At 33.8% G+C, this 71,577-nt stretch overlaps 1 protein-coding gene and 1 long non-coding RNA gene across 2 annotated transcripts; both read left to right on the forward strand.

Annotated features, from left to right (window-relative positions):
• The first annotated feature begins 26,653 nt into the window (after positions 1-26,653).
• Positions 26,654-30,242, forward strand: LOC143640293 (uncharacterized). The gene is made up of 3 exons (XR_013154913.1): positions 26,654-26,732; positions 28,664-28,737; positions 30,155-30,242. It is a non-coding gene; the product is annotated as an uncharacterized LOC143640293 (long non-coding RNA).
• A 13,487-nt stretch (positions 30,243-43,729) lies between these two features.
• On the forward strand, positions 43,730-52,276 carry LOC143640301 (ankyrin repeat domain-containing protein 26-like). Its single transcript, XM_077108148.1, has 4 exons — positions 43,730-44,611; positions 46,714-46,986; positions 47,693-47,863; positions 52,173-52,276. The coding sequence occupies exons 1-3, from the start codon at positions 43,748-43,750 to the stop codon at positions 47,828-47,830; spliced, it is 1,275 nt and encodes a 424-aa protein (XP_076964263.1). The 5' UTR covers positions 43,730-43,747; the 3' UTR covers positions 47,831-47,863; positions 52,173-52,276.
• Positions 52,277-71,577: the final 19,301 nt, after the last annotated feature.

Consider the following 71,577-nt stretch of genomic DNA (forward strand, 5'->3'; position numbering starts at 1 on the left):
CTTTTAAGTATAGTCCTAGAAGAAGAATAGCTGGTTCAAATGGTAATTACATTCCCAGTTTTCCAAGGAATCTCTATACTACTTTCCAAATTGGCTGCACCAATTTCTAATCCCACCAGCAGTGCAATTCTGATCAAAATCCCAATGACATTTCTCACAGAAATAGAAAAAGCAATTATGAAATTCATCTGGAAATATAAGAGACCCAGAATAGCAAAAGCTCTTCTAAGCAGGAAGAGTGAAACAGATGGTATCACTATACCAGATCTTAAACTATAATACTGAGCAATAGTAACAAAAACAGCATGGTACTGGCACCAAAACAGGCTGGTGGACCAATGGTACAGGATAGAGGACACAGAGACTAACCCACAAAACTACAACTACCTTATATTAGACAAAGGTGCTAAAAGCATGCACTGGAGAAAAGAGAGCATCCTCAACAAATGGTGTTGGTAAAACTGGAAATCCATATGCAACAAAATGAAATTGAATCCCTATCTCTCACCATGCACAAAAGTTAACTCAAAATGGATCAAGGGTCTAGGAATTAAACCAGGGATTCTGCATCTAATGGAAGAAAATGTAGGCTCTAATCTTCCTCATGTGGGGCTAGGCCCCAACTTCCTTAATAAGATGCCTATAGCACAAGAGTTAAAACCAAGAATTAACAAATGGGATGAATTCAAATTAAAATGTTTTTTTCTCAGCAAGAGAAATAATATGTGAGGTGAATAGGGAGCCTACATCCTGGGAACAAATTTTTACCCCTCACACATCAGATAGAGCTCTAATCTCTAGGGTATACAAAGAACTCAAAAAGCTAAACACACACACACACACACACACACACACACACACACACACACACAAATAAGCCAATCAACAAATGGGCCTAGGACCTGAACAGACACTTCTCAGAAGAGGATATACAATCAGTCAACAAATATATGAAAAAATGCTCACCATCTCTAGCAATCAGAGAAATGCAAATTAAAACTACCCTAAGATACTATCACACTCCAGTAAGAATGGCAGCCATGATGAAGACAAACAACAAGTGCTGGTGAGGATGCGGGAAAAGGGTACCCTCATACACTGCTGGTTGGATATTGAGCATTTAAAAAATATATTTGCTCACCAATTGTATTCTTGTTCTGTGAACTACCGGTTTCAGTTCCTTTGCACATTTATTGACATCTTATGACCACTATAAGAGAATATTAACTATATTGGGTTGTGTGTGTGTTAAGTTTTTTGATTTTTTTTTCATGGGGGCAAGTAGTGGGGATTCAACTCAGGGGCAGTCAACCATTGAGCCACATCCCCAGCCCTGTGTTTTATTTTTATTTTTATTTTATTTTTATCATTTTTGTTGTAGATGGACACAGTTTACTTATTTACTTGTTTATTATTTATTTATTTATTTATTTTGACGTATTGCTGAAGGTTAAACCCATGGTCTTACACCTGCAAGGCTAGTTCTCTAACACTGAGCCCCATACCCAGCTCTGTTTTGCATTTTATTTAGACATAGAGTTGCTCAGTGCCTCACCATTGTTGAAGCTGGATTTGAACATTTGATCCTCAACCTCCTGTGCTGGTTTGTTTTGAATTCTTTATATATCCAGAAGACTAATGTTCTGAGGTGCAGGTGGTAAAGATTTTCTCTCATTTTGTAGGTTTGAGTTTTGTGTAGGGATAGGGATAGGGGTTCAATTTGATTCTGCCACATTCTGCCACATGCCATTTTTGTAGCACTATAGTATAATTTCAGATCGGATCTTGTGATGTCTGCTGTCTCCTTCACTTTTTTTTCACTAAGGATTGTTCTGAATATTCTGTGCCTCTTGTTTTTCCAAGTGAATTTTATGACTGCTTTTTCTATTTCTTTGTGAAATATCATTGACATTTTAATAGGAGTTGCATTAAAATTATAGCATTTTTGTAGTATGTCAATTTTGGTAACATTAATTCTGCCAATCCATGAACATTTGAAATATTCCATCTTCTACGGTCTTCCTCAATTTCTTTCTTTAGTGTTTGGTAATTTGCATAATAGAGGTCTTTCACTTGTTAGATTGTTTCCTGATTATTTTATTTTTTAAATTTTTTTGAATCCATTGTGATTCATCAGCTGATGCATAATTTGGTTACAGGATCATAATTGATTTATGAGTGTTAATTCTATATCCTTGTACTATGCTGAGTGTGGTTATGAGTTTTAAAAATTTTGTTTTGTAGTTTTGTGTCTTGTACATATAAAATATTGTTGTCAGCAAATAGGGATATTTTGAGCTCTTCTTTTCATATTCATATCCCTTTAATCTCTTTTTCCAAACTGCCCTGGTTAGAATTTCAATATTCATATGTTGACTAGAAGTGGGGAAAGAGGGCCCCCTTGTCTTTTTCTAGTTTTTAGAAAGAACGTTTCATTTTTTCCATTTGGAATCATGTTAGTCTTGGGTTTTTTGGTGTAGAGCTTTTAAAATGTTCAGTGACAGGCTGGGGACGTGGCTCAAGCGGTAGCGCGCTCGCCTGGCATGCGTGCGGCCCTGGTTCGATCCTCAGCACCACATACAGACAAAAATGTTGTGTCCGCCAAATACTGAAAAAATAAAATATTAAAATTCTTTCTCTCTCCCTCTTTCTTGCTCTCTCTCACTCTTTCTTTAAAAATAAAATAAAATGAAATAAGATGTTCAGTGACCTTTGTATTATCCCCAGTTTTTTTTTTACCATTTTGAACATGAATGAATGCTGTATTCTGTCAAATGCTCTTTCTTCAACTATTGAGATAATTATGTTTTTTAAGTATATTAATGAATTCTGTTTTGATTTCCATAGGTTGAACCAACCTTGTGTCCCTGAGATGAACCCCACTTGATCATGGTGCACTATGTTTTTGAATGTATTTTTTTTCAGTATTTCATTAAGAGTTGATGCATGTATGTTCATCGGGCATATTTGTCCAATTTATTTCTTTGATGTATCTCTGTCTGGTTTTGGTATCAGGGTTATTCTTCCTTCATAGACTGAGTTTGGAAGTGTTTCATCCTTTTCTATTTCATGGAATAATTTGAGGAGTATTGGTGTTAGTTTTTCTTTAAGGGTTTGGTAGGAATTGCCAGAGAATTTATCTAGTTGTGGACTTTTCTTTATTGGTAGGTCAAAATATTGACCTATGAAAAATAAGTTGCTTCAATAATGCTAGAAATCTCTGGGTTCAGTGGTATAAACCTATAATCCCAGCAGCTTTGGAGGCTGAGACAGGAGAATTGTGAGTTCAAAGCTAGCCTCAGCAATGGCTAGGTGCTAAGCAACACAGTGAGACCCTTTCTCTCAATAAAATACAAAGCAGGGATGGGATGTGGCTCAGTTGTTGAATATCCCCAAGGTCAATCCCCAGTACCAAAAAAAACTACAAATGAGAAAAAGAATTATGAATATGTATAAATGTTCATGAATCATTCAGGTAACAATTAAATAGGAAAGGGAAAATATATTTGAAAAAAATAGATCTCAGTGCTTTTGTGGTGCCAGTGATTGAACCCATAACATCATGAAATTGAGGCACATTCTCTGTGAGTGGGCTACATTTAAAGCTGTTGTCTTCCACTTTTACTACTTTTTTACATCAGTATAGGACATGAGGGCATATAGATTGCATGCTGAAGAAGTGTGGAGTCTATAAACATCTTCCACTTATGAGTAGGATTGAGAAAATTGACATCATATTGTATAACACAGTACTAAATGGACCATCCTGGTCTCCTGGGATCAGATAAACTCTTCTTTATGGAATTTAAAAGTCTCAATATATAATAGTTTGGGCTGGGGTTGTGGTTCAGTAGTATAGTGCTCACTTAGCGCATGATAACACTGGATTTGTTCCTTAGCACCACATAAAAATAAATAAAATAAAGAAATTGTGTCCAACTACAACTAAAAAATACTTTTTAACAAAGTCATAGTTTATAAAAATGTCATCAAAAGATCTTTTACATCTACCTTGGCATGTGAAATAAGACTAGAATGTGAATAGAATGCATGAATTGAAATACTCCTCTTATTTTGAATGGTGAATATAAACTCAGTCTATATAATTTTAACAGTACAAGTCTTTTGTACTCCTCCTCCTCCAGATCATCATCATCATCACCATCATTGTCAGCAGCATCATCATTATTTATTTCACTGTTGGGATTGAAGCCAGAGCTCCTTCATTCTATGCAATACATTACCACTTAGCTCTTTCCTCTGCCCTACCAGGAGATTCTCTCAGAGTAAATGCCTTGTTTGTTGTTGTTGTATTGTTTTGTTTTGCTTTATAGTTCTAATGAAGTGGGAAAGAATTTCTTCTATATGGAGAGACAATGTTTGGCTCATTCTGAAAGCATGAGTGAGTTCATAGCCTATTTAAATATTTTATCATATCAGCTATTTCTACATAACAACTTGCTGCTACCTCCCTAGTGCTTCTTTCTATATTTCCCTATCACCATGTGGCATGGATAAGAGTGTATAAACTCTGAAGGTTGTCATCTTTCAACACTTTTGTCCCTAGGGGAAGTAAAGTTTTGGTTGTACCACACATAAGATAGAAAAAGTAGCTGGAAGTAAGAGATGAGCATATTTGCCGTCTCCTACACTGGAATGTCTTTGTAAGCTTTCTGTCTCTGATCTGTTTACTGCTTTTCTCTAATTTCTGTAGATGTGTTTTTTCATACATTTGTTGACCATCTGTATTTCTTCTGTGAAGTGCCTGTTGAATTTCTTTGCTCATTTATTAAATGGGTGGTGGTTGGTGATGGTGTTATTATTAGTTTTAAGCTGTTTTTTTGTTGTTGTTATTATTATTATTATTTCTTTATCTATCCTGGAATTTAATGTGTTTTCTGAGGTGCAGGTGGCAAAGGTATTTTTTCCTATTGTGTTGGCTCTCTTTTCATGTTCTGGGTTTTTCTCTTTGCCGTGAAGTAGCTTTTTAGTTTGATGGAGCACCATTCATTGAAAATTGATTTTACTTTTTGTTCAGGGGCCTGCCCTTTCAGCATCTACTCTTGGGAGCTTGAGGGCATACAGAAATCCCTCCAAAGACAGTTGCAGATAATTGTTTCTGCTATATTATGCAGCAAAACTAGCTTTCATAGTGTCTATGTTCCAATTTACGTATAGCAGTCATGATAGGCCACAGGGGATACAAAACATAATATTATGGGAGTCCTGCCACCAAGAGTCTAGCAACTGCCTTGTACCAACTGGGGAGTAATTTCTTGTCAAAGGAGCAGGTAAATGGTGCTTGCCAGTGTTCTGACAATACTCTGTTCCAAAACATAGTGTTGTATGTTAGGACATCCCTGCTGCACAATGAGAAAGATGAGCATTCCTCCATGTAGATCCAAGGTCAGGCCCACTAACAACTTCTTGTGTTTTAGAGATTTTATTAATAAGTCAATTCCTGAGCTGATATGTTGGAGTTTTGGGCCTACGTATTCTTCTATATGGTGCAGGGATTCTGGTCTAATACCTAAGTAATTGATCCACTTTGAGTTGAGTTTTTGTGCATTTTGGGAGGATTAGTGTTCAATTTAATTCTCCTACATATGGATTTCGAATTTTCTCAGCACCATTTGTAGAAGAGGCTATCTTTGCACCAGTATATGATATTTATGCCTTTGTCTAGTATGAGGTAATTATATTTATGTGTGTTTGTCTCTATCTTCTGTTTCATTGGTGGTCTTACCTGTTTTGTTGCCAATGCCATACTGGTTTTTGTCTTTATAGCTCTGTAGTGTAATTTGAAGTCTGATATTTTGATACCTCCTGCTTCATTTTTCTTGCTAGGTATTGTTTTGGGTATTCTGCCTCTCTTGTTTATCTAAGTAAATTTCATTATTGCTTTTCCTGTTTCTGTGAAGAACATCTCTGGGCTCTGGAAGGGAGTTGCATTGAAATTTTATAGCACTTTTGGTAGTATGGTAATTTTGACAATATTAATTCTGCCTATCCAAGAACATGGGAAGTCTTTCCATACCCTAGGACCTTCCTCAATTTATTTCTTGAGTGTTCTGTAATTTTCATTGTAGAGGTATTTTACCTTTTTTGTTAGATTGTTTCCCAAGTGTTTTTTATGCTATTTTGAATAGGATAATTTTCCTAATTTCTTGTTTAGCTCATCTTTTATTGGAGTATAGAAACAGGTACTTTTGTATCCTGCAATTTGATGAATTCATTTATGTTCTAGAAGCTTTCTAGTGAGTATTTTTTGAGGGGATTTTCTTAATATAGAATCATGTTTTCTTCAAACAGTGCTCGTTTTAGCCCTTCCTTTCCTATTCATATCCTTTTAATTACATTCCTTTGCCAAATTCTCTGGCAAGAGATTAAAGGACCTGATTTGTTCAGCTCTCTATTTATCATTCAGTCATGAATTTGGTCTTCTGTAGTTTTATTCATTTATGATCCAATAGATGGCAGAGTATTATCTCTACATTTTGTATTTGCTAAGACTTGCATTGTGTACTAATAGAAGTAGTGAAAGTGGGCATCCTTGTCACATTGCAGTTTTTAGAAGAAATTCTGTAGTTGTTCTCCATCTATAACTATGTTGTCTTTCAGTGTGTCATGTATAGCTTTTACAATGTTGAGGTATGATTCCTTCATTCCTGTTTTTTCTAGTGTTTAAAGCATGAATGGATGGGGTATTATGTAAAAATAGATGCTGCATCTATTTTGATAATCAAGCGTTCTCATCTCTGTATCTATTTGTGTGATGAATTACATTTATTGATTTCCATTTGTTGAATCAGTGTTGCATTCCTGGCATGAAACTTACTTGGTCATGTGCACTATTTTTTGAAATCTATTTTTGTATAAGATTTAGCAGTATTTTATTGAGGATTTTTGCATCTATGTTCATAAAGGATATTAATCTGAATTTTTCTTTTTTTTCATGAATCTTTGTCTGAACTTAATATCAGTGTGAGATAGGCTTCATTTAATGAATTTGAAGAATTCCCTCTTTTTCAATTTCAAGAAATAATTTGAGAAGGATTGGTATTGTTTCTTCTTTAAAGGTTTGGTAGAAATTGGCTGAGCATCCATCTAGTCCTAGGCTTTTCTTTGTTGATAGGGTCTTGATGACTTTTTTATTCTCATTATTTGAAATTGATATCTTTAAATTTTCTATATACTTCTGGTTAAATTTGGGTAGCTCATGTCTCCTGGAATTTACTGATGTCTTTTAGAATTTCTAGCTTATTGGGGAATAGATTTTGAAAAATAGCTTCTATTTATACTCTGTTTGAGTGGTATCTGTGCTGATCTTTCCATTTTCATCAGAGGTTTTGGTACTTTTCATTTTTCTCTGATAGCTTTGTTAATATTTATCAATTTTGTTCATTTAAAAAATTTTTGATTCATTTCTTTTTCAGTTTTTACATCTTGATTTTATCAATTTCCTTGATTATTATTATTTCCTTTATTTTGCTGATTTTTGTGTTTTTCTTTAGGTCCTTAAGATATAATATTAGATTATTGTACTCAGTAACTTTCTATTCTTTTAATGTATGGCTCAATGCTATAAAAATTTCTCTTAGAACTGCCTTCATAGTGTCCCAAGGGTTTTTATATATTGTATCACTATTCTCATTTACATTTAATTTTTTTATTTAAACTCTGATTTGTTCATCTATCTGTTCATTATTCAATAGTGAATTTAGTCTCCTAGTGTTAGTTTTTTTAAAAATTTTCATCTTGTTGATTTCTAGTTTTATTCCATTATGGTCTGACAGAGTTCAAGGCATTAGCGCTATTTTTGGTATTTGTGAAATGTTTCTTTATGTAATAAAATATGGTCTATTTTGGAAAATGTTCCCTGTGCACCTAAGAAGAAAATGTATTCAGTCATTGATGAGTAAAATATTCTGTGCATTTCTGTTAAGTCTAAATTATTTATTGTAATTTTAGTTCTATATTTAATTTTTGTTGGTATGGTCTTTCTAGTGATGAGAGACACATCTTAAAGTTCCCAATATTATTGTGTTGTGATCTGTTTGATTATTGATATTGAGAAGGAGCTCTTTGATTACTTAGATGCTTCATAGTTTGGAGCATATATGTTTACCACTATTATTTCTTTCTGTTGTATTACTCTATTAAGCAGTATGAAAATGGAATTTTTTATCTGTTCTGATGAACTTTTTCTCAAAGTCCATTATGTCAGATGTGAAAATAGATACACCTTGTTTATAACATCCATGTGAATGATATGTTTTCCCCATCCTTTCACAGTTAGTCTGTGTATATATTTTTCTAAGAGGTGAGTCTCATGGAGACAGGCTATTGTTGGGTTCTTTTTTTTTTTTTCAATTCAATCTGCCAGTGTATGTCTGTTGATGAGTTGAGTCCATTAACATTCAGTGTTATTATTGAGAGATGATTTATGTTTCCTGTTATTTTGGTTCATTTCTAGTTATCAAGTTGAAATAGATTCTACTTTGATTAACTATTCTGTTAGTTTTAGTTTCTGTATGTTTTTTATTTGTGTATTTTATTTTTTCTTATTAAAATATTTATTGGGTTTTATAATGCCAGCTTTCTAGTTGTGATTTTTTTTAACTTTTGTTATAATAAACAAAATAGACAAATAAACAAAAACTTCCATAATAGGAAGTTTTTATCTCATATTAAAATCTGATATAATTTAGTATTCTATGCAGAATCTGTTTTCTTTCAGAGCTTAGTATATATTATTTCCAGACCTCCTAGCTTTTAGGGTCTTTGAAAAATCAGCTGAGATCTGGATCAGTTTGCCTCTGAATATGACCAATCATTTTTCACTATCAGGTTTTAAAATTCTATTATAAGTAAAATTCTATACTTATTCTGTGTGTTAGGCATTTTCATACTATTGTGGCTAGGAGTGTTGTAATTCTATACATTTGGAGTTGTATATACCTTCTGTGTTTGATTTTTCATTTCATTCTTAAGATTTTGGAAATGTTCAGTTATTTCATTGAAAAGATTTTTCATTTTTTGTTTTGAAATTCAATACCTTCATCTATCACAGTGAATCTTAAATTTGGCCTTTTCTTATTATCCCATATATATATTTTTAAATTCTGTTCATGGTTTGGTAACATCTTTTCTCCATGATGAACTTTATTTTCAAGATTATGCACTACTTCTTTATTACCTGAATATTTGTCCTATAAGTCATCTAGTGTATTGGTGATGCTTTGCATTGCATTTATAATTTGGTTGATTGATTTCTGAATTTTGAAAATTTCTGAATGATTTTTCTTTAGAACTTTTATTTCCTTATTGATATTTTACTTCTTGTGTCTTCTCTGTGATTTTACTTTTTACATTATCTTTTATCTCATAGATCAGTTGTAATATAAACTTTCAAAATTCCTTCTCTGATATTTTCTTCACTGTAGTTTTTGTGGAATCTGATTTTGAGTCATTCTGGTTTTTTTGTGATGCTTTGTTCCCTTTCTTGTTCATATTGTTTGTATGTCTATTCATGTATCAAAATGGATCTCTAGCAACAAAACTTCTATTCTGTGCAATTCTAGTGATCCTGTAGATATCTTGTGGCTCACAGGTTGGGGGGGGATCCAAATAATTGCAACCAGCTGTGCATAAAAAATATAGAACTAAATTGCATACTTAATTTTTATATTCACACAAAGTTAATTGGCACAATAAACAGAACTGTATCAATTTATATCAGTAACGACAGTAAGTAATCATGACATGTCTTTCATAAAATAAAAGAGTAGGTGTTTTCTATAGCTTCAATTGTATTAATTGTTGCTTTAGCATTAGTGGTGGTGTGTGGAGTTTTATAAACCAAGAGTTCTGGGAGAAATTAAAAATAGAGTTCATTATGAAGAAAAAAGCAATGGTGATAGAAAAGAATTAGCAGTTTCAGGATGTGAGTAGGGCAGAAGCAAATTGATATACGATGTATTGTTTATGAGGAAGAAGGAAAAACAAGTAAAAGAAATAAAGAGTAAAGTGAGAATAACGGAATTTGACTGTTTGTAAGAGAAAAGAAATAGAAACAAAAAGAAATAAAAGGTTTGAAACAGAACACAAACTCAATCCAAAACAGGCTAATTGAAAACTTTAACCCTTAACAACAGAGTAAGGAAAAATAAATATGTTTCAGGATAGTACAAATGAGAAAGCATGAACAAATATGTACAAGTGTTTGAATGTCCTTCATGTATCCATCAGTACACATACTAAAACTAAAAAGTTAAAAAAAAAAACAACAGGATTGTTACTGAAAGTATGTGCTTGCTGTCTCTTCCAAAGTGTATTTCCATCTCTCAGTTTCCGTTCTCCATGGTATGGTATGGGGAGCTGTGAAAGGTGCTGTCAGCTCCATGCCCAGGGTATAGGTCATGCTAGGTTCTACAATATGTTCTCAGGGGAGGCAGTGAGTTCCTGTCTTTGCCCCCATGTGTTTCACTTCATGGGTAGTTACTGGGCATAAATAAATCAATGCACACCTAGGACTTTACTCTACTTTTCTCCCCAGGGCTACATTCATGGTACAGGGAAGCCAGGCTTTACCAGTACTGTTTTTTCAGGGTACTGTTCTTTCTTACCTCCTTAGGTCTGCCCTCAAGCACCAAGGTCCATCACTTCTGCTCACTGAGATTTTGAAGCAACTGCCACTGGTCTTGGGCACAGCTATGTCAAGGGAAGAGAGGAGGACAGGCTCTCTTTGGCCTATCTGTCTAATATTACCCCCAGGAGAAATACTGTCCATGCCAGAAATTCTCCTGATTTGCTAGGCTCAGTTTATGTCTTGTGGATGGTGTCTGTCAGATTTATATATCGGACTGAGCCCCAACACATGGATCTAAATTCTCAGTCTGAGTTGGTGCAGATGTTTAAATATGTCTCCAACTTCAACTCTCTGTACATTCCAGGCAGACCGGTAATGACTTTCATGCCACAGTTTAATGAGTAGAATAGCTTGACCTTCTGGTCCCACATTCTGCATTCCAAGACTGTCTGCAGCACTTTTCATTCATATATATATATATATATATATATATATATATATATATATATAATTAATTAGTTTTAGGTAGACACAGTATCTTTATTTTATTTTACATGGATTGAAACCAGTGCCTCTTGCATGCTAGGCAAATACTCTACCACTGAGCCACAACCCTAGTCCCTTGTCTACATCACTTTTCAGTCTTTTTTTGTCTTAATGTACTGATTTCCCCCACTCACATCAAGATCCTAAGCTCCAGCTCTGTTTCTCATCTTTTTCTGATATACCCCAAATTCCCCAGTTTTCAAGGTCTCTCTGTTCAATATTGAGTATTGAGTATCAGTGGCATGCTTTTATCTCCCACCTCACAGAGAAGCAGTTTTCTCACTCTCTGAGTCCCATATGGTGGATCTGTGAGGAAATCCACTTCCTGCTAATTCACCATCATGTCTCTCCTTGTTTGACACTTACATATTTATGCTACTTTATTTGACAACAATAATGTTTTTTTTTTCATTTTTGCAACTTTTATTAAGGATTATGATTATGGGACCAATGATTTACTTTTAAGTATCAAACTTTTATAGTTCCTGTTGTTTCTTCCTTGCATTTGATAAGTACAAAGTAGGAGTCATAGGTGTTGTTAATGCATTCATTACTTACCTGTCAGAAATACAATTAATATTAATTCTAAAAATTTCTCCGAGTCTTTGTCTGGAAGAACATTTTACAACAAAACGTCAGAGTCGTAAAATTTTATATTTTATATTTCTGTTTTTGATTAATTGTATATTTTACTGTTTTATTTAATAGTGAAAGAAAGTCCTAAAGATGACTCATTAAGAAGGTATGAATTTATAGATTTTAAATAAAAAATGTCTATTAACTAAGTGGAGAGTGAAGGTAGAAGGATTTGTTGAGTATTCTAGTGTGGGACAGACACCACATTCAGTTAACACTTGTTTCCTGAAGTTGTTTTATAAGCACTTTGAAAGTATCTGTACTATTGTAATCTGTTAATTACTAATAAAGAGCTGTCATTCATAGAGGTTGACTATTTGTTTCATATTTGTGTAATTAATAAGTTTCAGGCCTGTGTTTAGGCTGTAGTATTACCTAGATGACAACTCCATTGTGTTGTTTCATTGTACAGGTTAATACCAAGTGGGACCTATACAGGAAAAATCAATTTTATAATTTATTTCAATTTCTCTGACAAATGTATTCTAAATAACATATATATTCACATTTTAACTTTCAAATTGCGTATCATCAATTTAGAAAGTCAAAGGCAGTTGTGTGTTAATTCTGATTTATATTTTACCTGATAAGCCAGGTTATAGTCCAAGATTTTGTCCTGATATTGACAGTTCAAACTAGTAATCAGGTTTTTTTTTTAATATATCAAAAGCTTTTGTGGAAAATCTCACAGAGCTATGCCTCATGTTTTCTAATAAACAAGAATATCAGGCAAGTGCTGTAGAGAAATTATTTTACTGGAAGTTAAGAATAACACTTTTTAGACAATGTTGTATTACTTATATTAATCCTTAGAGGACATTCTTATTTCTCTACTTCCTGATTTTCCAGTTAGTTTCTCTTCAATTACTACCCCTAACAATTTTATGAAGACTTTTACTTTTTTTTTCTTTTTTATGACTATAACCTTTTATTTAATTTCTATTTGTATTTTCTGTTTTGTTCTCTTTGTGTTTCTGTTTTGTCAATTGAATATTTTTTTTTCTTTTGACAGATCAAAAGTTTAGAAATTTCAGAATTTTAAGGAATTTTAGAAACCTTCTAGTCTTTCAGCATGTGTTCTACATGCCAGCCAAATGATAGTTTTGAGGATGATCCTTAAACTTAAATATATTAAAGGGAGTTTTCTGGGTACAAACAATGACAACAATGAGATTTAAACTCCAGTTTCTTAATTCTGAACTCAGTACATTTTCTGCTTATCATTTTTAAGGTGATTTTTTTAAAATAATAGATTGAAGATTGACTATAAGAACCCAACTAAAGAGGACAAGACTAGAAGTTTTAAGTGAACATAGTGGTGGAGAATCAAAATTTAACTAGTGAAGGAAAGGGCTATATTAGTATTCACCAAGAGTAACAACACTGTGTTGGGTAGGAATAAGCATTTTTAAAAAGAGACCAAAATCTTAGGGTTTATGATTAGTTTGATGAGCACAAAACAGGAATGAAGGACACAGTATATTAAAAGCTCTCTATAATGGCATATTAACACAAAATTTAGAGGAAGTCTTAATAGCTTGTATTTTGCCTGTTTTCATCTCTGTGATACAAGAATGGATTAGAGACTAGTGAAACAGACTGTGGAAATTGTTAGAATACATGGATCTGTGGCACAAAACAGGTTTTCATTCACCTTTTCTTTCTTTCCAAATTGCTGATGTCCTTAAAATGTACATGTAGTGCTGGGCAAAGGAGTGATTGACAGGGAAAGTTATTAAAAAGCTTCAGTTCAGTATTTGGAAAGGTATTCAGACAGGCCAATGATTGAGACTCCAGTTAGTTTAACCTGTGTCAAGAATCTGAATATTCAAGGGATGTAGATTTCAAGTTTAGAGACTGCCACTGAGTTTTGCAGATGAGTGACTGGGAAATGGATTCCCAGAGGAAGGAGGATATTTACATAATAGCTAGGGAAACAGAGGTACAAATACCAAGATTCTGCTTTTCTGGAAGTCTTTCCCCCTGAGTGTCTGAGTTCCTGGAAAGGTCTTAAAGGGCTTGCTAGTTTATGAGGACCTGAATAAAGTGAGAACTATACAGGAAAAATCAATTTTATAATTTATTTCAATGTTTCTGACAAAGGTATTCTAAATAACATATATATTCACTTTTTAACTTTCAATAATTTTTAAAGTTCCAGAGAACTCTGTGCATTATTTGTGGGTAGAGGGAATAAATAGTGTATTATTATTGGTGATTTCCATCCTGTAAAACAACATTGCTTAGTATTTGACTCCTGGATATCCATGAGAGAGAACTGTGCCTCTTGTTATCTTGTCTTGTGTTACCAGAGGTTTGTTTCAGTTCAGGTGAAAAAAAAAATATCAGCCATTACTTGGGTTTTAAATTCAGCCTTCAAGACAGGCAATTTGCAAGAACAAATTATTATCTGTTTCTGCTCACGTATTGACTATTGCTCTGAATTGGAACTAAGAGTGCCTTAATATCTATATTGAATATTTTATAGATTCACAGCAGTAGAGTCACAAAGAGGTGAATACAAGCTATTTTTTTAATTGGAGGTTATATTTTAATTATATCAATCAGGAAATACCATTTAATAAGTTATACCTTAAATTAAACAGAGTTTATTTTAAACAGAAAACTATTCACCATTTTTGTTAACCATTTTTGCTTTAAAGATCTATCAAAAAATCACACTCAGATGATTCCTTGTTTGCAATGGTTGGGGGCAGCTATGAAGCTCATATTAAGGTAAAGTGATCTTTTGTAAAAAACCTCATGTTCTTGCTCTGAATTTTGTGTTTTAAGATGTTACTGCTGAAAATTAAGCTATATTTTTTCTTATATTTTATATGAATATTTGCTAAGAATCCATTTCAAAGAATTATGTTGATTTTTTTTTTTAAAAAATGCTTTTTTGTATCACTATTCTCTCAAGTACTTGAGGATCATGGGGGCTGGAAGTAACAATGGGCTGTGAAATACATAGTGAAAGACAAATTGCATTAGAAACAGCTTTCTAACTGTACAGGAAATATATTTATTGAAGGATTTTTTGTATCAGTTTTCATTTAAAAACTGTGGTTTTTAAATCATTCTTAAATGACTTACAATACTCAAGCCTAAATTAATTTTTATAGAATTTGGAATTTCCCTGGTGCCTTTAGTTTGGAATAAGTATACATCAGAATGCTTATTCTGTTGTATCCTATAGTAGTGGAGAATAATAATTATTTTGTCATCTTTGGTTCTTATTATCCCTTAATTTTTTTTCTTCCTAGAACATCCCAGAAAAAGGAGGAGAATTTATTGAAGCTTCCAGACAATCCATGAAGGATGGTAAGCAATGTGAAGACTGCCTGAAATTGTGCTGCTTATTGACTTTAAATTACAGAATTTTTATATACTCTTTATTTTGTTTTTATTGTCAGAAGTAAAATATGACACTGGGAACCAAAAGAGTGGAAATTTACCTGACAAGAGTAAACCTTCGAGTCGAAAGAAGGAAATACTTGAAACCACACTTGTGCAGGCAATCAGAATAAAGAATGATTGTCCTTCAATTCCATCACCTGAATCAAAGGTAATGTGTTAAAAAAAATCTTTCCATGTTTTTAACATATCATCTTCCAGGAAGAAAAACATGCTAGAAAGAAATATGGCTACAAGGTTATAGTAGAAAACAAGGAGAGCAACAGGTGAGGTATATGTACAGAATTAACATTGCCAGAAAGTGGTGGGTTAAACAGTTCTTCAGTGTGCCCTTATAGAAGGAAAGAAATAGAAAAGAAGGAAAAAGAACTGCTTTATGAATATGAAGTTGAGAAAAGTGGATGCATACAAAGAATTCATTTATCAAGGGAAAGTCAAGTGTCCAGATTGAATAAGAGAGTCAAGATGGCTGATACTTAAAATAAGAAATATTGAAATTAAAAAGAGCAGCAATTCAATATTAGGCCAAACATAGGAATGTTAATAGAATAATGTGTTATATTTGTCTATTATTTACTCTTGACATCCTTGAATGACTAGGAGGCAGGGTTTGGGATTACAATCACAATCATTTGTTATTATAATGAATAGAAAAATAAACAAATGTGGCATATTTTAGATGCTTAAGAAATCATTCTTTTCTTTGCTTCTGTTCCTATTAAAGCTTCAAGTAATTTATATTTAGTAACAATTAATATAGACTTAATATGTTGATGGTCAGTGCTTGTTGGATTATATCAAAATGGACTCTATTGTCACATATAACTAAAAAGAAATCAATAAAATAAATATATATGCATATATAAATAGTACTGCTATTAAAAAATACAAATCCAAACAAATGAGTAATAGTGGTAGTGAACATGATAACTGAAAAATAAATTAACTTGTAAAAATTTAAAAAAGATGATCAGGTTTTAAAAATTGATACACATTAATTATACAGAATTTTCACAGTGGCATATTTTTACATACATATAGATCAAATATACTCCCCTAATGCTATCTTTAACATTCCTTCCTCCATACCCCCAATTTTATGTATGCTAATGGATAAAATTTATTATTCATCTATTTTTATGTTGAACATTTCCACCTCTAGTTTTCCATGTGAGAGAAATATATGATACTTGTTTCCTGAGACTGGCTTATATTATTTAACATTATGCTTCCCTGTTTTATACATTTTCCTAAAATTAGTTTTGTTGTTCTCTATGCATAGAAATCTTCTTTGTGTATATATACCACATTTTCTTTATCCATTCTTTTATTAACTAGCATCTAGCCTGATTCTATAACTTGCCTATTATTAATAGTGTCATGGCAAAGATGGGCATATGTATATCTCTAAAATAAGCTGACTTTAATATTTTCTGGTAAGTACTGAGTAGTATATTTGAATAACAAAGTAGTTCTGTGTTTAGTTTTTGAGTAGCCTTCATATGAATTTCCATAGGGATATAGTAATTTATGTTCCTGCCATTCACATATAGGAGATTTTTCTCCTCATCTTCCCAGTATTATTTGCCTTCTTGATGATTGCTTTTTTGAATAGTGGAAATGGGAGCTTGATATTGTTTTGATTTGCATATTCCTGATTGATAAAGGTATTATGGGTTTTTTTTTTTCCCTGAAGTGTTGGCCATTTGTATCTCTTATTTTGAGAACTAGTTGTGCATTTGCTCTTTAATGAAAAGGTTTTTGTTTTTCTGGTGTTAAGATATTTGCATTAATATTTTTAGGATATTAATCCTCTGTCAGAAGAGAGTTGGCAAAGCTTTTCTCCATTTCTGGAGGCTACCACTTCTTACTGTTTTGTGTTTCACTTACTATGCAGGAATTTTTCAGTTTGATGCACCCTCTCTTATCCATTGTTGCTCTTATTTTCTGAGCTGTAGGGGGCTCTATTCAGGAAGTTATTGCCTACATACTGAAGTGTTTTCATTATATTTTCTTCTAGCGTTTGTAAACCTTCTAGTCTGGTACATATGTCTTTAGTTCTTTCTGAATAAACTCTTGTATAGTGTTAAAAAATAGGCATCTAGGTTTCTTCTTTTACATACGGTTATCTAGTTTTTCCAACACTATTTCTAAACTGTCACATTTTCTCCAAAATATGTTTTTGGTGTCTTTGCCTGGTATCACATGACTGTACCTGTGTGGGTTTGCTGTCTGACTTCTCTTCTATCCATTGGTCTATGGGTCTTTCTTTACACCAGGACGATGGTTTTTATTACTATGGCTCTGCTTTATATTTTGAAATTGGGCATTGTAGTTTATCCATTGTTTATCTTATGATCAGTATCACTTTGTCTAAGTATTTTTTTGTTTGTTTGTTTTTCTTCCATACAAATTTAGAAGTAGTTATTTTCCCCCCATTTCTGCGAACAATACCATTTGAATTTGAATGGGAATACATGGAATCTATAACTCATTTATGGTACTATGCCCATTTTCACAATATTAATTCTGCTTATCTATGAACATAGCAGATCTTTTTACTTCCTATTTTTTTCTTATTTTCCTTTTCATCAATGTGTAATATTACTTGAAGGGGTCATTCACTTTCTTGTTTAGGGTTTTTCCTACCTATTTTTAAAGTTATTTGAATGAACTATTACTCTTGCTTTATTCTCTCTAGGTTTCCTATGGTATATAGACAGTTTATTTTTATATGTTTATTTTGTATCCTGTTACTCTGATGAATTCATTCATCAAAGTAGAATTTTCATAATATATTATTTATGGTTTCTAAGAATAGGACTACATCATTTGCATATAGAAATAATTTAACATTTTAACTTTCCTATTTGAATCCTTTTTCTTTCTTTTTTTCTAAATTTTAAGTACTGTAATTAGTGAGATTGGTGGCAATGAACATTCTTGTGTGTTTCTTGATTCTAGAGAAAATGTTCTTCTTCATTTTACTATTGGCTTTGGATTTGATATACTTGGTCTTTTTTATCTTTTAATAAAATTCTCCTATTTCTAATCTCTCAGGGCTTTGTCATGTGACTAGAGTCTCAAACCAGGAGCATGGTACGAAGGAGCCACATCACCAGCACCTTTTATTATTCACTTTGATAACAGATCTCACTAAGTTTCCCAGGCTGCCTTTGAAATTACAGTGTTCCTCAAACAACCTGATGCTTTTCTGAGAGTATACACCTATACCACGATGCCTGATATGTATGTTATTTTGTAATGTGTTGTTGAATGTGGTTTGCAAAAATTTTATGAGAATTTTTATACTATGTTTCTCAAGTCTGTTGATATCTAGTTTTTTCCTTGTTCTGTCCAATATTCACTTTTCCAGTCAGGGTAATACTTTGCAGAATTGCTTTGGAAGCATCTTTCCTTTGCTCTTAAATGTAATGGGGGATTAATATCAGTTCTTCTTTAAATATCTGATAAAATTTAGCCGTGTATTCACCTCTGAACTTCTGGTCCATAAGGCTTTTTATTATTGCTTCAACCTTCTTGCTTATTATTGAGCTATGTTTTTCTCTATCTATTTGATTCAACATTTTATGACATATTTCATTAATATCACTTAGGTTTATTTATCTTTCAATTTTATTCTTTAAAATAGTCTAAATTTTTCCCATTCATTGAAATATAAATTTTCTAATAGTCTCTAGAGAACTTCTGGATTTCAGTGATATCTGTTTTAATATTTCACTTTTTGTTTCTAGCTTTATTCATCTGTATCTTCCAAGGCCAAATTACCATTTTAACAACAAACTAGGGGCTGGGGATGTGGCTCAAGTGGTAGCGCACTCGCCTGGCATGCGTGCGGCCCGGGTTCGATTCTCAGCACCACATATAAACAAAGATGTTGTGTCCGCCGAAAACTAAAAAATAAATATTAAAATTCTCTCTCTCTCTCTCTCTCTTAAAAAAAAAAAAACAGCGAACTATTTGTTTCATTATTACTATGTGTTTTAAAAAAATTATCTATTTTATAATTTTGGCTCTGACTTTAATTAATTCTTTTCTTGTATTGGTTTTAGAACTCATTTACTGAAGTTTTTCTTAGAACTTGGGATGCATCATGAGGTTTTTAAATTGAAATATCTTAGATTTTTAAATGGAGGTAGCCCTTAGTATAAACTGCCCTCATACAACTGCTTTTGGTGGATTAGTGGAGGGATATCAGAAGGGATAGAAAATGTACTGGGCAGTGAGATTTGTCTAAATATGTTATATGCATTTCTGTATACGTTATAATGAACCCCACTATCTCATATATATATATATATATATATATATATATATATATATATATATATAAACACACACACACACACACACACACACACACATATATAATGTCTCAATAAAAGAAAAAAAACAAATAACAAAAAAGATCTGCTTTTACTTTAACCCATAAATGTATAGATGTTGTGTTTTTATTCTCATGTGGTTCTCAGGTTTATTTAAAACTTCCCTCCCCTAATTTTATTAGTGACCCAACTGTATTATTCATTTTTCAAGTGTCCATGCAATTTCTATAGTTTTACTCACTGTTTGCTTCTTTTTATTAATTAGATCATCATTTCACATATAATATTGAGGTTCATTTTTAAATAATCATACAAGCATGGTATACAATTTTCCAATTCTACTCCACTGTTCTTTCTTGTATTTACTTGTAGTTGTTTTAATTAGTGCATCATTGATATAAAGGTCAAATTCAGTGTGATATATTCTTAAGTGTACAAAGGAAAATTTTTTCAGATTCATTTCACCACACTTCCTCTAGCAGTCCCTCCATACCTCCTAATCTCCTCCTCGACTCCACTGACCTCTCTTCTGTTTTTAGGGAACCCCCCATTTTCCCTTTATTTTTATCTACCTTCTTAATAGAAGGGAAAATATTCAGCCTTTGACTTTTTGAGTCTGAGCAGGATATTTACTTTCTCTTAGTGGGACATTTTCCAGTTCCATTCATTTACTAACCAATGCCATTATTTCTTTCAATTGATGACTTACTGAGTAGAGCTTCATTTTATTTATATATATATATATATATATATATATATATATATATATATATATATACACACACACACACACACACACACACACACACACACACACATATGCCACATTTTTTTTTTATACATTAGTCTGTTGATTGGCAACTAGGCTTCATTTGATAGCCTTTCTATTTTGAATTGTGCTGCCATAAACTCTGATGTGGCTACATCCCTAAAATATGCTGATTTTAAATCTTTTGTATCTATACCAAGCAATGGAAGAGTTGGGTGTACCTTTCTTCTGCATCCTCAGCAACATTTACTATTATTTGTGTTTTTGATAATTGCCATTTTGAAGAGAATGAGATAAAATCTCAATGTAGTTTTTATTTGTATTTCCAAACTGCTGGATATGTTGAACTTTTTAAAATATATTTATTGTTCAATTGTAATTCTTTTTAGAAAGATACCTTTAGTGTTTTTCAATTTATTCTGTGAGTTATTAATTGTTTGTGATAAGTTTTTTGAGTTCTTTATATATTTTGAATATTAACCCACATTTGTGGATCAGGTGGCAAAGATCTCCTTTTCTGCAGCCTCTGTCTTCATGCTCTTATTTGTTTCCTTTAGTATTCAGAAGTTTTTAATCTTTTGCCATCTTACTTATTGATTCTTGGTTTTATGTCTTATGCTTTAGGAGTTTTATTAGGACAATTGATGATTGTGATAATATGTTGAAAAGTTCAGCTTAAAATTTTATCTAGTAGCTGTAGAGTATCTTGGGTAATTCCTAAATCTTTGATCCACTCTTGAGTTGATTTTCCTCTTCATGAGTTTGGGTATTTTTATCCCAGACCCACTTGTTAAAAAGGCTGCATGTGTTGTTTTCTAATAGCAATCCATTGTGATATGATAAGGGATAAATGGAATTATTTTGTTTTTGTATTTACTAAGACATGCATTGTATTCTAATATATGATCTATTATAAAGAAAGTTTTTTTATTGCTAACAAATTATGAGTTCTGTTCTTGTCAGATGAAATAGTGCGTAGACAAATATTATATTGTCATGATAAAAAAGTAAAAGTGATATATAGGAAAGTTATTGAAAGTTTCCTATATTGAATATATAGGAAAGTTTGTCCACCTAACCAGTCACTGGTGATTAGTATTAATGTCACCCACACTTCTGTTTTTATTGGGTCCTTCTGTCCCTTTAGGATGAATAGTGATTATTTTATAAAATTGGTTGCACTACCACTCACGTGTAAATATTTACAGCCATTTTTCTTGTTGTTGGATTTTTCCCTTTAGCTGTAGGTTGTGACCTTCTTTGCTAACTTTGAGTAATTGTTGTTGAAAGTCACCTTTATCAAATTTGCAAATAGCTACTACTTTTTTTGGCTTCCATTTACATGGAATATCTCTCTATTCTTTCAGTTTTATTCTGTGAACATTGTTGCATGTCAGGCTGTGTTTCTTGTAGACAACATACATTTGGGTCTTGTTTGTTAATTGAGTATTTTAATCTATGTCTTTTGAGTTGATAATTAACTCGATATGAATCCAATGTTAATGAAGTGTGTTTCTTTATAATATAGGGTTCACTCTTTTTTCCTATTTGCTTATCCACTCTTCTAGTTACATTTATTCTTTTATATTCTCCCATGATTTATTTTAATCTTCTTCTTGTGTATATAGAATTCCATAGTGAATCTTCTACACTGGCAGGTTAGTTGTCATAGTTTATTTTAGTTTATTCTTGTCTTGAAAGGTGTTTATTTCTGAAGAATAACTTTGATGTAGATAACAATGTAGGCTGGCAGTACTGAAGTAAGACAGATAAGACTGGACACCAGAAGAATTAGCAAAATGCAGGTTTATTGTCTGCAGCTTGTCCAGAGGGGGCTTTCACCTGAAACAAATTCTCTCTATGAATGCTGAGTCTAGACATTTGTTGAGCTTTATACCCGGTGGTGTGGAAATGGGAGCCTGGAAGTATCCATTTTGCAGGGGTCTACATGAAAGTTTTTTTTTTTCTGTGAGTTCTCAGAAGTTACCTATTGTCTCATTTCTTAGAACTGTCAGGGATTTTACAGATTATACCACAAAAGCAGAGTACATTCATTTGGTCCAGGGATAAATTCAGTCTTTTCAAGACAGAGCAGATCAACAGAAAATAGGGTATATAACAACATTTGAGTCATTTTGTAGAGATCTTAGCTAATACATTGTAAACAAGAACAATTGTGGTGAGGGTCTCTGGGGAAGCTTAATGAAGATGGTTTTGTGGAGGAGGGGGTGCCACTGTAATATTTCTATTTTAATGCTTGAAATATATTATTACATGTCCTGCTGGCCCTTAGAGTTATCCAGATGCATTGCCATTTACCAATAACTTGGTGCTTCTCTCTTGAATTTATAAAAATCTTTCTTTGTTCTGAATTTTGGCATTTTAACCAAAATATAATGTAGACAGTTTCTTTTTGGCCTTGTCTATTTGGCCTTCTAAATGCTTTCTGATGTTCTTGTTTCCACAATTAAATTTTTTTTTTTTTCTGGTACAAGTTCATTGAATATGTTTCTATGCCATTAGTCTGTCTATACATTCCTTCCTTCAAGACCTTAATCTCAATTGGTCTTTTAAAGGTGCTCTAGAATACTTGGATATTCTTTTTTTTTCCTCAGACAAAATACATGATATTTATTTATTTATTTTTATTATTACATTTTATTAGATACATATGACATTACAATGATCTTGGTAATTCAAACGTTTGAATCAATTGGGGTATAATTTCTCATTTTTCTGATGGTAGAGATTGCAGAATCACACTGGTCATAGAGTCACCTATATACATACAGCAATCATAATGTCTATTCTATTCTGCTGCCTTTCGTATCCCCCCTTTCCTTTCCCTCCCCTCCCATCATTTCTCTCTATCCAATCGAATGTTACACACTTTTTTTCTCTTTTTAAAGTCTCTCATTTTTATTACATTAGGAAAGTTCTACATCATCCACCTTGTCTTCAAGACTTAACATTTTTCCATCTACCTGTTGTAGTATATTTTCAGTACTTCTTATTTTGACTTTTATTTGATTTAATAAACTTATTATTTCCAAATTTTCTGACCTTTTTTCCTCATTTTGAGGATATTCTTTCAAAACTTGGATTTCCTTCATTAATTCTTGTTTTAGTCCTTTAATTTCTGAAATTGTTTTCATAATAAATTGTTTGAATTCTTTGCTGTCCTACACATTAATGTATGTGTAGTAAGTTATTAGGGATTTAAACACTTTGGGCAATGTGTTAGTGCCTTGCACTCTCATTTTCTTGTTTTAATATACAGAGGTTTGTGCAGATATTCAAATAGATTTCTATTCTCTTATATGTGGGCCATTTTCTTCAGCAGATTTCCCTTCAGATATTCCCCAAACTGAGTGTATGTTCTATTTTCAAAGCCCCAACTCATTGACAAACGTGCTGGGACCACTAATCCAAAGTAATTTAAGAGGAAAGAATAGCCACCAGTAATATCTAAAAGTTAGAAGCTAAGCAACATGTTGACTTAAGACCAAAGCAAAAACTTTTAAAAATGATCTCTACAACTCAGGTAACCAATGAAGAAGTGGTAAGAGTAAACAATATCCAACATTCAGTTGTGAGTGATTCTAAAATTAATACTAAAATACCCAGAAAAAAGAAGAAGAAAAATTGAAAAAAGAAAATTAATGCAAATACAAATGAAAAATAAGAAAACAAGTACAAAGAAAATTAAACAAAAGATCATGTATGTTAGAAAGTGAAAAACAAATGATTAAAAAAATGTCATTTAAAGATTCAGTGACAAGAAAAGTATGATTTCCTCATCTGATGTAATTCAAATATAGACAGTTTCTTCCCCAACTTCTACTTTTAAGATTAACCATTCTGGGGGTGTTTCTGGGGAGCAACTATAGTTCTACTTGTTTCTTCTCAATTCTAGCCTCAACAAGTCAGTACTAGTTGTGGAGTCTTGAATGTTGAAAAGTTTTCTTTGTGCCTACCAGGAAGTTCTGTAGAATCATTTTTATATGAAGAGGTAAATCAATCACAGTATTGGTTTTTTATGTACCTGAGTATAGGGCTCTGGTTAGAGTAGGAGCTATGAACAAAATTCTAAGACATGGAGCCTGTGGGTCAGTCTGTGCTGAAAATCCCAATTCCACACTTCTTTCAGTGAGCTCAAGGTCATGCAAGACTTCAAGTCTCTGTGGTTGGTTTCACTTCCTCTAAGCATGGTAGAGATGAACTAAATGAAGGTCTGTGCTTGGTTGGGGGAGATGCAGGAAACAAGCTTTTCAAAGCATTCCAAAAATGTTATGCCCCACAAAATCACATGCAACTCATCTTCTTTTCTTTTACTAATCTCAAAACACCAGTTTTGAAAGGGAGATGTCCCCACTGCCCTCCATTCTATAATGCAGCCAACCAGCACACCATACTTCCTGCTGATCAGAGTTTTCAACATATCTCTGTTAATCTGGACCAAAAGGGTGGGTATCCACAATTCCAGTAAATAGAGGCAGTCCCTGGATCTTGGAGATAAAACATACAGGAGACCCTGATATCTCAAAGACAGAGTTCCAGCAATGGGACCTTTCTAAAGAGGGAACCCCCTTGGTGAATCACCAAGGAAATGACTATAATTGCTTCAGTTGAAGAAGTGGGGGTTCTTCCTTCACATGCCTCTAAGCACAGTGAGATAGCCAGACTCTGGAGATCGGCTCTCCTCTCTGTCGATGGTAGCAGCAAGTTGTTGTTGTTTTTTTTTTTTACCAGAACCAATTCTGACTGTCTTCTTTTACATAATTCCTACAGGCACATTTAATTGAAACTCACCTCAGTTTCTATCCCTTGGATGACCATGTAACCATGACTACAGCTTTCCAGAGCTCCTTAGAGATCTGTGTCTCAGTTTCTTTTGTTGATAGAGCCTGACTTGTGTTGTTGATGACTCTTGACCTGCCAAATTCATGTCCTTGTTGGGTCCTGGAAATATAAGAACATAAAGGCCAGGGTTTCTGATCAACCATCAAGAAAGTCTAGAAAAAGGACCCCCAGGAAAGAAGTTTCTTCAGTAAGCACTCTGAATCTGCTGAGAAGAATCTGCAGTGCACCTGTCCTCCATTGACATCTCAGGCAGAATCCAACTTGATGAAACTCATTACTGGAAGTTAAAATACAATTTTTTTTAAGATTATAGAGGGTGTGAGCCTACCAGAGAAGAGCTTTCACCTAGCCAGTTTTTCCCTGAAAACTGCTGCAGTTAAATTATTTTATTAACTATTTTATTACTCTAAAAAACATATTTTTTGGTCTAATCTGTTCATTGGCTCTCTGTAATTGCACTCCACTGCATGCCCTTACTCAGGTTTGCCAAACATACACTAGTTGATTTGACTCAAATTCAGGGTGCAGTCAGTAACCACTGTACGCATCTACATATATGTTTTTTACCATAGTATAATATTTTGTAATTTTTTCTTGTGTGGAAACTGTATTGGAAAAGAAAGAAAACTTTTTTTAAAACCAGTTTATCGTTTTATTAAACTAGTTTTCCTATCAGTAAAAGTTTCACCAAAAGAAATTTAGATTTCTGTAAGCCCTTGCTTCCCAGAATAAAACAGTGGGAACAAGACTTCTTTTCTACTTGATGTGACATAATTCAGTCTCAACAGGAAAAGCTTATAATTAGAATGTTTTAAATGTTTAATGATGTGTAGCAAATGTGTATATACATATATATATATGTGTGTGTAAACAACTTAAACTTTATACATGTTATATAATATATATGTTATATATGGGTAGAAGGTCCTCTTATTTTTAGTAGTAATTTATGAGTAGTGGTCGGTGTAATGAAGTTACTTCCTGATAGAAATATGCACATCAGTTAGTGTACTATTGGTAGTTCTCTCTCTCTCTCTCTCTCTCTCTCTCTCTCTCTCTCTCTCTCCCTCTCTCTCTCTCCCTTCCTCCCTCCCTCCCTCCCCCCTCTCTTCTTTTAGCTGTCAATGGACTTTTGTTTTATTCATTTATATGCAGTGCTGAGACTTGAACCCAGTTCCTCACACATGCATGGAAGCACTCTGCCACTGATCCACAACCCTAGCCCTCGTGTTGATAGTTCTCTATTGTCCTTCTATCCTGGTTTTATAGAGTTAGTAGACAAATCAATATAATATTTGGCTGATTTGCAGAGTATATATACCACTGTGATATAAAGTATTTCAATTTTTAATGTGTACTTCTCTAGTTTTTAAATCTAATTTATTTCAAATATGGAAAATTAGGTGTCTCCTTAGAATACTGATTAGCCAATCTTCATATAATTCATTGGTGATATAATTTTACCAGATGACTCTCTCTCAGATTCTTCCTCAGAATAGTGTTTGTCATTCATTTGGTGATGCACATCAAAGAGAAAAAGATGGTATAAATGGACATACAGAAGGTAAGAACCACTCATTATAAAATCATTGGATATAATGCATGTTTAAAACATGAGCACTAGTGTGATTTAATAGTGGAAGAAATGAAAATAATAAATAGTATGGGAGTTGAAATAGTGTATCTTATCAAGTTGCAACCACAGGGTAAGTTGGAGTTGTCCTAGAGGAGCTGAGTTATTAGGTCCATTTCCAGACCTGCTTAAATTAGAGGAAAGTTGGGACATAAGAAAAGGGGAGAGAAGAATTCAGAAATGAAGAATGAGAAAAGACTATAGACAACAACAACCAAAAAGAAAAAGAAAAAGAAAAAATAAGCAGATGCACATTGATGATGGCCTGATTTAAAACATTCCTTGGAAAGATTATGACTTCTAATACATCTACAAATTAGAGTACAAATTGGGAGAATTTTAAAAATGAGAAATGCAAATATTACATGGTAAACCCAAAGAACTTAAACAGCTGGTGTGTTTTATTCTACATGTCATTTGAAACCTTGTGTAACAGTACAGAGCTCTTATTCCAGACATCCAGCTTTGTCCTTTATTACTTAATGAAACTTCATTCTACACTGGTCCCAGGAAATGATATATCCTCTATTTTTCATGGAAAATTTTTTCCATTCTGGCCTGCTTCCTTCCATTTGTCACTCCTGCCATCTTCTTATTCATTTCTGCTCATGCATATGCTCTCCATACTCATCCTATCTTCAGCATTAGGAGCCATCTAGCTAAAATGCAAATGTGATTATGAACCTCTTTAGAAGATAAAAGGCCAGCTTTTAAAATTACCCAGAAATCTTTCATGAGTTAAGCCTAACACTTTATCCTTTTTCTTAATTTTACTGTCATCTGGATGGCTCCTCACCAATCCCTATATTTTTAGACAAATACTGACCCATTTAATGCTTCAGTCTGTGTGTAGCTACAGCTTTTTAAGCTTTCCCCATTTTCTACCTCTGAGTGGTAACCTCATTCCTTTTGTCTCTGCTGAATTCTAGCTCTAGGAAAGCCACTATTCCTGGCACCTTTTTACTCTATTCTCATAGGGAACATATTAATTCTTGGTTCAAATAAACTGTTGATGCTAAGGTGATGTAAAAGAGGTCTTTTCAAGTTCAGGAGCCAAAGGACTAGACAGGAGAAGGAGTAATTTACAAGTCAACTGGTTGATATCCAGTTGAACAGTGGCTGAAATGCTGAGATACCTCAAGGGGGTAAAAACAGTTTATGACAAGGAGATTGGTAATCATGCAGGACTGAGCAGACTAAGTCTTACAGAAGAACACATTTTTTAGAGTATTATAGAAAAACATTGCATATGCAAGATATTCATTGATAACAGTAGAAAGAGTCTAAGTCACTGTGGAAATGACTGCTAATGAATAGTTGTTTTAAAAGTTAATGTTATGGGGAAGAGAATAGCAAATTATGTGTATCCCCACATTTCTATAGTGTTTTTAAAATTTAATTCTGGCAAATTTTCATTCATCTTGAGTGGATATACCTTTGAGATATTCTTGTTTTCTTAAACCTGGTGATACATAGTGTCTCCTCAGGTAGACTGTTGAAGTTTTATTCCACTAAAAACATTCCCTGAAAAAAATTCTTTGCTGGGTACAGTGGATCACCTCTAAACACAGCTATTGGGAGATTGAGACAAGAGCATGGCAAGTCTCAGGCCAGAACAAACACTTTAGAGAGACCCAGTTTCCAAAAATAAACAAATATACAACTCTGGCAGAGCTCTTGCCAATGTTGCAATGTTCTAGGGTTAAATCACTGAGTACACACAAGTATACCCCCACCAATAAACAGTTAAAGAGGTAATATCACCTAAAATTCAAGCTTATTATTACTTTTTATTTTTTGGCAGACTGTCATTCTCTCTAAATGTTCTAAGTAGTTTACGTAAATCTAAATACATTTTTCAGCTGAACCACTTTGGTTCTCATCATCTGAAGAAGAGGAGGAAGGTCTTGATGACACCAAAAGTAAGCAGCCACAGGTGTGTTCACTCATATATATTTTTAAAACTTCTCATTTCTTACTGTATTCCTTATTTTAAGAAAGTCAATACGGGCAAATTTGATTCCCTTTCCTAACAGTGGTTTGAAATCTAAAGGTGATAATTTAATATTCAAACCTAATAGAATTTAACTGGTTATGAATCTGAAAATAGCATTAAAATTCAGGATAATATATAGATAAATATTATTCTTGTGATTCGGGCAGAAGTTTTTCTGAATATTATTTGGGTTTCCATTTTTTTTTAATCCCTGAAAATGATGAAGAAGTTAAAATTAGTGGTTTTGCAAATAACCATTTAATTAATGAACATATATAGTTGTGATGGTCATTGAGTACATTTATGGTAAAAGATGGTCCTTCCCAGTGGCTCAGTTTTAGTTACATATAAACATGGAAAATCACACCCATCTCAGGTGCTCTTTGGGTATCATAGGCAGAGTGAGTGAAAAGACACACATACATGCAGATCCTAATCAGACAGCAATTTCAGACCAGTTTTTCTCATACACTCAAATGTGCATAGCTCACACACCCAGCCCATGGACAGCTGGTGAAATCCTTGAATTCATTTACTATTCTAAAAGCCAAAGTTCCAAGTTTCATTTGGTCTGAGGCTCTCTACAGTGTCTCTCCAGGTTTTCTTTTTTTCCATAGCTGCTCTTTTTTCATCCAGAATGCACACAGGAGCCAATATGACTCAAGCTCTGAAAAATGGTCAGGAAGTGCTGTACATTTTTGTGCTGTCATTTTTCTTCATTGATGTACTTTTTAGTTCTCAGAGGAACTTGTTGTTTACTCTACCCAGATCCTGTGTGTTGCTTTCTAACAGTACAATAGAAATATTTCTTCACCCTACTTTGTCATTTTATTAAACTGGATTTTCTCTCAGTGAAACACTTACTATAAGCTCCTTAGATCCTGCGAGACTGTGATGACCAAAATGAGGCAAGTCCAACAAAGTCTTATTCCAGCTCAACATCACATAATTCCAGAACTCTTATCACACTGAGTCTCATAAGTCTGTTATTTAAAACATGTAATGCAACATCATATTAATTATATTTCTCAAGAATGTTTAATTAAGTATTTAATGCATTCTCATCTTGTGGGGTTGTGATATATGTTTGTTTACACTCTTAGAATACATGCATTCATGTTATTAAATTTTCAGGGAATACCTTTTCTATGATATCCATCCTGCTTTTACCAAATCAGGAGCCATTGGAAGACAAGAGTTAGCTTCATCTGAAGCACAAATTCTAGGTTGCCCTGTGGAAAAATGACTGTACTTATCTACATTTTAGTTAGCTGCTTTCAAGACCAAAATTTGGGTGATGTCTGAAATAGTGATAGTGAAGTTTTCATGCAGCTCATTGGGGTCCTTTATTTAGCAGGTATTTTCTGAGGGTGGTCCACAGATGTGCATTTCTCACTCATCTGGAGAGAAACATTATATAGCAAAAGAGAAAGCAGATGGACACGTCCATGGTAAGAACTACATACTCTACACAGTTCTTTGGACAGAATATTGATTTCTAACATGAGTGCTGATTTATTCTAATACTTGGAAAAATGAACCTAGTAAACAGGTAATAATGAAAAAGTGAGAAAGATAATGAGTTGTCTCTCTTAAGACCAAGTCCAGCAGCAGGTTATAGTGGGAGTGTCCCTCTTAGTTTCTATACAAGACATGCATAGATCATAGGGGAGTTGGAAATTGTGAAATAGAGAAGATAATGGTGAATACACATTGGGAAAGGCAGAGAGAGTGAGTGCAGCAAGTAAATGAAGGAATAAGAAACAATGAAGGCAGGTAAATTTCAGTCATTTACCAGAATAAAAAGACCACCTGTTCAACATGTGGAAAGAAAATGGGAGTTTCCAGTTGTGCAAATGACTCAAGGTATTAATATTTTTTCTCACCACTCATTTCTGAGTTGTCATTAGAAAGGAATTGAAATGTGAAGAACTGATCATGAAGAAAGGAAGTTTTTTTTTTCTTTTTAAGTGAAATGTTCATAAATCCATGTGTCTGGTCATAAATTTATATAAAACAATATTGTAATTAAATCAAATAAAAAATAAAAATACCTATATCATAGACATTCTTGCCACTACCTGGGATGAAGCACAGATGGCAGACACAGCAGTATGGGAAGTGGAAAAATGTGCAAATTGTTATGGACTGATACCTAAATTCATAGGTTTTTAAAATATTCTTTGGACAATTTGGAAAGGAGAAGGGAGAATAGACATTGAGAAAAGCAGAGAGAATACAGTGAGCAAATGAAGGAGAAAGGACTTCTTCTCATCCTTCAGGTTTGGGAATATCATTGGGTGGAAACCTGGCTCTATTATTGTAAGGCATTTGAAGGCAGGGAAATGAGAAGCAGACTAAGTGCAGACCCAGACTGTCAGACTCTAATAGATCATCTGTGGGGAACCCAATTCAAAATGCATACTCTGACTTACCTGGCCTGCACATCTATGTTTTCTTCCATGTAAGGTAATTCCAATAATCACTATCTGCCGGCCACCATGTAAAGACATCAGCAAAGGATTTCCTTTTAGCCAAACTAAATGCAGAGCCACTGGAACATCAAATGTAATAAAGTTATTGCATACATCTTGTTTTTCTTCTGATCTTGTCTCTTGGCAAGTGATAAGAACTCAAAGTATAGAATTTATATTTCTTAGGTCTAATCCTTAAATTGGGAATTAAGAAAGAGTGGTGAACTGGGGTTGTAGCTCAGTGGTAGAGTGCTTGCCTTGCATGCGTGAGGCACTGGGTTCTATCCTCAGCAACACATATAAATAAATACATAAATGAAAGAAAGAAAGAGAGAGAGAGAGAGAGAGAGAGAGAGAGAGAGAGAAAGAAAGAAAGAAAAGATGATGTGTCCCTCTACAACTGAAAAAAAGAAAAGAAAAAGAAAGAGTGGGGATAATTCATAGACAAAATGGAAAATATAAAGAATCAAGACCAGAGATCACGATGTTGCTTTTGAAAAGTTCCTGGGAAGGAGAAATGTGGAAGAAACAAAATAAGTTAGCTGGGTAATCTTGGAGGGAATGATGGAGAAACTGAGAGCATGCAATTCAGGGGCTATCAGTATATCTATCTTTTACAATATGTGAGAGATTGTAACTTGTCCATCATTTGAATCATGAGGGTCTTGTAAGTTGGGGAAAGATTCCAGCCATGATCATCTTTTCTCCATACCTATCAGACATACTGCTTCCTGTGGTTTAAATTGAGTCATTCTGAGGAGCAAAATTACATTTCAGAATCATTTATGGTTTTTAATGATAGCTCTGCTCTTTCTCCTTTTTCCTTTCTTCCTTCCTTCCTTCCTTCCTTCCTACTCCCTTCCCTCCCTCCCTGTCTTTTTTCCTTACATAATTACTTTCTGTATTTCTTTCCTATTTGCCTGAAAATAAAATTTTGACCATGGGCATTCTAGAAATTCACTTCATTACTGAGCTACATCCTCATCTGTCAAAAGCTAATTATAATTTTTTGATTGGCCTGGCCTTTTATGAATACACTTAAAACACTGGCAAGTCAACCAAACCAAACTCATTTGTAAACAGAAATCTTTATACAGTTTACTCTTTGAATACCCAAAATCTTTGTCATATATGCATGTGTTTGTGTGTGTAATAATATATTATTGTTATCAGATAAAGCTATGCTCTTCCATTTCAACTTTCCCTTTAAATTTTTATGTCTCAAAATCAAACCTTATTTCTTAGATGTGGAAACTATCTGTTCTCACACAAGGGGATCATGAAAATCTAATTCATTTAAACCAGAGAATACAGGAATAGAGGATGCACAAGAGGAACCAGCATCCCACCTGAATATAAGAAACAAACAATAGGTGTCATAGCTTTCAGAGTCAAAGTATGTATTTCAACTGACTCCTTCAGATATCTTTATTGAGAAATGAACCTAACATTTCCCTGGGATCTGAACACAGCTTTGGCCTTCCTAAACAAAAATGAAAGGACAAATGCAGTAAATATATACATACTTAAAATTATAAAGATTAAATCTTTTCAATAGTATTTCCATAAGATAGGTTCTATGGCTTGTTTTTGTTTTGACTTCACCTTTGCCATTGACTCTCTTAGGAACCTTCTTTGCTTCTCCACTAGAGGATTGTTGGATTCTCCATCAATCTTTGCATTGGTATATGTTCCCTTTTCTCTTTTATTTATGGTCATTGGACAAATACTCTCAGGTTTGTGAAATGAACAGCATGTTTCACAAAACTTATTCACAAAATTCCTTTGGCATATTTTAGTCACATGATTGTTGTCAGCCAAACCAGCCAGCACAGAAACCCAGGAGATAGCATAATTTTTAGCACAGCTGAACCATGGACCTCAGCTGTATGTGGAGGCATCTGTAATGTATGAGTTGTTTTGTCCTCTTCACCTTTGCTTGATTATATACCCCTTTTGTTTTTCAGCCTCTAGGGATTCATCTGATTTCAGAAAGGTAATTAAATTTCTATATTTATTCTAAATTATTAACTTTGTAGTCATTGAAAAATACACTCTTTATTTACTGTCTTCTTTCTAAGTGCACCGATCCCATCACAATAAAAGAGGCCCTTCCAAGGACAGGATTAGGCAAGGTGAAAGAAAAGACAGTCAAATTGGGTAAGTTTTGCTTTACAACAATCCAGGGAACACAATGTTAAAACACTTGAAATGCTACCAGTGTTCTCACATGTAAGGTGGTTTTCCCAAAGAGGTGGGAGGATTTTCCTCACAATGTCATCAGTAGTCACAGAAAATGATCTCGCCTCTGTGTTTCTGGGAATATCCGCTCAATTCTGAATTGTTTCCCCTCCCTATCATACTTTTAAATTCTCCCTATTTCCAGCCTTTGGAGTGAACTAGCTACCATGCAAATGTCACCATAAGCACCTCTTTAGAATGTGAAAGGTCAACCTTCTGAAATTTCTTAGAAATATTTCCTGACATGAGCAAGCCTCATTCCATATCTTTATACCTTTCCTCTGCCTCAACTGTCCTCTGGCATTAGGCCTCACCTATCCCTTTATTCTGAGACAAATCCTGACCTATTTGATACTTTTCTCTGTGTGGGCCTACAGCAATTCATGCTCTCACCATCTTCTGCTCTCTGGCTACTCACCTCTCACCTGTCTTTTTGTGGGGTGAGTAGCCAGAAAAAACACCATCCCTGGGGGCACATTTTCTCTGCTTTCTTAGTTCATTTTCTCTGACACTTCAGCTGGTCACATTAGCTTCCAGACACATAGGTTCCCCTTTGCCCTTCTCACTGGAGTCACACAGGTTTAGTCTAGCCTGCACCAGTTTTTTCTACCTTCCATCAGGCACAACCTAGGTCCCTTGATAGGCACTTCCAGGATCCTCGTGTGTGTGTGTGTGTGTATGTGTGTGTGTGTGTGTGTGTGTGTGTGTGTTGTTTAGAGGAACTGAATCAAAGAAACCACTGTTGCACTCTTTCCGAGGATGGCTACGGCTTCAGCACTCTCATCACCCATTGAGAGAAGAGCATGCTTTTTAAGCACCAGTGCATAGTGCACCTTTTGGTCAGATCAGTTTAAGCAATATTTTTGATCTCAGGTTTCTCTTTAGCAGGGCACATCATGGTACAACTCAGAATGCAACTTCCTCTTCTGTCTCCCCATTTGTCTGAGGCAGATCTGCTCTGATATTTGCATGCAGGTTGTAGGCTTTTTTTGTTTATGTTACACAGATTACTGAATCTCTGGACCTTTTCAGTGTTCAGAATTTTTAGGGATTTGAATAAAATCCCTCTTTCACTCACTTCGCTGAGAAGCTCTTCACCAACTCTTTGGTCTCCATGCAATAATGTAGCTTAGAATGCAGCTTACTCTATACCAACATTTTCCCAGAATCAGCCCTTCTTTCAATGTGGATTTTCAAGCTTGTTTCTGAGCAAATTTCATTGATCTTGAGTAGTCAAATCTTGGCAATATGGTTTGCACTGAACCTTGTATCCTGTCATGTCTCTATAAGGTGTGTTTTGAGGATTTGGATCAAGAAAAACTACTCCCTGAGAAATCAATGTTTGTTGGGTGCAAATGGGTACATCTTTATTCACAACTACTTGGAAGTCCAAGCCTTGAAGGATGGCTGTATTCAGTCCACTCAGAGGACTCCAGTTGCCAATTAAAGTGGCCATGGGATAGAACTAAGTGGTAGAGTATTTGACAAGAAATCATAAGTTTGTGGGTCCACTCCCAAGGTGTATACACAGAGAAAGAAAAAGAAAAAAGAAAAACTGTGGAAAGTTGAAACCAGTAATTATTCACCAAATATTAAACTTAATTGAAAATCATATTTGGGAATATTAAGTTGTTTTGGTGTTACAATTATACTTTTCTATTTGGATTGATGTTCACTCTTTCTAATGCAGTTCTAAGGAATGTGAGTAAATGTATTCATTTATCAGCAGAGACCCATTTTGACATGACTTCAGAGGAAGAGCACAAAAGTTTTGATGACGGTCACTGTACCCAGTCTCAGGTATGTCAACATATAAAGCATTTCTTCCTGTTTCCTCTTGTTTTTCTTCCTTGAAGAAAGTAAAGAAGGCCAAATGAAAATACCATTTAAATAGTCTTTTGGAATCCAGGAATTATATATTACTAATAACATCTAAAACCACTCTGAACTGGTTAGAATCTGAAAATAGTATTAGTATTCCTGTCAACCCATAGCTAAATTTACTATGTAATGGAGGCAAAACAATTCTAAATGTTGCTTGTGCTTCCACTTGCATAAACATTTTGAAAAATGAAATGTTGAGACTAAATTTGAGACTGACGAATAACCACCTGGGTTATGAATGGTAATGGTCACAGACTGCATTCATGTGAAAGGGTGATGTTGGCAAAGGCTCAAAATCGTAGTGAAAATTAGTAGTTATTTGCTACAAGTTGGGAAAAAAAAAAAAAAAATATATATATATATATATATATATATATATATATATATATATATATAATTTAACTTTACATCCTGGTTAATGTTTATTTGTTATTTTTTTTTTAATTTTTTATTGATTTTTTAAAAAAAATAAATGACAGCAGAATGCATTATAATTCTTATTACACATATATAGCACAATTTTTTATACCTCTGGTTGTGTATAAAGTATGTTGACCCAATTTTTGTCTTTTTACGTGTATTAAACAATTTTTTTCTGTAGTGACCTTTTCATTTTGTTTCTCATCCTTGCAGAAAATTCAGTCAATATGTTGAATAATTTTATCAAAATGTCTTAGTATATTAAAGAAATGTATTTGTGTGCATTAATGGGGCAATGATGGAATTTAGAGATGCTGTCTCATCTTTTTTCTCACATTGCCAACATTCCTGGTGTGAGATTTAGCACACATCTAGATTTATTTTATTTGGCTGACATGTAGGTCCTTGGGTTTACAGCTTTCCCTTTGGGGTGTATCCTGGGCAGGGGCCATATCTCAGTGTCAAATCCCCAACTGAACACCTAAGTCTCATATTTTCAAACAAAAACTTAGTTCATTGTTTAAAAAGTGTAATCCTATTTAATATGAAACATACTCCCCAAAATTCCTTAAAATAAGACTTGAAAGCCTTCTCACAGTTGATGGTGAATGCAAAGTCGGATGAGTTACAATGAATATCATTCCTCCTGTCCTTTGGGGTGTATACACCTTTGTTAGCATGTTGTCAAGGAATGCCTTTTCTATGAAATCCACCATGCTTTTACCAAATCAGGAGCCATTGGAAGATAAGTGTTCAGCTTCATCTGGAGCACAATGCTAAGACACCCTGTGGAAGGTATGACTGCTCAGTCTGTAGTTATCTACATGTTAGTTAGCTGCTTTCAAGACCAAAATTTGGGTGATGTCTAAAAGAGTGATAGTGAAGTCTTCATGCAGCTCATTGGGGTCCTTTATTTTGCAGGTATTTTCTGAGGAGCATCCACCGATGTTTGTTTCTCACTCATCTGGAGAGAAACATCATAAAGCAAAAGAGAAAGAAGATGGACATGTTCATGGTAAGAGAACATATTCTACACAGTTCTTTGGATAGAATATTGATTTATAACATGAGTGCTGATATATTCTAGTACTGGGAGAAATGAACCTAGTAAACAGGGAATAAAGAAAAAGAAAGAAAGATAAAGAGTTGTCTCTCTCAAGACCGAAGTTCAGCAGCAGGTTATAGTGGGAGTGTCTCTCTTAGTTTCTGTACAAGACAAGTATAGACCACAGGGGAGTTGGAAAACTTCAATTTTTATGTTGGAAAGAATAATGTTCTTCACATTCTACCTGCTTTCTGTTCATTTCTTAGTGTATTTTTATTTTCCTCAGGGAATCTTTTCTATAGATCAGATTTATGTATTAGATCACAAACCTCTTTTCTAATATCATCTGTCTAAAATTATAATGAACTTTTTTGTGTGTCTGTCTTCTCCATTAGACTTTAAGCTAAAGAAAAATAGGGGTCTAATCTCATCTGCTATATCTTCAGAGTTCCTCATATTGTGTCACGTGTTTTATGCACTCATTGCTTTAGTGTATAAATAATGCATGTGAAATATACAGCATTCATATATTTAAATTAGTCACATATTTTATTTCTATCTTCTTTTTTCTGACAGATTCTGTTAGCCTGTCGAAAACCCAGAAAGCAGTTCTATTACTTCAAAGAATAATAAAGAGCAAAAAAAGTCACTGCACACAGTGTTCACTACATGTTAAAAAAAATGCACAACTGGAAAATGAGATTCATGATCTAAAACAGAGGGTATCAGAGTTTAAGCAAGAAAATATAGAATTCAAACAACAACTCCACAATTTGAGGTATTATATCCTAGATTGAAAGAAGGAGTGGAATCTTTTCCTTTAATCCAGTAAAATAAGAAGGGCAATTTTTTTTTTAACTACTGCCTCATCTGTTAGCACTTTGCAAGGGAGAAAACGTGAATAAATTATAAAATTCTTACAAATATGATAGCATATTATTAAATGTGATTACTTCTAAAAAATAAGTTCATATTTTTCCCCATCACAATTTTAATGGCTCTATGGAACCCCATCTGCTAGTAACCTATTTATTTAACAAACATAATTTGGGATTGTTATTTGTTTATATTTTTTAACTGTTTATTACAATTAATATTTCAAGAAATATCATTTATAAAAAAATCATTTCCTACTCAGATACCATGGCATGTGCCTATAATTCCAGCAGCTTGGGAAACTGAGATAGGAGGATCAAAAGTTCAAAATAATCCTCATCAACATAGCAGCAATGTCCTAAGCAAATTAATGAGACCCTGTCTCAAAAAAAAAAAAAAAATGAAAAAGACCTTGTGATGTAGCTAAGGGATTTAGCTTTTGTGGGTTCAATCCCTGGTACCAAAGTTGGGGATGAGAAGAAAAGAAAAAAAATAACTTTCTATATTTCTGTTTACTTTTGAAAAAAAATTCAATATAGAGTTATTTGGTTAAAGTTGTGAAACTTTAAAAAGATTGCAGGATTTATAAATTTCTCTCAAGAAAGTTTGTATTCCACCAGTGAGGTATTTTTCACTGCCCTGAAACATGTTATTATACATTTATAGTTTTTAGGCTGATTTTCAGGATCAAACTCTGGGTTTTGTGTTACTAGTGTGATGTGCTAGTGATGAGCTAGACCCTTGGCTACACTTCTAACATTAACATTCATTAAAAAATGAAATGAAAACAGAGTATTTTTATTCAAATTCATTCTCATTCATAAATTTGTTCATATTTCTATATTGAAAGGACATATACTTTTTATGTTTTTTAGGTATACATGACAGTAGACTATATGTTGACATAAATCTATTTTTGTTGTGTCTTATATTCCATTATGTGTGTGCACACACACACATCATATTTTTTTATCCACTCTTCTGTTGAAGAACATTATTCTTCATTATTGGATTAAATATTAGTTCCCAACTTGTTCAAAAATGGATTTTGAGTTTTTTGTAAAATACATAATGATCAAAAAGGTAAGTTAAGAGTGTTACCATAAAAGAAACATAAAAAGTAAAACAACAGGTATTAGATTATTTATCCCAATTCGGGGTTATAGTAATATGAAAGATACATATTTTTTAAATCTTTATTTTATTTATATGTGGTGCTACGGATTGAATCTAGCACCTTACCCTTGCTAGGCAAACACTCTACCACTCTGCTACAGCCCCAACCCCAAAAGACACATATTGAAAAAAGAATGTCTGAATATGCTGTTACACTGTAAGCCAATTATAGGTATACCTGACATATTTTATGAAGATAAATGATATTACTACTGAATTCATAAATTTGTATATGAACAATGTCTTTAAAACTTGTTTGACATGAAATTATCTTTTTAACTGGGGAGGATCTATGATTGTGCAAAAAAAATTTACCTTGATCTTGTCAATTTACCAAATCATTTCTAAATTCCTTTTCTGTGGTATCTAAAAAATTTGCTAGTAACAGAAACTTATCAAATAACAAAACAATCTTTTATTATTGACTTTCAATTATGTATGTTTTACATAAGATTAAAGGAGAAATTTAAAATGTTAAACTAGAAAAGCTTCAGAGAACATAGAATTTTTATTAAGATACTAAATCAGCATACAAAGAGCCAGAACATAAAAATACATTTTTGGTTTTTGGCAAAAATCAATTAAAAGACATCCATATTAACTTCAGATATACCTTAAAAGAAGATGAGGTGAAGAGAAAAAATGATGATATGTTACATGAAAAAAATAAGAACCCATTAAAAGAAAAAGAAACAGAATATAACAAAGAGGATCAAGTGAGAAAGCAAGCTGAAATCTCTGTTTGTACAATAGATAAAGAATTGGAGACTGCAAGAAATCATTTAAATCAGGTAAATGAACATTCAGTAAAGTTTCAAATTTTTACTGTATTTTATTTGAATTATTTATAAAATCCCTTTAACTTATTGTATGTGGCCATGTTTCACTTAATGATGGCAATGTGGTCTGAGGAATGTGCTGTTTGGCAATTTCACCAACATGCAGTCATCATGTGTGTGTACTTCCACACACTTCAGACATCTCCCACAATGCCAGAAACACAGACTTATATCACCTCCATTTAGATGCAGTCTGCTGTTTCCCAAAGCATGGGTATATTATTTTGATTTAAAACACAATGTTCATTATTTGGCAATAAAAAAATAAATAAAAAAGATCTGACAAACCAGAAAAAAAAACCCACAATGTTATATGACTCTAAAATTAAATGATGATATTTATGACAAAACTAGTTACAGCAAAACTTAGCATCTGGTAGTTGTTAATCATTGGTTTTCTAAATGAAGAAGTTTAGTTTAATCGCTGACATAAATACAAATTTAGGTGTTTTATGTTAAAATACAAACTAAATAGCTATGCAACTATTTAAAACATTTTTTTAAAGGTGTTTCACAATTACATTTCTGTCTGCATTTAAGAAATGTTTTAACTCACCCAAATTTATCTGTCATTTGTGCAATTGAAATGTAAGACATTTACTCATAAAGAATAAATCTACCTTTTGGAATTATTTTTTAATCTTGAAAGTCCCACTCTTAAATTAAGCTTTTAGACTTCTGTCCCCTTCTGATATACAACCAAAACCTTGCTGAAATAAATTTGTAGATTTTAGCAGAACAAAATGAAACCTACAGACAATTTTCATGAGACCATAATGCCAGAATTTACTATATGAAATTTGAGTAACACATCTTTGCAAACAAAAAGAGATAGACATGTGCAGAAAGGAAATGTTTCCTGAATTATTTTCTTCTGTTTTCAAGTGAGTGAGTGAGAGTGTGTGTGTGCGTGTGCGTGTGTGTGTGTAACATAGTTAAACAGTAAATCTATTATTCATGGGAAAGTATAGAGGGTTTTAAATCCATATATTTATAACCATAATGTACATATTTTGGAGGTTAGGGGTGCAATTTTTGTCCCATTGAATTAAGTAATGTTCTTAATTCAACTGTATTTCTCCGCAGCAGTCCCATGAAGACTTTCAGAGTAGCCTTATAAAGAGAAAAGACTTTTAATATTTTCCAGAGGAATTGATGATTTTTCTATGATCTCAAAACCCTTGCTTCTAATAGTAGATCTTCTAGTTTGGGGAAGTTACTTTGCTCTCTTGTTGTATTAATATGCATTATTACTCCCACTGTTATGTAAGAAGGAAAAGTGGGGCCAGCAAATACTCTGGTTTTGTAAATCATTCTCTCACTTTTGAGAAGAGAAACAAACACTTTGCTTCAAGTAATCTCCTACTTCAGTACAAAACACCTTTGGAAAAAATAGCATACCATAATATGTTCTTAGAAATAAATCACTGGTAAGTATTTGTTCCTAATACATAAGATCTGTTTATTTCCTTTATTTTATATTGACTCATGTTTCAATCTTCACTGAAATGAAACAAATGCTACTGAGTAGAAATCTCAGGATTTTCTGAGTAGAGTCTTACACGTTTTGCCTTATTTGTCATTTGTATTTTGAAACACAGGCCTTCTTTGGTGTTTATCCATTCATAGGACAGATGTAACTGGCTTTGTGGGTGTGCACTAGAAGCAGAGGCAAAAGACTTGGAGAAAAATCATGCAATTTGCCTATGCGTTTAGCCTTGTGCTCCTTTTCAGAATTGTGATACATTGTTCATTGATATAGATCTTGTGTTTAATGCTGTTTCTGCATTTATCATTTATCAATAGGTGCAATTCTCATTCCCAGCTACAAAATGTTAGAAAACAGAATATGCTAGGAATATTTTTAGGAAAAGACCTTGGAGAACTTTTGTATGTCTCAGTAGATGTAGAGCTAAGGCTCTTACTATGGTCTGGTTGAATACATGAGGTGTATTGCAAACTTATTCTTCTTAAAGTTAAATGTTCTTTTATTTGCCACTGAAGCCATCCCAACAGATAGGTACATAATAAAATATTTGGGACTTTTAACTGTTTAAAGGGTAGATCATATGATCCTAAAAGTGGATCAACATGAGAAATAGTGAATTCTAATTTTTATTTATTGTTTTTAGGTATACATTACAATAGAGTTCTTTTGATGTATTACACATACATAGTATATAACTTCTTCTATTGTAGAGTTTTTCTGGTCATGTACTCATATGTGAACATAGGAATGTAATGTCAGATTCATTCTACTATATTCCCCTCCCCTCTCAGCCCTTTATTTACTTTTGTCTAACCAACAAACTTCTATTCTTTTATTCTCCACCCTTATGTGTGTTAGCAACTACATGTTAAGGAGAATATTCAGACTTTGGATTTGGAGAACTGGATTATTTCACTTGGCATGATAGTGTTCAGTTCCATTCATTTGCCAGCAAATGCCATAATTTCATTCTTCATGGCTGAATCCATTGTGTATATATGACACATTGTCTTTATCCTTCCATGTGTTTAAAGGCACCTAGGTTGGTTCCACAGCTTAACTTTTGTGAAGAGCTGCTATAAATATTTATGTGTCTGTGTCATTATAGTATCATTCTAGTATACACTGAAGAGCAGAGTAACTGGGTCAAATGGTCGTTCCACTCCAGGTTTTGTGAGAAATCTATATACTGATTTCCTGAAAAATTTCTTGGTGCAATGTATGAGTGAATCTTTTCCCCACATTCTCACCAACATTTATTGTTACTTGTATTCTCTATATCTCAGTGTAGTTTTAATTTTCATTTTTCTAATTGCTAGAGATGTTGAACATTTTTTTCATATACTTGTTAACTGTTTGTACATATTTTTCTTTGAAGTGCTTGCTCAGTTTTTTGTTCATTTATTGATTGGGTTATTTTTTGTGAGTTATTTTTCGAGTTGTTTATATATTCTGGAGATTAATGCTCTATCTGACATGTCAGTGACAAAGATTTTCTCCCATTCTATAGGGTGTCTACTCACATTCTTGATGGTTTCCTTTGCTGTAAAGATACCACCCCATTTATTGATTCTTTATTTTATTTCTTGTACTTTAAGTGTCTTTTTGAGAAATTCAGTACCTACAATGACAAGATGGAGCACTGGGCCTGTCTAGTCTTGTAATAGGTCTAGAGTCTTTTATCTATTATCTAGGTCCTTGATCCACTTTGTTTTTGAGAAATAGGGGTTAAATTTCTCCTATGACATATGGGTTTTCAGTTTTCCCAGCACAATTGGTTGATGAACCTCTCCTTTCCCCAGTGCATGTTTTATAGTGTGTTTGTCTAGTATTAGATAACTATATGTGTGGGGTTTTCTCTGTCGCTTCTCTTCTGTTCTGCAAAGTTATTTTTTTTTTCTTACATTGGCAAACTAAATAATCACTTAATCTATTCTTTCATTCTGGTATAATGCAGATTTTTTCAATCCTTAATTTTTTTCTTTTTTTATAACCAGGAATTGAACCAGGGTGCTCAACCACTGAGATGCATCCTCAGCCATTTATTTATTTATTTATTTATGAATGAGTCAGGGTCTCACTGAATTGCTGAAGACTGGCTTTGAACCTGTGATCCTCCTGCCTCAGTCTCCTGAGACACTCTTATTACAAGCATGAGCCCCTGAACCTGGCAGTTCTTACATTCTTTAAATTGTAATTTTCTTTTACTCTCATAGATCCATCTTCTTGAATTAACTTTTGAACTCTTGGGAATTTATATTTTTATAAGCTCAGAAGTTTACATCTACTTTTTCTGCAGTGGGTATCTATTTATTGAAACCCTTTCACCATATAAATATACAGGTTTTTCTTTAATTTCAGTGAAAATTATGAAACATCATTTTATTGAGTGCTAGCTAAATGTATCCTTGGTTTTATTTAGGTTTCTCCTAGTGATGGGACAGAGAACAAGCTATTACATAAATATCACAAGAAGAAGGATGAGGTCTCTGTGAAGAGACTGGGAATGGACACAGTAAAATATCAGAACCAGGAAAAGAAGTGCTTTGAGAATACTGAAATTTTAAGAGAAAAGAATACCAGCCTTCCATGGACACAAAAATTGAATGAGGAAACACTTATGGAAATATTCCAGGACAATGAACAGTTGGATATTTGGAAAGTTGAGAGTACATTGCAAAATTTCACACCTGAGAGTGAAAAACAAAGCACAGAAAGACCAGAAACAGATGTCAAATCTCACCCTGCCAGATCTGGTCCTGCTCCACCCCATCAAAGTGAAAGTCCAACACCAAAAGGAAATCTAGAACTTGCTTTCCAGAGAGGCAGAGATAAAGACTTTAGTTCACAGGAAGAAAAGAATATTGATGTATCTAACCTAAACGTTAGTAGTGAGATTCCTTCCCAACAGGTTTCAAAGTCTGAAGTAAAAGTAAGTAACCAAGAAAACAAGTTTTATCAGTCAAGAGTAATGACTTTGGCTACAGATCAGGTAAACAGACACCTAATACAAAGACAGTGCCAACGGAAGGAAATGGAACACAGGTATCAAAATGAACAAAGAAAAAGGAATGAACACCTCAGAAAGCAGGAAGTTTCTAAAGAGAAGGTATCTAAACTACAAAGAGAAACTATATTGCATGAAGAACAATTGCATGACGACCAATTGCATGACTATCGGAACAAAGGTGACAATAGAATAGATGGAGTTATTAATGTCCAAACTCAATTTTATGATGTTATAAAAAAACTTCAAGCTCGGAATGACAGGTATCGTCTCATGCTGGAAAACAAATATTTGGAGTTAATCAATGAAACTAATCATTTAAAAGAACAACTGGATCAATATGGAAAGGAGAAAGCAGAAGAAGTAAGTATCAAGCAAGATATCTGTATAAAGAGTCTTCAAAGGAATACTCAAAGTGATATCTGCTTATGGCTAAATGTTGATTCTTGATGAATATAAAAATGTAGATATTATGAATGTGTTTCTGTATCAACACAGAACTACAATCTATTGTCTAGCAAAAATAACTTAGACATCATTTGCAGCACAACCAATCTGTGTTTGAAGTGCTAAGTATTCCAATTTCCCTGCTCTGATTCTTACACACTGTGTACATATTTTAAAATAACTATAGGTACTCATATGTCAACTAAACACAAAAGACTTAGTTAAAATGGATTTTAATATTTAAAAAAGAGGAAATTTTTGAAACTTGGGCCTGACCCTTCAATTTAAGAAATTGTTTCTTATAAAGATTTAAGAGGTTAAGATTTTTTTGTAGGTTTATATGCTGCCATTAGTAATATGGTCTCAATAATGCTGAAACAATATCTAATTTTGGTGCCATTAATTCAACCCAAAGTTTGCACATGCTCAACACATGTTCTACCAATGAGCTACATCCCATTACTGAATAACAATTTTAATGTCTTGTTGCTGTACTTGAAGATCACAATGAATCAAATAATGGAAATGCTCATACCTAGTTTCAAATAAATTAGTTACTCTTACAGTTTGTTCCAGATTTTCCAGTTGAACTGAAATGTAGATGCTGTGTTTTGTAATAGACTTTCTTCAGTATATTTTTGTATATTTCTAGTTGGTAAATTAATAAGTCATTTAAGTTTAACATAAATCTGAAAATAACTGTCCTGATATTTTTTGTTTTTATTCATGTCTTGTCCACCTCTTTAAAAGCATCTATTTGTCATTATCATAAACTGGGACTAATGTGATGAATTGCAGCAAAGCCACAGTTGATTTCATCTGTAATTTGATGCATATATTCATGATAACTTGCTAATAGTTTTCTTCATTTCATGGCCTAATTCCTATTATATAGTGACTTTCAGTACAAAGATAATTGTAGCCATCTAAAATCCATTAATTTGGCATTGAACCCCCATGTCCACACTAATGAGGGTGGCAGGGTTTATGTAAAGCAGGAGTGGTCTGAGGATCAGTGAGAAATCTAGGAGATGTGGACAGGCAGTGAGGTGGAGACCAGGTTACCTAGCATCTCCTTTATTCTTTGTGAAAGTATATTGGAATTATTTTAGCAAAGCTTTAGAGATGTGAGGTGTGGGGTATTAATTTGAGTCTCTAATAAGAGAGGGATAATAACCTCTGTAGAATTCACCACTACCAATGAGACCTGTGTAACCATTTTTGATTGAGATTTCAGTAGTTTGTTAAACATTGCAACTTTATCAAGGGCAGTATGTAGAGATACAGGGCTCTCCCTGTTGTGTAAGGAATGTGATAGTGACTCAGCAGGAGTACACAGTCTTCTATTTTCTTAAGGGAATTCAGAAATAAACAGCAGCTTACTGTTGTATGTAGTGATATTTTTTTTCAGAGTAAACATCATTATATAATAATAATAATAATAATAATAACAACAATAGTAATAATAATAACAATAACAATAATAATAATAAATTTTTAAAGTGAACTGAGTAACAAAATCATTAACAGAAATATCAGGTAGTTGCGAGACATCTTGAAAAACAGCCAGCTGGTACCCTGAAACTACAATGTGTATCAGAGTCTTCTCTAGAAGATTTAGCATATTTTCACATAAATTTAAAATATAAAGACAGGATTTAATGAAGAAACTAAGACAAATGACAAGTCAAGTATGTAGAAAATTGAACATGTCATCTGTAAATCAACACCTGCTTAAGTAATAAAAGTTATTCTGGGATACTAATTTCAATGAACAGCTTTCTTTATATTTTCATTATAATTATGTAGCCAGAATTGGGATTTATAGATGTGTAATCCTTACCAACTGAAAAGCTAATATACCTTATTATAGGAACTTAATCTACTTTTCAAAATGCTGGTATAGATTATGTTTTGTTGCAATTGAAATTATGTAAATTTTGTTGTTTGAGTTTGTGTCGAATATTTTCAGTATCTTATTTTCATATTGGGTTTTTCATACTTTTTTATTCATGCAGATGGGTGATCTTACTACAAAGATGAAAAATGCATCTTCAAAGCATTTACATTTGAGAACAAACTATGACTGTTTTATGCAGAACTTGTTTTTTATAAAAAGTATGCAAGATACATTTGAAAAAATAGAAAGGAATCAAAAGAAGTTGGAAGAAAATGTAGTAAACTTTCCAAGGCACACACGGAGCACTCGAGTAGAACGAGGCCAAGGAGTATGGTGGGAATGTGACATTGAACATCGAGCAAGATGGGATTTAGAGGAGAAGCAAAAACAAGTATTTCTGATTTTACAAGCTATATTACTTATCTGCAATTTGCTTTAATTCTTTTCATTGTAAACTGTATTTTGGATATACATATTATAGGTGTATTCTATATCTCTTGAGGAAAGATGTTGTGTAGATTTCAAAGAGAAGGAAGACATTTGATGCCCCTTCAAATACCACAATTTACATCATCCTTTCAGCTAATTTGATCTGAGTAATAATTTTCATCAGATAACGTTTGGATATTTGATAATAGTAGGCATAGTAAGAGTATGAGGAGAAAAAAAATGTGATGCAGAAATATACTTTTGAATTGTTAAGTTAAAATTTTCAACTTTCATATTTTGAATTGATTCTATTATTCTTTAAATTGTCAGATGATCTGAGTGCTAATATGAGAATGATTCATTACTTTGAGCACAGATCAATAGTAGATAGCCTAGCCTGTGCAACATCCTGGGTTCCATTCGCAGTAGAAAGCAGGAGGAGGAGGGCAGGGAATGAGGAGGGAAAGGGGGAGAGGAAGAACCCAATTATTATTGTTTCAGATTTAATGTAATTGATACTGATGACAGAAGTTTACAGTCTAATATTTTTTTTCTTCACATTTAAAATTGCTGTCTGAATTTTTTACACAGAACTAAATAAAATAACTACATAATAATTATTTGGGTTCTAATTATTTTTAAAATATATTCTTTTTTATGTTCTTTAGACACAAGAAGCAGCTCCGGAAATTACAGAGCAGTTCAGAAAGACTAATTTTACTTCAATAAGAAGTCAGATGGAACTCAGAATTAGCCATCTGGAATCTGAACTGAAAATTCTAAGAAATGCAACTGAGAGAATATAGACACTTCCATATAGAACAATCCAGATTCCACAAGTATGTCAAAACCTAGACTGAAAGAGAGCAACTTAGTCTCCTTAATTTGTGTCTACTGCATAACTTTGAGACAGGTTGATGAGATCGGTAGCATGCAAAAGCTAACTAGACCCTATAATTTGTGTAAGTAATGTTAGGAAATGAATGTACTCTTGAAATATTAGTCTAGGAAGTTTATCTTTCACTCACCTTTGCATTTTACATCTGAAGGTAAACTATTAAGCTTTCTTCCCTTAGTGTTCTCCTATATGTAATCTGGTCTATTAGACTTTTAGTTAAGTATTTTTGAAGTTTTGTGATTCACATATTAATATTGTGACTGCTTCTACTTGGAAACATGAACAAGTTTCACAATTTTTGAAAGATTATATCTGAAACCTTAAGTGTCCAGTGTTGCTGTAACTACACTCTGAGCACATTCTGACACCTGACAGATTAACTGATTTTTATTTTAATTTTTTAATATTATCCTTACATGGTATCTAGAGACAAAATGTTCTATATAATTTTTTCTCTCTACATTGTCATACTTGTGATGATGGGAAGTATAACCTGCAAAAGTGGTTAAAAATATTCTGATGATCCGTGTTGGGGCCTGTGAATGACGGAATGAATGGGCAGTCTCCTGAAGCCCTGGTAACAAATTTATGGGCCAACTTTCTAGGCAGCAGCTTTAATCTATCTTGTTCTGAACCAGTGGCTATTGCTCTGAATTGTCTCAGTGTCAAATGCTTAATTTATCTAGGTAATAGGTAGAATATACATATGATGGTAATAAATGCTTGACAATATCTTCAAGGAACATTCTTTAAGTGCTTGAACTGGTTCACTAAATATGAATCTTTCTAGCTTTACTAAAATTTTCTAGTTGCATATGTTTAAGGAAACCATAATGATTTAATATACTTCAACATAGTAAAATGACTTTGGTAGTCAAATAAACTAAGGTATACATCATCTGCTATATTTATCTTTAAAATACCAATATTTCTAATGGCATCCTCAAGAATCTTCCAAGGAGAGTCTTTCAAGAAGGCAGCATTGTTACTTGCAAAGTCATACATCGCTGATTTCTGTCTCTCTTCCACCAACATTGCTTTAATTGGAAGTTTGAAGCCCCCTAGAAATATGTACACTTCTTTAGAGAAATTACAAACCCATAATTGCATACACTGTCTCTGTTCTGATTCTTTTCAGTGTTGTGCCAACATATGGAGAGTTTCTACCTACTCTCTTTTTAAAATATTTTTTTAGTTATAGATGAACAGTACTTTTATTTTCTTTATTTTGTGTGGTGCTGAGGATTGAACCAAGTGCCTCACATGTGTAGGCAAGTACTCTACCACTGAGCAAAAATCCCTCCACTTACTCTTATGGAAAATTTAAATTATTCTTTTATTTGATGAAAATTTTGAAAGTGCATTTTAACATAAATAATATTGAGGTTAATTTTGACATAATTTAACAACATGAAATGTAATGTGCTCTAATTCAGTAACCAGTACTTCCACTTTATCCCCCCTTCTTCCTCCCTGTGTTCTCTTTCTTCTGCTCTACTTATCTTATACTTATTTGTAGTTTTTAAGTTTTTTTTTTAATTATGCATTATGAATATACATGAAGGTGAAATTCACTGTGATATTTTCATATGGATTCACAAAAAACTTGATCAGATTCATTTCACTATTCCACACTGAGTGCTTTCCCCAACTCCCTGGCTTGGGTTGGGTTAGGGATAGGGTTAGAGTTGCATTCTGGAACAGGAGCCCTTCAGTACAACCAGGTGATTTCCTTCATACTAAGACTTCATTTGAGTGAGTCAAATATTAGTCCAATAATGATGAGTTATATTTTTAAGAGCTGAAAAGAAAAACAATGTCCAGCTATTTTGAACCCATTTGAAGATATTTCTATAATATTTGACAATTTTTTATCAGGGGTATTATTACAATAATGAAATATCTGCTTGAAAATGAACAAATAAAAGATACTACCTTGCTTTCATTGCAGCTTGGTTTAGAGCTTCCATGTTTTTTTTTTCCTGGTTTTTTGTTTCTTTGTACCAGGGATTGTACTCAGGGACACTTGACCACTGAGCCACATCCCCAAACTATTCATGTTTTATTTAGAGACAGGGTCTCAGTGAGTTGCTTAGGCCTCATGGTTGCTGAGGCTAGCTTTGAACTCAAGACTGTCCTGTCTCAGCCTCTTAAACCACTGTGATTACAGGCATGTGCCATAACACCCTGCTTCAATGTGTTTTGATGAACTTCTTATCACATAGTAAAGCCATGCATATCTATGTTAAATGTGACCTCAACTTTATTCTTTTATTTGGCATTTTGACCTAAAAAATCACAGGAGAACAAATCTAAGCTTTATAAAACAATGCTGAAGTTAAATAGTTATGACAGAAAGAAATAATTTTAGTACATAAATTACAATTTAATTTAATAGCTGATATATGTTTTTTTCAGTTTCTTAGCTTACATGAATATCTTTCTGAAAAAATGAGAGAATCGGTTTTGAAGTGCTTCAGAGTCATGAAATTGGATGACTATATACAAAAAGAGAATGAAAGTTAGTTGTTATGCATGATGCAAGTATAAGTTGTTCTTATTAGTTCTTACCAGAAAAAATGAGATAATTTACCATTTACAAAACAATGATAAATTGTGTATGAATGTAGACACAATGCAAAGGGGATTTGGGAGGCAACTGTTTTTCCAATGTATTTCTGGGAGAAAGTGATGTTTCTTTTTTACTTATGCATAAGCTAGTTTATTTAAAACAATGTAATGGTTCTACATTTCCTTGTGGAACATTAGTTTTCCATATCATGTTAGACTGAATAGAAGAGTGTTTTTTAAACTCTCTCATCACGATACAAAGATATGTCTCCATAATCACTGTAGAATGCCTTCAAAGGTGAAGGGAGAAGGAGAGGAAAAAACTACTAGAGAGGAAAAGTGATCAAGTTATTTTATGTGCATCTGTGAATATGTCATAACTACTTCCTCTATTATATATAGTCTAATGCACCAGTAAAAATTTTTGTTTAAAATAATTTTCTTTAAAAATAGAACATAAAGACAGGAATGGGAATTCTGTCAGTCAAAATCATTTGTTTTCACATCAAATGTGTAAAGGCATTAGACACCACCTTATTGTTATCACTACAACATACTTACTATGTTCAGTAATATATTTTAGACCCTATTTGGGGAATTAGTAAGAGAAGAGTTTTATACAAAGAACACTCTACATGGTGATATTTATATAAGATTTGGAAGTGTTTACCACATATCTCATCAAGTGCACATCTATATTGAGCCAAATGTTTAAAAACTGCTGGTCATAACTTCTGAAATCAATTACAATTAAAGAGATATGTATTTTTTTCAATTCTGAATATCAACAAATTAAAGACCTTAAGTGTGAAACTGCTTTTTTCCCACTTCTGCCCCACTATGAAAGTCTCACCCTGTACACTGACATTCTTTAGTGGGAAAAAAATGGCATCACCAATTTTCTGTGGTTTACAGCCAAAAGCCCAGACTGACTTAGTAACAGTCACACATTTAAAAAACCCTGTCATGACTCTGTCATTAGTTTACATTTGCCTCAAGAAAAGTATGAAATTTCTTAGCCAAAAATTAAAATATCCAAATCAACTGGATTTTTGTCAGGTTACTCAGCCTATCTCATCTCACTTGCTTTACTGCCACTTTGCTCTAGATTCTAGTGACACTGGACTACTGTGATTCCACAAGTGTTCTTTCTCATCTCGGTGTCTGCATGCACCTCTTCCCTTTCTCTCACAATTTCTCCTTTTACTTCAGGTGTTAACTCATGTATCACTTCCTTTGAAGGACCTCAAACACTGACACAAATTTGGGACCGAAGTCCCTTCTAAGTGTTCCAGTAGTATCCTGTTTTATCCTTGTCCTAATGCCAATGACTCTGTATGGAAATTTCCTGATTGTCTGCTTTTGAAGCTATGGTATATGACTGTTGAGACGTGTCCATTATCATCTCCATGTTGTCATCCCAGTTCTTGCCAGAATACCCTAGCATATGGTTGTCAAATTTATGCATAAGGGGTGGAAAACCCAAAGCTCTGATACTCAGTCATAATGACAACTGTGTATGAAAATATGGGCAGACTGCATTCCATAGTGATTTTGTATTGTGGACATATCTATTTTTCTTCTTATAAACAATGAAAAGTTCTAAACTTCTTCACTGATTTATACTTATAAAATGTTTGAGAAAAAATATAATTTTTTTTTCTCTTCACTTGCTGCAGAATTTGAATCCTGACCATGGGAGCTTCTGCCTTAAGAATTACTAATAAGACAAGACAAGATCTTCTTTTGGAAACATCATAAGGATATACAGAGATTTTAAGAAAAAAAAATGAAAGCTAATATTGTGTTTTTCAGACTGTTAATATAATATTTAAATTATTTATGAAATGTGATGTAAATACTTTATTGAAATGAATGTGTGTAACATATATGATGAAATTATCAAAATATGAAAATTATTTATATCTGTAAGAAAATTTGAAGTGCAAGTGCAAACCAGTTTTTATGGAGATGTGTTTTCAGACTATCTAAATGTTAGCATTTAAGCTCAATTCAGCAACCAAGTCAACACTAATTTGGTAGATCTAAATATCACATTAATGATGGATTATTTATATTATATCACTGAATATGGGTCCAGAGAATTAGGCAACATTATTTTTACATGCTGGTTACTATATTCACTAATGGATTAATGTATTGCAATTATTATACTGCCATCTTTAAATTTATATTTGAGGCACTGACTTAATAATTTTTCTAATAAGAATATTTGCTTAGTGGTTTATCTATATATTTTTTTTTCCTTTTCTGTTTATACAATCTTGGGAAATAATAGTAAATTTACAGGTTCTAATATAAAGTACTTTTGTCTGCTGAAGCATTTTAAATTGAATTGCTTACATATGCTATCATTTATGATATTTTTAGTATTTTGTACAAGTCAGAACATGCTAGATAACTACAATTCAACATTCATTCATTATGAATATATTTTTCAAATATTAACAGGTAACAGCATAGTTGTTAATTATATCAGTTTCATTATGAAGGTTATTGTTATCTAGCATGTTCTGACTTTTAGGAAATACTAAACCTATCATGAAAGATGGCATATGTTAACAATTCATTTTAAAGTGCTTCGGTGGGAAAAAGTACTTTGCATTAGAACCTGCAACTTCACTAGTATTTTCCAAGATTGTATAGAGAAAAAAAGCAAAAAAAAAAAAAAAAAACAAAAAAAACACATTAAGCAAATGCTGTTTCTCAAATCAACACTTATACATTCTATCATTATGCCTTCGACCACTTAATTCTCAGATTATTTTCATGTTTTTCTAGTAGCCTAATATTGTTCTTTATAAAAAAAATATTTCATTCATAGGCATGAAATGAACTTAATTGTTTTATTTTATAGATGCCTTCTGATTTAAATATTCCTTAATCTTTTTTTAACCTTCATGACCTTGAATTTTTCAGGGGGAAAGCTTGTAGAATGTGCTTAAAATGGATTCTCTTGTTTCTTTATGATTGGAGCTAGATTACATGTTTTTGGCAAGAGTACCACAGAAATCAATTCTATGATTTTCACTTTGAATCACATCATGTGACCTATAATATCCTCATTACTGCTGATGTTAATATTGGTCATTAATGGGGTATTTGCAGGATTTTACTTTGTAATTATTATTTGTGTGAAGATAGTTTGAGACTATAAATATAATTGTGTATCATTCACCACTAAATTTGTTCATTTATTATACCTATACAGATTCATGGTTTATTGTATTGTGTTTGCTGTTACTTGCTAATATTTAAAAAAATTATTTTTCTTTCAGAAATGTTCTATTTTGATGATCTCAGATTTATAGAAGATTTAAAACAGTAGTGAAAGGAATTCATAAGAAACATTCCCCAAATGTTATTCTTCATTTCTACATAAGTCTAGGTACATAACAGTTTTTATCTCTGAACCATTTGCAAGATGCACACAATGTCTTTTTATTTGTAAATCAAAAAACTCACATTTTCTAAAAATGAGAAATTATCTCTGTAACTATGGTGCAATGATCAAAATAGGTAAACTATATTGTGAATATCTACTCTACAAATCTTATTCAAAATTTGACAGTCATTTTAACAATTGTCTTTGAACCAAAATAAATCCAATTTTGGGAAATTTTAATATCAATTATTCACTGTGTCTTGTTTCTTCTTCTTCTTTTTTTTGTGTTGTTCTTTGTTATGTTTTTTTAATCTGGGATGATTTCTGGGCATTTCTGGGCTATTCATCATATCTTTGATTTTGATTTTTGAATGGTGTATTTCAGTAGTAGTTCTATAGATGTTTCTTCAGTTTATATTTAAATTTTAATTTTCATAACCAGTGGATAAATGCTCAAAATATTTGACTCTCAAATTAACCTGAATGCTGCTGGTAGATTGCACACAGGGATCCCTCTTCCACCAATATGTCACTATATTTGGTGATATTAAAATTAATACCAATGGAATTTGCAAAATATTTCTTTAGAGGAGCACATGATGAAGACTTTAGGCTTTGTGGACCAGAAGTTCTCTGGTCATAGCCTAAAATCTGCAATATATAATAATTGAATGCCTGATGGCATTCCAGTAAAACTATATTTTCAGGGTAAGTGGGTGAGGCTCAGTGGTAGAGTACGTGTATAGCACATATGAAGCCTGAGGACAAATCTCAGCATGGCAAAAGAAAACAACAACAGAAACACTTTATTTGCCAAAACAAGCTACATTCTGGATTTAGTCTTGATTTGGTGGCCCAATGTTCCTCTAATGCTGTGAAACTTCAGTGGTGACCTGCGTGCATGTCTTTTCTTTTGTATGCAGGACACACAATTCAGTTTATGAAATAAGAATATTTTCTGAATTTGCTCTCAGGTTTTGTTATTGAATTCACCATTTCAATATTAATAAGTACTTTGCATATCTGCCCTTGAAACTTATTCTGTTATCTTTTTAAAAATATTATTATTAATTGTTGATAAACTTTTATTTTATTTATTTATTTATATGTGGTGTTGAGTATCAAAAACAGTGCCTCAACCATGCTAGAAAAATTCTCTAACACTGAAAAACAACCGCAGTCCTATGTTATCATTAAAAATAAGAAAATTAATACTCAGTTTATCTAATAAATCAGGAAGAAATTTTCAAGGTGACTGTAGATTAAATTTTTATGAATTTATTATTTAATACATTTTTAGCATTTTTCGTGTTACATATGTAATTTTTAAAATGTTCAGAGTTTTACATATGATCATTATGTAAAGATTGAAAAATACAGTTAAAGAAAAAAGATTATTCTCCATTATTCCACTTAGATACAATGTCTTTCAAAAGGAGGGTCTGCAAACACTAAAATCAGTTTTTAATTATTTTATTTTATTTTATTGATTGATTGATTGAAGATATTCCAATCTAATCCAGAATATGCTCTACCCTGAGCCATATCCCAAGTCTTCCATTCATTTGTGAATCTCACTCTTGTGTTTTTCTCTTCCTGCATAACTAAGAATTACTTTTCCCAAAGTTACCATTGAATTTTACTTTTAACACGTCTCTACTTAATTTCATGCACTTAAATTTACAATTACTCATTCATCAATGGAACATTTCCATTTCTAATAAAAAGAACTCCCAAGTGGCTGAAGGGAGTTTAGACTCCACAAAAACAGCTATACAAGTGATTTCTCTTTCCCACAACCACACATAAATATATATAAACAGCCTCAATACCCAGCCAAATAGTTGTAGTAAAACTAATAAGAACTGGAGATAGAGGGCAAAACCAAGAACAGCCAAAACCAAGAACAGCCTCACTAAATGGTAAAGGAAAACTTTTGCCTTTCTCACAGATCAGCTTTTCCCCCAAGTTGACACCCCAGTATGATCAGGAGAAACTGCCCAATTCTCAGTTTTCCTTTTTTGGCATCAGAGAAAGGAGAACGTAGCTCCAATATTCTGGATTTTTAGGGAACTGTTTTCTGTCTATTGTGACACAGAACTGGTGGCATATTTTGATAATTAGTCACATTGAGAAAGGGGAAAAACATTGAACATCAAAGAACCTACAGTGCAGACACCAGGTGGAAGAAAAGTTTATATACTTTTGATAGAATTCCACAGCTTTCTTCCTGGAAAGCTAAGTGTCTGAAGAGAGTGTGTCCACAGAAAGGGTGACAAAGCCCTTAAATACTTAACTGGGCTTGCTGGTGAAGATCTTCCCCTGTGTGCAGCCACCAGGAGAGAGAAGTTTGAAACTAAAATTCTCAACCAAAGGCAAACTAGTTCAAGGAGCACCCCAAGGAAAGCCACAACACAGAGCCATGCTATCCTGTTAAATCTGTGGGGCCTAGAAAATGAGGTTTCTTAGTGTTTCTGTTAAGAAACAAGAATGTCAAAAATTTCAGTTATTAAAGTATTAAGAAATACTAAACAATGAAAAATAAATGACAATAAATTAAATATTAGGAATAAATCTATGAAATATATAATTGAAAATACAAATGATCATTAAATTTGTGGTTCTCAATCTCCCTGACCCCCAGTACTGGGGATGGAACCCGGGGTACTCCACCACTGAGCTGTACACACCATCCTTTTTAAATGACCACTTTTAATTTTGAGACACTAACTGCCCAGGCTGGCTTCCAACTTAGGGTTCTCTGCTTCCTTCCACCTCTACCATGCTGGGATTAAGGGCATGAGGCACTGTGCCAAGCTTCTCAAACTTAAATAAAGGGAAAAAAATAAGGCAAGTGAAACTTTAATACTAGTGTTGAGAAAGAATAGTAACCACAGTCCAGTAAAGATAATTTAACAAACAGAAAGTTCAGGAGATTGACATGTACATTTTTCCAAATGATTTTACTTGGGAGGCTGAATCAGAGCACAAATTCAGGGCCAGTTGCAACAATTTAGCAAGGACCTAAGCAACATTGAGACTCTGTGTCAGATTAGTATATGAAAAAGTTTGGGATGGATCTTGGTGAAAGACTACCACTGAGTTCAATCTCCTATACCAATGAATAAATTAATCAAAATCACAAAAGAATATGGCAGGTAATTAATAGAAATTCTCTTGAGAACCAAGAAGGAGGACTATTTTTAAAATCAATTTCAAACAAAAATAACTCAGTAACAAATATGAATGGATAAATTATATCAGAAAGGGGACTATAAGCTACACAAGGGGACATAAGCTACTGCCTTAAGTAGGCAAGCACACAGTATAGGTTAATAATTGAGTTCTAGGTAAATTGAAGAATCAGATCATTATATTCTAAGGTGTTTCAATATGTTCTGGACTGCAGAATTTTATCATGGAAGTCTTGTTTTATTAATATAAAAAAACATGAATATAAACTTAATGGCATAAAAGTTGTACAAATGAATGGAAGTGGAAAAATTTAATTAGAACATCTGTAAAGAGAATCTATAAAACAAGAAAAATACATTCCAGATATAGAAATCCATAAGTTAAAGAGATTATTCTCATGTCTAATCAACAGTTTAATGAGGAGTACAGATAAAGGTGCATCTTTGTGAGTACTTCTAATTAAAACAGCACTGAAAGTGAAAAAGAAATGAGCACCACTTCTGCAAATCAGGAGACAGTACCATTTTTAGATGGCAAAACACTTAATTTTTTCAATTAAAATCTTGAACCTGAGGCATTCCAGCTAATTCTGTTTATATACTTAAATAGAAAATAGAAACATTTAAGGAAAGAAAGGAAATAAATGACATATACACAAGAAAGATTAAAAGTTCTTCATTATTAATCTTATAATGTTTCAATTAGAAAACCTGATATATTGTAAAAAAAATCCTCAATATCTTAAAATCACAATGAGATATGAATAAGAGATAAATTTGGAAAATAATAATTTTATTTATGTTAGGAATTGGGACACAATAAATTTCTGTTGCTATTGTCTGAAATCTGTAATAGACAATAAATGAATGGGAATGGACTCATTCCAAATGTGTTTATTACTGGAATAGTGGCAGGGTGATTGCCTACTATGAGTGTGCATGAAAGTCCCTGAGATTGATGCCTAGCAGCTATAAAATAACAGAAAATAATCGAGAAGATGCCTTTATTTACACATATGACCATGTTGTGGATTGTTCTACAGGCATGAATTTGTTGATCTTCATGCAATATCCAACTTTCTGCTAATGTAGCAAATCACTTTAAAGGTACTTTATGTAACTCTCTTGCTGCTTTGTAAGCATATCTCAACTTCTGTCGCACAATATTTTTTATGTGACTATGTAAAATTTTCAAAAATTCAGATTTCTAAATGACATTACTTAAAATTTTTCTCCTCTTTTATTTCTGTTTTTGAATTCAATTAATCCATATGACCAATTTGTATATTTGAATAGTACAAAATATCCTGGAATAAGCTAATTTGTGTCTACAAAGAAATATTGTTTTTGAAATATTTATTCTTCTGGTTTTCCCCTTCATTGCTAAACCATGGTCGGTCAATGAAGCAAGCCATCAATTCAAGTTAGGGCAAGCTTTGACTTCCCCTGATGAACAAGCCATGACAAGGCTGGAAAGACAAGTCAAGGTCATGCAAGGCAAGGCCAAGCAAGTCTTAACTTCTCAGCAGTCATGCCACGAAGAAGCAAGGCAAGGCCAGATAAGGCAAGGCCAGGCAAGAGTTAGCTTTCCCCTAATAATCAAATCATGGCAAGAAAGTCAAGACCAGACAATACAAGTGTCAAATTAAAAAAAAACAAAAAAACATCAGACTGTGTCTCACAACTGATTCCTCAGCTGGGTCTATCAGTGAGATCACCTAATATAACTCATTAATATGGTCTCAGCTACCTTCAGCATGTGGTATTTGGGTAGCCAGACTTTTTTATGATGGCTTGGGGTATCTCAGGATAGAAGGCAGAGGTGTGTCTATTGTCTCATTTGATTTATTCTTGGAAGTCACAAAGCTTCTTTAACACTGATGCAATTGGTCATGGTTCTGTCCATATTCAATACAGAAAACACACTACCTAATTCTTAGTGGGCAGGTAAGAAGTGGTCAAACAGACTGCTCACTCTGCTCAAAGTTGTTTTACCAGGACAAAAAGCCCTGTGACTCCACTCTTCATTACACTTTGATGTCTTCAACTATCACTATAATGTTTAAGTTTCCTGTGTATTCAAAAAGAATGAAGTTATGAATGATCCACTAATGGTCTTAAAGTATCTTTGAATAAGATGCAAAATTTGTACTTTATGTATCTGCCAGAATACTTAGTTGCAGGAATTAAACATTTATTGAAGGGCATTAGGTAGCTTACAGATTTTCTAAAGGGGTCTGAGAATCTGGGTTGGAAATTATACGGTTGGGAGAAACCATAAAGTTATACTGCATATTGCTTAGGGAAGTTTCTGATGCCACTGATACTGAGCAGACATTGCCTCTCACCCAGCACAATGTTCCAGAACCTCTGGCCATTGCCATCTCTGAAATCTCATGTCCCATGCCTTTATTATAGCCAAGGTGGATCTGTGCAGAACCGACTTCTGAATGTTATTTGCATCCCAAGAGGTGTCTTATGCATATGTACTCAAAAAGCTGATGTTAGCCCTTTTTCTTTGTGTGAGATGCAGCCATGGGAAGAGAAACTGTGTCCCATTGTCCCAGATGTGGAACACATATGAAAGCCTAAATACGGTATATGACATATAATTCTGTGATATGTAATGGTTATAAGACTATAAGTACATTAAAATAAATATAATATTGATTAATAGCAATGTGATAATATATAAGTTCTCAATGATAAGTTCAAACCTATTTTAATGCACCTGTATTGATTTCATTGAAATAGTCATAGAATTGAGTTCTTGGGAATTTAATGGGTTAAGCCTGAAAATCTACTCCAGGTCTACAAGGGATGCATAAGGTTTTACTAGACAGAACAGAGCAGTAGGGCATTCATTTAAAAGTCATTACAGAGAAGTAGGAGGCCAAGAGAGGTCAAGAGCAAGTATTGCAGCATATAGTAAAGGCCTTTGCACTGAAATTATGCAGAATATGTGTATAGTGAAGGTCAAGATAGGAGGTTAGTATAGTTTTTTCATTCACTAGAGTACTTTTCGCCCTTTACAAATTGTATTTTCCTTTTAACTATTTGAAGGTAGTGTATGCCATGGCAAATAAACATGCATTACTGATTTTGTTACAAGAAACAATTCCAGGTACTCAAGAGACACTAGCATAAAGGTTCAGATAAACAGGCCTTAGTTCTAAGGAAGTCTTTATAGATTTTTAGTTTCAGTTTTTGTTGCAGGGCCTTACCTTGGAACTACATGGAGGAATGCTTATCTTACTCATTGTTCAACAGGGAAGTCCTAACATAGAACACTATATTCGGGGACAAAGTTCTGTCAGAACACTGCCAAGTGCAATTTCCTTGCTCCTTTGACAAGGAGTTATTCCCCTGTTGGGGCAAGGTCAGCCTACATGTCAGTTTCTGGACTCTTGATGTCTGCATACCCATATGTTGTGAATCACCTCTGGCATATCATGACTGTTATATGTAAATTGGCACATACTCACTGTTAAAGCTATTTTTGCTGTGAAATAAAGCATATGCTCTTCTATGAAACAATCTCTGGAAAGGTTTCTCCATGCCCTCAAGCTCCCACAGTAGATGTTGGAAGGGCAGGCCCTTCAGCATTCTGGTGCTCAAACATTGGATTATCAGGTGATTTTGCTTGAGGGATTCCTGGCCATAAGGAAACTCAAAGCTCAAAACATAAGCAGTCAGGGCAATGAGTAATTTACCTGGTTCACATAAACATACTCATCTACTAATTACAAAACAGGTTTTAAACCTCCAGGGTATAAAAGTGAACTATGAGGAATTAGAGACTTTTTGGCAAAAATTTTTAGCTACAAATCTATGGTTTCCTTTTGAAAGAATATTCAATACCATGTCTGGCAACCAACTGGCTCTGAAAAATGCTCTTCAGCAGGAGTGGCAAATACGTAAACAAGCCTCAAACTTCTTTTATGCTATTTTTGCTAGCTCTTATTGGCTCACTCCTGGGTGGAGAAGAGATTGCCCACTGTTGTTTTGGAGAGACAGCTATCGCAAGAGAAGATCAGAAGGAAAACGGGGGAAGCTAACAAGAAGAAAAGATATTGAGCAAGAGGAGGGTAACACAGATATAGAAGAACATGGGTATATGATGTGAGTTGTTGAGATTTAAGTAGAAATGGAGAAAGAAGAGGAGAAAGAATGTAGAAAGAGCAAGGAGTCTCCTCTTTGGCTATAAGCTCCTATATCCTTCTTTTTCACAGATGTTGCAACAGTGCCATCTAGAAGAGTCAACTCCTTCTGCATACATTAAATCAAGCTGTACCATGTCAGAGATGGCAATGTTAGGCTTAACATAAGGCATGAAAACCAGTTCTATTATTTCTCAATATTATATATTCCAAGCCTTGGAGCCTTTCTTCAAGGTACCAGACCTCATGATTATACATTATATGGATGACATTATTTTAGCCCACCCCTCTGCCCAAGACCTTATTAACACTTAAAGAAATTGATTTAAATAGAGCTCCAGGAAATGTTCAAAAATTAGCCCATTTTCACCTTTTGTGAATCATTTATTAACTCTTGCAGAGATCTTAATACAGGCTCCCAACATTTACATAAAATCTCCCATTACATTAAATGAGTTACAAAAGATTTTAGGAAACAGAAATTGGCTTACATCATTTCAACAGGTTCTTTGAAGGGCTCTACCTCCCCTGTTCCAATGTTTGGAGAATGATCCATACCCTTTGTCTTTAAGAAGATTACCTCCTGAAGCTTATAAAGACTTATAAGAGGTTAATAATCAGCTTGCTGATTTGCATCATAGCCAATGGGATCCTGACAAGAACATTATTACTATAGTTTAGACACCTCACCTATTTCCACTGGTCTTCTTTTCCAGGAATAAAGTAGAATTTAGAATCAGTGCATCTTTCTGCTGCTTTTTCTTCCAAAATTACTCCCAAATTAGTATGTTTTGTCCAATGGTATTACAACTACAAACTAGGACTCTTCAATTATTTGGGCTAAAACCTGATAAATTTGTCTTGCCATTAATTAAACAGGAAGTAAACCTCAATTTGATAATAATATCCTGTTTCAGGATTCAATTATGACTCTTCCATTGGTTAATCATTTACCTCATTGTAAATCTATCCAAGATTTAATTGATAAAACAGTTTATTTTTAAAGATAATTTGTGATGAACAAATTCCTGGAGCTGACCTTATCTTTACTGATGCCAGGTATTCTGGTGGCCTATTAATTCTTGTTTATAATCTTACCAGGGATGAATATAAAACCTGAACTTATAAGGAGCTACCTGCCTCACCCTAATTATTAGAGTTACAGGCCACCACTTGGGCCACTAAAGCTAAGCCACAATCTATATGTATCTTTACTGATAGTGTTTATTGTGCCCAACTTATAGCCAGGTTTCTCTGTTCCTTTATTAAAGGAAAAGCAAAATCAGCTTTAGATATACTCCTTTATTCTTCTCAAAGAGTGCTCCAAAAATGTACTAACTCACTGTTCATCACTCATATCAGAGCTTATATGTTGAACCCAGAATGCAAAGCAAAGACCACTGACTTCAATTTTAAACCAAATTAAAGCAAGCTTATATTGTGTTCACAAGAGAGATGATCAGTGAACTGCCTCACCTAAGGTAAGGATCAGAGTACAGTGCCTGGTCTAAGATCAGGGAAGTTTTTATAACATAAAAACTTACAAAGGTAAATGTATTGGCAGCTTACAGCTGACAGCGTCCTGGGAAGCATAATACAAAGGCAGATAGCAGGTTAATGATCTACATGTTTTAACATCTCAATGTAAGGTGTAAACTCAGATTCCACCATCATAATTAACGAGAAGCAGCTGAGATTTTTAGGAAGGGTTGTTATCTGGTCAGGGAGAGCCCAGGCATAAGTAAGTTTAAAGCTTTGGCAGGGGTTCCAAGCAAGTTTAAAACACCAAAGTGTGATCAGGCCAAATAGAAATATTAGTATTTTACTTTAAAACATTAATGAAATTTTCATGACCTTGTGACAAATGGCTGCCAATCTTAAGATGGAATTAGGCTGGATTCATCACATACTGTTTTTCCTGGATTTCTCTCAAAGTTTAATAATTTAACAGATCAAGCTATGTGAAATGCATATGGCACTGATTGGGAATCTGCAAGAGTTACATGCTCAATTCCATCATTCAGTTCACTCCCTCAAACAGTTGTTTTCTACACTCAGTATTCTACAAACTAAACAGATAGTGAAAACTTGTAAAAGTTATGCTTCTTTTTTTTGGGGGGGGGACCCTTACAACTTCAAGGAGTCATTTTATGGGGTTTAAAGGCATACCCTTGTTTGATAAATTAAGCACAATTGACACATATTCTGGAATACTTACAGCTACTCCTGTTGCTGGAGAAAAAACTAACAATGTCATTCAACATATGCTCAAATGCATTGTGAAAAAATATTTTCCACATAATGTCACAACACAGAATGGTTCAGCTTATACTTTCAAAATGTTTGCTCTATTCTTTGTACAATGGAACAACAAATATTTTCCCGGAATTCCTTATAACTCCCAAGGACAAGCCATAGTTGAGACAGTGCATCAAAATTTTATGGCTCAAATCACAAAAATTAGAGATGGAATCCCTTGCTAACTGATGCAATTCCTCATATGTTAACCAAAATAGGTTTATTTACCTTATTTTTTTTGAAATTTAATGATATTATCCATAACCCAATACAGAAATATTAGCCATTAACAAGCCCCTCAAGTTTCCATAAGTGGTCTGGAAATATCCTCAGAAACAACAATGGCAACCATCAGCCCCTTTACTAACCCTAGTGAAAGCTTTTGCTTGTGTTTTTCCAGAATATGTGGACAAATCTGGATCCCAGCAAGACTTGTGCAACACTTGATGGCTGATTCCCTGGATGCAACAACTGACTCTCAAGATGAGAAAGCATCATCAATGACAATGAACCACAACTTTCAAAAACCTGTGGTCGTGTCAAAGTGTTGGTCAAACAATCTGAACAGATGGGAGAAATTCACATCAAAATGTCTCCCAGGCTTCTATATTCTTAATATGTTCTTTAACTACTTTAATCATTAATAGTACACAGACTATTTCTTTGTGGACCTTCATGGCTCATGCTCCTTTCCTTATAGGTATAGAAAGGGATGGACAATTTCCTCAAATTTTTAGCAATAGTTCTCAACTGTTTGAAGATATTGCTCATCCAATAGGTTTCTCCAAAGTACCCTTGAACTTCTCCATTCCCTTGCCATACAGAGCTCCTTTTGTTGCTGTTCTTGTTGTTGTTGTTTGTTTGTTTAAATTGATTTAAAATAAAAGATGACAGCAGAATGCATTACAATTCTTATTACACATACATACCACAATTTTTCATATCTCTGTTCTTACATATAGTATGGTGAAAACAAAATTGTGTCTTCATACATGTATTTTGGATAATGATGTCTATCACATTCCATCATCCTTGCTAATTCCCTGTCCTCTCCCCTTCCCTCTCACCCGTCAGCCCTATTTAGAATTCATCTGTTCCTCCCATGCTCCCCCTCCCTACCCCACTATGAGTCAGCCTCCTTATATCAGAGAAAACATTCACCATTTGTTTTTTGGGGATTGGCTAAATTCACTTAGCATTATCTTCTCCAATGCCATCCATTTACCTGCCAATGCCATGATTTCATTGACTTTTATTGCTGAGTAAAATTCCATTGTGTATATATGCCACGTTGTATTTATCCATTCATCCACTGATGGACATCTAGGTTGGCTCCACAGTTTAGCTATTGTGAATTGTGCTGCTATAAACATCAATGTGGCTGTGTCCCTGTAGTATACTGATTTTAAGTCCTTTGGATATAGACCGAGGAGAGGGAGAGGAGGGTAAAATGGTGGTTTCATTCCCACCTTCCCAAGGAATCTCCATACTATTTGCCATATTGGCCGCACCAATTTGCAGTCCTACCAGGAATGGATGAGTGTACCTTTTCCACCCACATTCTCATCAACACTTATTGTTGTTTGTCTCCATAATAGTTGCCATCTGACTAAAGTGAGATGATATCTTAGAGTAGTTTTGATTTGCATTTCTTGAATTGCTAGAGATGATGAGCATTTTTTCATATATTTGTTGATTGATTGTATATCCTCTTCTTATATGTACCTGTTCCAGGCCTTAGCCCATGTGTTGATTGGGTTATTTGATTTTTGGTGCTCAGCATTTTGATTTCTTTATAAACCCTAGAGATTAGTGCTCTATCTGATGTGTGAGGGGTAAAAAGGTGTAGGCTTTCTGTTCACTTCACAGATTATTTCTTTTGCTGAGAAGAAATTTTTTAGTTTGATTTCATCCCATTTATTAATTCTTGGTTTAAATTCTTGAGCTATAAGAAAGTTGTGGACTAATCCCACATGAAGAAGATCAGAACCTACTTTTTCTTTTATTAGACACAGAGTCTCTGGTTTAATTCCTGGGTCCTTGTTACATTTTGAGTTAAGTTTGGCCCATGGTGAGAGATAGCTCTTTATTTTTATTTACTTTTTGCTGATAACAACATAACACAACAAATAAGAACTGCTTTTGAGATTCAAAAAGAATCAATAAAAAATTACATGCTGCTATCTTGGTTCTCCTGCAACAAAATAACCTTCAAGAAGAACAAATCAACACTGGCCTGGTGGTTCCAGGCTCACAGCAGTCCCATTCCACCCTACCCTGGTGGGGCATACACCCAGCAGAGCCTAGCTTCTGGTGCAGGACCACCCCTTCTGCCCAGCAGAGTACTGTGGAAGCCAAATTTCAGCCCAGACCACCCACAGCCACCTGACTGCAAAGAGAGGTCAAGCCCAGTGACCCAGATTCACCTGTCATGTTTCTCATGATAAACACACTAAGGGTAACTCCAGAACAACCAGGCTGCATGAAATAACCACACAAGAGACAGAGATACCTTTTTTTGGGGGGGGGGGTGTTCCTGTGATGCCTCCTCTGACTTTAAGTGTCTTCAGAGAGAGAGAGAGAGAGAGAGAGAGAGAGAGAGAGAGAGTGAGTGCATACTGAATCTTTTTGTTGAGAAGAAGACATTCAAATGAGGCAAGAGATCTGGTTTCAGGGATTGAGACTATCTTTCTGAACTCTGCTGTCAGCAGGTTGGCTGACATCTAAGAAGGCCATACCCAAAACCAGGGCAAGAGAAATGGACACACAAAGGGCATTTCCATGGAACTTCTATCCCTAATAGAGCAAAGGGGTAATATCACAAAAGAACAGGTGAGCATAGCTCAATCCATTGAGTAACATTCCTACCTCTGAAGATGCATCCTCAACCTCCAGGACTGGGGCAATGTCCAGGTCACATCATAATGTAGTGATGGTGAGAACCTCTCTGCTCCAGGGAGGAGAATGTGAAACATTCAAATTGGCTGCCCACATTTACCCACACCAACTTATGCAGGACCCAGATTCAGTATGCAGAAGCATTCATTGAAGGACACCAGTGGAGTCTGGGAGCCCAACATCGAGTCAAGGTACAAACAATATGCACAGGCACTACAAGAATATAGGGAAAAAATGTAATATCTCAGATCCAGACTGCAATAAAGAAAGACACAAACACAACTTGAAAAAAATAATGGAAGAAAGTGTCCCAAACAAACAAGGACGCTATAATAGCAGAACCCATGGGCAGTGAAGTTGATGAAATGTCAGAGAAGTAGTTCAAAATGTTATAATTAAAATGATCTGTAAATTTATAAATTACCTGAAGGAGCAAACACAGGCAGAAATTGATCACTTCAACAATAAGATAAGAGAGAAAATACAGGTAGCACAAGATTACTTTAAGAGAGAGATAGAGACTCTAGAAAAAAAAGTCAGAAATCCTTGAAATGAAGGATACAATAAAGCAAATAAAAATTTCAACAGAGAGCATAACCAATAGACTATATCACTTGGAAGAAAGAATGTCAGACAATGAGGACAAAGTATACAATCTAGAGCATAAATTTGATCACACAGCGAAGATAGTTAGACATCATGAACAGAACATCCAAGAATAATGGGACAGCATCAAACGACCAGATTTAAGAGTTATAGGAATAGAGGAAGGCACAGAGTTTCAAACCAATGGAATGCACAATATCTTCAATGAGACAATATTAGGTAATTTTTCAAGCATGAAGAATGAATTGGAAAACCAAATATGAGAGGCTTCCAGGATACCAAATGTATAAAATTACAACAGATCTACATCAAGTCACATTATAATAAAAATGCCCAGCATACCAAATAAAAATATAATTTTTAAAGTCATAAAAGAGATAAATCAGATCACATATAGGGGGAGTTGAATTCATATCTCAGCAGATTTTCCAACCCAAGCCCTCAAAACTAGGAAACTGTAGATCAACATATACCAAACTCTGAAAGAAAATGAATGCCAATGAAGAATCTTATATCCCCCAAAACTAAGCTTTAAGTTTGATGATGAAATAAAAACCTTCCATGCAAACAAAAGGTAAAAGAATTTACAGTTAGAAAGCCTGTACTACACAACATCCTCAGAAAAATATTCCAAGAAGAGGAAATGAAAAACAATGATGAAAATTATCAGAGGGAGGGATTACACCAAAGAAAAATCTAATCAGAGGAGAAACCAAGTCACATTAAATATCAAAAGTAAACAAAAATGGCTGGAAACACAAATCATGTCTCAATAATAATCCTGAATGTTAATGGCCTAAACTCACTAATCAAAAGACATAGACTAGCAGATTGGATTAAGAAAAAAAGACCAACAATCTGCAGCCTCCAAAAGACTCATCTCATAGAAAAAGATATCCACAGACTGAAGGTGAAGAGTGGGGGGGAAATCGTACCCTTCACATGGACTGTGGAAGCAAGCAGAAGTTTCCATCTTCATATCAAATAAACTAGACTTCAAACTAAAGTCAATCAAAAAGGATAAAGAAGGACACTACCTTCTACTCAAAGGAACTATAGACCAATAATTAAGACTAAACAATTATAAATATATATACCCAAAACAATGAAGCATCTACATTCATCAAACAAACTCTTCTCAAGTTCAAGAGTCAAATAGACCACAACACAATAATTTTGGGTTACTTTGACACACCTCTTTCTTCACTAGACAGACCTTCCAAACAGAAGCCAAGCAAAGAAACTATAGAACTCAATAATATAATAAATAACTTAGACTTAACTGACACATATAGAATAATTTATCCTTCAATGATAGAATATACTTTCATTTCAACAGCACATGGATCCTTCTCTAAAATAGACCATACACTATGCCACAAAGCAATCCTTAGTAAATATAAAAAAGTAGATATACTACCCTGCATTATATCATATCATAATGGAATGAAATTAGAAATCAATGATAAAATTACAAAAAAAATCCATTCCAACACCTGGAGACTAAATAACACTCTAATAAATGTACAAAGGGTTGCCAAAGACATCAAGGAGATAATTTTTTAAAAAATAGAGGTAAATGAGAATACGGACACAATATATCTAAATTTCTGGGGCACTATGAAAGCAATCCTAAGAGGAAAGTTCATTGCATGGAGTTTAATCCTTAAAAGAAAAAAAAAGTCAAGAATTAAATGATTTAACATTACATCTCAAAGCCCTAGGAAAACAAGAGCAAATTAACACCAAGAGCTGCAGAAGGCAGAAAATATTTAAAATTAAAGCTGAAATTAATAAATTTGAAACAAAAGAAATAATTGAAAAAATTGGCAAAACAAAAAATTGGTTGTTTGAAAAAATAAATAAAATTGGCAGACCTTTAGTCATGCTCATGAAAAGAAGAAGAGAGAATACCCAAATCACTAACATATGTGATGAAAATAAAAATATCACAACAGGCATTATTGAAATACAGAAGATAATTAAAAAAATATTTTAAAAACTTCTACTCCAAAAATAGAAAATATTGAAGGCATCAAAAAATTTCTAGAATCATATAATTTGCCCAAACTGAATCAGGATGATATAAACAATTTAAATAGATCAGTTTCAAGTGAAAAAATAGCAGATGCCATCAAAAGTCTACCAACCAAGAAAAGCCCAGGACCAAATGGATACACAGCCAACTTCTAAAAGACCTTTAAATAAGAACTAGTCTCAATACTGTTCGGTTTATTTCAGGAATTAGAAAAAGAGGCAGAACTTTCAAACTCATTCTATGAGGCCAATATCATCCTTATTTCAATGCTAGGCCAAGACGCATTAAAAAAAAGAAAAAAAGAAAAAAAAAACTTCAGACCAATATCTCTAATGAACATAGATGCAAAAATTCTCAATAAATTCTGGCAAATCAAATAAAAAACAGCTTTTCTGTAACCAATCAATTCCCTGAACCCTGAGTTCAGGTAGTTTCAAAGTTTTATACCCAGCATGTAAGGGGAGAGGCTTACAAATTTACAGTCTACAGAAGTTCACATAAAAGCAGCATTTTCTCTCAGTGTTTTGGGCAAGTTATCCCTTCAAGTAAAACACCTGAACAGTGGAGAGATTCTTTATCTCCCCTTTCTTTCCTCCCCCTGTCATCTGAAACAATAGAGCCCAATTGGTAATTTCTCTTATCTTAAAAATGTAGAAATATCTGTGAAGCCCAGCTCAAGGACAGAGGCTTTGTTTATGAATTTTTACAAACTACTATATTGGATATGTTTGTGAAAAACTAGTAAGGGGGTGTCCAGCACTTGAAGTGCTGGTATATTATTGGCCAGTGGCCAAGTAAACAGGGTGACACAAAAATAGAAAGTTTATCTACACTGAACTCTTTTGCTGGCAGTCCTAAAAATAGCCATGGTAAAGATTTCTGGAGAAGACCAGTTAAGGCTTTTCTGTGGAGAAAGGGGGTGCAACTTCATAATCAAGGTCATAAACTTGTGGTTGTGGGGATGCACCACCTTGTTGGCAATGTGGCTTCTTTGTTTGGCCTTTATATTAAACAGAAATATGAAAATGCCCCTGGGGGCTTGTTAGGGGCTATTGCCACCTCTGAATAAAGAATGACCAATATTCCCAGTGCCTTGCATCTTCTTTCAACTGATGGATTCCTAAATTTTTATTCTTGGGCCTGACTCCTGCCCTCAGTCTGACACTGCAGAAAGGCCCAGTGCTGACTATGCATGAGGCACCTTGGAACATTCAAAGATTAGACTTAGCTCTTGTACTCAGTCCTTAAAAGGAAAGTCTAAAAAGGCATCCTTATGTTAAATGGTGCAGGTAACAGTGATATTGGAATTGGAAAGCTTAAACCTAGTAGATACTAAGCCTTCTGCTTACCAACTGAACAACAAAGGATGGCAAGTGCAACCTGTGATTTTGGGAATAAGGGTGTACCTGGGATTTGCTCATCCTTTACTCACATTCATTTCTTCTTAGTGTTCTTTGTGTGGCACCACTTCACCTTTTTTTTTTTGGTGTAGGCCCTCTTGTCAAGTCTGTCTTTGAGTTTCATAATTTCCTCTCTTTCTTTAGAGACAAGAGGTTGTTCTGGCCTTACCTGTAGCATCTGTGCTTATTGCAGGTGCCCTCACCTGGATCAGCTCATGTCTCCTCTTGCCTACAAATTACATCAAGGTGGAAATCATGGACCCATGAGATCCCAACCACAGCTCATTTCCTGTAGAGTCCCCATCTCCTCTAGTGCTCAAGCTTCCAGAAATGCCAAGTAGAAGTTCCCCAAAACTGAAGAATGGAAGCAATGTAAGTATCCGTTGATGAGAAATGGATAAACATGTTGTACATCCACACAATGGGACATAATTCATCCCACATTATGTTAAGTGTAGTCACACAATCACAAAAGGACACTTACTATGTAGTTCTGCTTAGATGATGTATATAGAGACATCAAACTCACAGAAACAGAAAGCAGGGGACTGGATGATGGGCAATGGGTTGGCAATATTTCATGAGTGCAGAGTTTCTGTTATGAAGATGAAGTCTAGCAATAGATGGTGGTGATAGTGAATGAACTGAGCACTTCTGAATTCTATGTGCACTTAAAAATGGTAAATATGGGCTGGGATCATGGCTTAGTAATGCAGCCAATGTTTATAGCAGCTCAATTTACCATGGCTAAGCTGTGGAAGCATCGTATATGCCCTTCAATAGATGAATTGATAATGAAACTTTGGTATATATACACAATGGAATATTACTCAGCCTTAAAAGAGAATAAAATTATGGCATTTGTAGGTAAATGAATGGTCTGGAGAATATTATGCTAAGTGAAGTAAGCCAATTCAAACAACAACAACAACAACAACAACAAAGGCTGAGTGTTCTCTCTGATAACAGAATGCTGATCGATAATAGGGGAGTGGAAAAAATGGAGCAACTTTGATGGGGAAAAGGGAAGGAAGGGATGAAAGGAAGCATGCGGAGAGAAAAGATGGTGGAAAGAGATGGACAT

Source organism: Callospermophilus lateralis, unplaced genomic scaffold, assembly GCF_048772815.1.
Source record: "Callospermophilus lateralis isolate mCalLat2 unplaced genomic scaffold, mCalLat2.hap1 Scaffold_169, whole genome shotgun sequence".
Taxonomy (NCBI): domain Eukaryota; kingdom Metazoa; phylum Chordata; class Mammalia; order Rodentia; family Sciuridae; genus Callospermophilus; species Callospermophilus lateralis.

Excerpts from the sequence above, each read along its gene's own strand:
- LOC143640301 (XM_077108148.1), top strand. The coding sequence starts at position 43,748 with ATGGACACAGTAAAATATCAGAACCAGGAAAAGAAGTGCTTTGAGAAT. Across the intron at positions 44,612-46,713 it reads GAAAGGAGAAAGCAGAAGAA|ATGGGTGATCTTACTACAAA; the intron begins GTAAGTATCAAG and ends TTATTCATGCAG. Across the intron at positions 46,987-47,692 it reads TAGAGGAGAAGCAAAAACAA|ACACAAGAAGCAGCTCCGGA; the intron begins GTATTTCTGATT and ends TATGTTCTTTAG.